The sequence below is a fragment of the Coturnix japonica genome, unplaced genomic scaffold, assembly GCF_054131305.1.
Source record: "Coturnix japonica strain WE unplaced genomic scaffold, WE-NBRP24 Scf039, whole genome shotgun sequence".
NCBI classification, from domain to species: Eukaryota; Metazoa; Chordata; class Aves; order Galliformes; family Phasianidae; genus Coturnix; species Coturnix japonica.
The window spans coordinates 5,035,613-5,107,701 of NW_028188942.1; the positions used below are offsets into that span (position 1 = coordinate 5,035,613).

The 72,089-nt window shown below is 58.1% G+C and overlaps 1 long non-coding RNA gene across 1 annotated transcript; it reads right to left on the reverse strand.

Moving 5' to 3' along the window:
* Positions 1-30,841: 30,841 nt before the first annotated feature.
* On the reverse strand, positions 30,842-33,383 carry LOC146753298 (uncharacterized). Its single transcript, XR_014940210.1, has 4 exons — positions 33,170-33,383; positions 32,745-32,868; positions 31,735-31,836; positions 30,842-30,944 (listed from the first exon to the last, which is right to left on the reverse strand). It is a non-coding gene; the product is annotated as an uncharacterized LOC146753298 (long non-coding RNA).
* Positions 33,384-72,089: the final 38,706 nt, after the last annotated feature.

The following is a 72,089-nucleotide window of genomic DNA, read 5'->3' on the forward strand; positions in this document are numbered from 1 at the left end:
ACAAGTGCAAACTCCTGCCCCACATCATCCACCTCCTGCCCCACAAGTGCCAGCTCCTGCCCCACAAGTGCCACCTACCACGCCACAAATTCGAACTTTTGCCCCACAAGTTCCACCTCCCACCCCACAAGTACCAAATCCTGCCCCACAACTTCCACCTCCTGCCCCAGAAGTGCCATCTCCTGTCGCACAAGTTCCACCTTCTGCCCCACAAATGTAACCTCCAGCCCCATAAGTGCCAAATCCTGCCCCACAACATCCACCTGTGCCCTACAAATACCATTTCCGGCTCCACATCATCCAACTCCTGCCCCACAAGTGCCACCTCCTGCCAACAAGTGCCACCTCCTGCCCCACAAGTGCCACCTCCTGCCCCACAAGTGCCACCTCCCGACCCACAAGTGCCATCTCCCGACCCACAAGTGCCAGCTCCTGCCCCGAAAGTGCCAGCTCCTGCTCCACATGTGCCACCTCTTGCCCCACAAGTTCCAGCTCCCGCCCCATAAGTGCCACCTCCCTCTCCACAAATTCCACCTCCCGCCCACAAGTGCCACATCGCTCCCCACAAGTGCCACCTCCTGCCCCACTAGTGCCACCTCCCGCCCCACAAGTGCCAACTCCAGCCCCACAAGTGCAACCTCCCACCCCACAAGTACCAAATCCTGCCCCACAACTTCCACCTCCTGCCCCAGAAGTGTCATCTCCTGCCCCACATGTGTCACCTCCTGCCGCACATCATCCACCTCCAAACCCATAAGTGCCACCTCCTGCACAACAAGTGCCAATTCCTGCCCCACAAGTGCCAGCACATGCTTCACAAGCGCCAGCTCCAGCCTAACATCATCCACCTCCTGCCCCACAAGTGCCACATCCCGCCCCACAAGAGCCACTTCCTTCCCCACAAGTACCCCATCCCACACCACAAGTTCCAATTCCTGCCATACAAGTGCCTCCTCCTTCCCCACAAGTGCCACCTCCTGCTTCACAACTTCCACCTCCCGACCCACAAGTGCCACCTCTTGCCCCACAACTTCCACCTTGCGACCCACAAGTGCGAACTCCCGCCAAACAACTGACACCTCCTGCCTCACAAGTGCCAACTCCTGCCCAACAAGTGCCACCTCCTGCCCCACAAGTGCCACCTCCCGACCCACAAGTGCCACCTCCTGCCCCGCCAGTTCCACCTCCTGCCGTGCAAGTGCCAGCTCCTGCCCCACATGTGCCACCTTTCGCCCCACTAGTAACACCTCCCTTTCCACAAATTCAGCCTCCCGCCCACAAGTGCCACATCGCTCCCCACAAGTGCCACCTCCCGCCCCACAAGTTCTAACTCCCGCCCCACAAGTGCCAACTCCCACCCCACAAGTGCCAACTCCCGCCCCACAAGTGCCAATTCCAGCCCCACAAGTGCCAGCTCATGCTTCACAAGTGCCAGCCCCTGCCCCTCATAATCCACCTCCTGCCCCACAAGTGCCACCTCCTGCCCAACAAGTGCCAGTTCATGCCCCACAAGTGCAAGGTCCTGTCCTTCAACTTCCACCTCCTGCCCCACAACTTCCACCTCCTGCCCCACAACGACCACCTCCTGCCCCACATCATCCACCTCCTTCCCCACAAGTTCCAATTCCTGCCCTACAAGTGCCAGCTCATTCCCCTGAAGTGCCAGCTCCTGCCCCACAAGTGCCACATTTTGCCACACCACTGCCACCTCCCTTCCCAAATAATCCACCTCCTGCCCCACAAGTGTCACTGACCGCCCAACTTCCTCCTCCTGCCCCACATGTGCCAGCTCCTGCCCGACAAGAACCACTTCCTGCCCCACAAGTACCTCTTCCCTCCCATCAAGTTCCAATTTCCACCCCACAAGTGCCACCTCCTGCCCCACAAGTGCAACCTCCTGCCCCACAAGTGCCACCTTTCACCCCACAAGTGACACCTCCTGCCACACAAGTGCAACCTCCTGCCCCACAAGTGCCAGCTCCTGCCCGACAAGAACCACATCCTGCCCCACAAGTACCTCTTCCCTCCCAACAAGTTCCAATTTCAGCCCCACAAGTGCCACCTCCTGCCCCACAAGTGCAACCTCCTGCCCCACAATTGCCACCTCCTGCCCCACAAGTGCCACCTCCTGCCCCACAAGTGCCACCTCCTGCCCCACAACTTCCACCTCCTGCCCCACAATTGCCACCTCCTGCCCCACAAGTGCCACCTCCCGCCCAACAATTCTGGCCACATGACAAACAAGTTCCACTTCCGCCCCACAAGTGCCACCTCCTGCCCAACAAGTGCCATTTCTTACCCCACAGGTTCCAAATCCTACCCCACTGGTGCCATTTCCTGCCCCACAAGTGCCATTTCCCCCCCCACATGTGCCAACTCCTGCCTTACAAGTTTCACCTACCACCCCACAAATTCCACCTCCCACCCCACAAGTTCCACCTCCTGCCCCATAAGTGCCAATTCCTGCTTCACAAGTGCCAGCTCATGCTTCACAAATGCCAGCTCATGCCCCACATCATCAACTTCCTGCCCCACAAGTGCCAGCTCATGCCCCACAACTGCCACCTCTTGCCCCACATGTGCCACCTCCTGCCCCACATCATCCACCTCCTCCCCCAAAATTGACAATACCTGTTCCACAAGTGCCACCTCCCGCCCGACAACTTCAACATCCCGCCACACAAGTGCCGACTCCTGGCAACGTGTGCCACATCCTGCCCCACAAGTGCCAGCTCCTGCCCCACATGTTCCACCTACCATCCCACAAATTCCACCTCATGCCCCACAAGTGCCAACTCCCAACCCACAAATGCCAAATCCTGCAATGCAACTTCCACCTCCTGCTCCACAAGTGCCACCTCCTGCCCCACATCATCCACCTCCCACCCAACAAGTGCCACCTCCTGCCCCACAAGTGCCAATTCCTGCCCCACATGTGCCAGCTCATGCTTCACAAGTGCCAGCTCCTGCACTACATCATCCACTTCCTGCCCCACAAGTGCCACCTCCTGACCGACAAAGACATCCTCCTGCCCCATAAGTGCCAATTTCTGCCCCACAAGTGCCAGCTCATTCCCCTGAAGTGCCACATTTGTCCACACCACTGCCTCCTCCCCCCCAAATAATCCACCTCCTGCCCCACAAGTGTCACTGACTGACCAACTTCCTCCTCCTGACCCACAAGTGCCAGCTCCTGCCCCACAAGTGCCAGCTCCTGCCCCACAAGAGCCACTTCCTGCCCCACAAGTACCTCTTCCCTCCCAACAAGTTCCAATTTCCGCCCAACAAGTACCACCTCCTTCTGCACAAGTTCCACCTCCTGCCCTAAAAGCTCCATTTCCTGCCCCAGAAGTGCCACCTCCCGCCCCACAAGTGCCACCTCCTGCCCTACAACTTCCACTTCCTGGCCCACAAGTGCCAACTCCTGCCCCACAAGTGCCAAACCCTGCCCCAAAACTTCCACCTCCTGCCCAACAATTTCCAACTCGTGCCCCTCAATTGCCACCTCCTGCCACACAAATGCCACCTTCTGCCTCAAAATGCCACCTCCTGCCCAACAACTCCAACCTCCCGCCCCACAAGTGCCACCTCCCGCCCCACAAGTGCCACCTCCCATGCACAAGTGCCACATCCTGCCACACAAGTGTCACCTCCTGCCCACAAGTGCCACCTTCCGCCCCACAAGTGCCACCTCACACCCCAACAGTGTCAACTTCCGCCCCACAAGTGCCACCTCCCGCCCCACAACTTCCACATCCCGCCCCACAAGTGCCACCACCTGACCCACAAGTGCCACCACCGGACCCTCTAATGCAACTACCTGCCCCACAAGTGCCAACTCGTGCCCCACAAGTGCCAACTCCTGCCCCACAAGTTCTACTTCCTGCCTTACAAGTGCCACCCCCTGCCTCAAAACTTCCACCTCCCGCCCCACAAATGCCACCTCCTGCCCCACAAGTGCCACCTCAGGCCCCACAAGTGCCCCCTCCCGCTCCACAAGTGCCACGTCCTGCCCCACAAGTGCCATCTCCCGCCCCACATGGGCCAAATCCTGCCACGCAACATCCACCACCAGCCCCACATCATCCACCTCCTGCCCCACAAGTGCTACCTCCTATCCCACATGTGCCAACTCCTGCCCCACAAGTGCCATTTCCTGCACCACATTTGCCACCTCCTGCCCCACAAGTGCCACCTCCTGCCCCACAAGTGCCTCCTCCCACCCCACAAGTTTAAACTCCAGACACACAAGTGCCATCTCCCGCCCCATAAGTGCCATCTCCCGCCCCACAAGTGCCATCTCCCGCCCCACAAGTGCCAAATCCTGACGTGCAACTTCCACCTCCTGCTCCACAATTGCCATCTCCTGCCCCACAAGTGCCACCTCCCGCCACACAAGTGCCACCTCCCGCCCCTCTATAGCCACCTCCTGCCCCACAAGTTACACCTCTTGCCCCACAACGTTGACCCCCGCCCCACATGTGCCACCACCTGACCCACAAGTGCCAACTCCTGCACCTCAAGTGCCATTTCCTGCACCACATTCGCCGCATCCTGCCCCACAAGTGCCGGCTCCTGCCCCACAAGTGCTACCTCTCGCCCCACAACCTCAACCTCCAGCCACACAAGTGCCACCTCCTTCCCCACAAGTGCCACCTCCCGCCCCACTACTTCCACGTCACACCCCAAATCTTCTTACCTTCCACCCCACAAGTGTCACCTCCTGCCCCACAACTTCCATTTCCCACTCCACAAGTGCCACCTACTGCACAACAAATACCATCTCCTGCCCCATAAGTGCCACCTCCTGCCCCACAACCGCTACCTCCTGCCTCATATCATTCACCTCCCGCCCCACAATTTCCACCTCCTGCTCAACTAGTGCCACGTGCTGCCCCACAAGTTCCATTTCCCGCCCCACAAGTGCCACCTCCCGCCCCACAAGTGCTAAATCGTGCCGCACAACTTCCACCTCCCGCCCCACAACTGCCACCTCCCGCCTTAAAAGTGCCACCTCCCGACCCACAAGTGCCTCCTCCTGTCCCACAGTTGTCACCTCCCGCTCCACAAGTTACACCTCACCCCCCACAGTTTCTACCACCCACCCCACAAGTGCCACCTGCAGCCCCAGAAGTGTCAAATCCTGCCACACAACTCCAACATCCAGCCCCACAAGTGCCACCTCCCACCCCACAACTTCCACTTCCCGCCCAACAACAGCCTCCTCCTGCCCCACATGTACCTCCTCCTGCCACACAAGTGCCACCTCCTGCCCCACAAGTGCCACTTCCTGCCCCACAAGTGCTACCTACTTCCCCACAAGTGCCACCTCCTGCCCCACATCATCCACCTCCTGCCTCACAAATGCCTCCTCCTGACCCACAATTGCCACCTGCCGCCCCACAACTTCCACCTCACGCCCCACAAGTGCCACCTCCCGCCCCACAATTGCCACAACCCGCCCCACAAATCCAACACCTGACCCACAAGTGCCACCTCCCACACCACAAGTTCCACCTCCCGCACCACAAGTGCCACCTCCCGACCCACATGTGCCAACTTCTGCCCCACAAGTGTCACCTCTTCCTCACAAGTGCCACCTTCTGCTCCACAAGTGCCACCTTCTGCTCCACAAGTGCCATTTCCTGCCGCACAAGTGATACCTCCAGCCCCACAACTCCCACCACCCGCCCCACAACTTCCACCTCCCGCCTCACAAGTGCAACCTCCAGGCCCACAAGTGCCACCTCCTGATCCACAAGAATTAACTCCTGCCCCACAAGTGCCACGTCCTGTCCCACAAGTGCCACCTCCTGCCGTACAAGTGCCACCCTCTGCCCCACAATTGCCACTTCTTGCCCCACAATTGCCAATTCTTGCCCCACAACTTCCACCTCCCACCCCATTAATTCCACCTCCCATCCCACAGCTTCCACATCCTGCCCCACAAGTGCCACCTCCAACCCCACAAAGACAGCCTCCTGCCCAACATCATCCACCTCCTGCCCCACAAGTGCCAATTCCTGCCCCACAAGTGCCAGCTCCTGCCCCACAATGACCACCTCCTGCCCCACAAGTGCCAACTCCTGCCCCACATTTTCCACCTACCACCCCACAAATTCCAACTCCTGCCCCACAATTGTCACCTCCCACCCCACAAATGCCACCTCCTGCCCTGCAACTTCCACCTCCTGCCCCACAAGTGCCACCTCCTGCCCCACAAGTGCCACCTCCTGCCCCACAAGTGCCACATCCTGCCCCACAACGACCACCTCCTGCCCCACAAGTGCCAATTCCTGCCCTACAAGTGCCAGCTCATTCCCCTGAAGTGCCAGCTCCTGCCCCACAAGTGCCACATTTTGCCACACCACTGCCACCTCCCCACCAAATAATCCACCTCCTGCCCCACAAGTGTCACTGACCGCCCAACTTCCTCCTCCTGACACACAAGTGCAACCTCCTGCCCCACAAGTGCCAGCTCCTGCCCGACAAGAGCCACTTCCTGCCCCACAAGTACCTCTTCCCTCCCAACAAGTTCCAATTTCCGCCCCAAAAGTGCCACCTCCTGCCCCACAAGTGCAACCTCCTGCCCCACAAGTGCCACCTTTCGCCCCACAAATGCCACCTCCCGCTCCACAACTTCCACCTCCTGCCCCACAAGTGCCACCTCCCGCCCTACAACTTCCATCTCCTGGCCCACAAGTGCCACCTCCTGCCTCAAAAGAGCCACCTCCCGCCCCACAACTTCCACGTAACGCCCCATAAGTTCCACCTCCTGCCCCACAAGTGCCACCTCTCGTCCTACAAGGACCACCTCCTGCCCCACAAGTGCCACCTCCTGCCCCACAAGTGCCACCTCCTGACCCACAAGTGCCACCTAATGCCCAACATCTACCACCTCCCACCCCACAAGTGCCACCTCCCGCCCTACAACTTCCACCTCCTGCCCCAGAAGTGCCACCTCCTGCCCGACAAGTGTCAACTCATGCTCCACAAATGCCACCTCCTGCCCCACAAGTTCCACCTCTTGCCCCACAAGTGCCAACTCCAATTCCACAAGTGCCACCTCCAGCCCTACAACTGCCACTTCCAGCCCCACAAGTGCCACCTCCCGCCCAACAACTTCAACATCCCACCACACAAGTGCCAACTCCTGCCCGTGTGCCACATCCTGCCCCACAAGTGCCAACTCCTGCCGCACAACTGACAATTCCTGCCCCAAAAGTGCCAGCTCATGCTTCACAATTGCCAGCTCCTGCCCCACATCATCCATCTTCTGACCCACAAGTGCCACCTCTCGCCCCACAAGTGCCACATCCCGCCCCACAAGTGCCACATCCCGCCCCACAAGTGCCACCTCCTGCCAAACTAGTGCAACCTCCTGCCCCACAAGTGCCATATCTCGCCAGACAATTTACAGTTCCTGCCCCACAAGTGCTACATCCTGTACCACAACTTCAACCTCCTGCCCCACAAGTGCTACGTTCTGCCCCACAAGTGTAGGCTCCTGCCCCACAAGTGCCAATTCCTGCCCCACATGTGCCAACTCATGCTTCACAAGTGCCAGCTCCTTCACCACATCATCCACTTCCTGCCCACAAGTGCCAATTCCTGCCCCACAAGTGCCAGCTCCTGCCCCACAAGTGCCACATCCTGCCCCACAAGAGCCACTTCCTTCACCACAGGTACCCCATCCCACCCCACAAGTTTCAATTCCTGCCATACAAGTGCCACCTCCTTCCCCACAGGTGCCACCTCCTGCCCCACAGGTGCCATTTCCTGCCCCACAACATCCACCTCCCACCCACAAGTGCAACCTACCGCCCCACAACTTCCACTTCCTGCCCCACAAGTGCCACGTCCTGCCCCACAAGTGCCATCTCCCGCCCCACAAGGGCCAAATCCTGCCACGCAACTTCCACCTCCTGCCCCACATCATCCACCTCCCACCCCACAAGTGCCACCTCCTGTGGCACAAGTGCCAATTCCAGCCCTAGAAGTGCCAGCTCATGCTTCACAATTGCCAGCTCCTGCCCCACATCATCCACCTCCCACCCCACAAGTGCCATCTCCGGACACACAAGTGCCATCTCCCGCCCCACAAGTGCCATCTCCCGCCCCACAAGTGCCATCTCCCGCCCCACAAGTGCCAAATCCTGACGTGCAACTTCCACCTCCTGCTCCACAATTGCCATCTCCTGCCCCACAAGTGCCACCTCCCGCCACACAAGTGCCACCTCCCGCCCCTCTATAGCCACCTCCTGCCCCACAAGTTACACCTCTTGCCCCACAAATTACACCTCCTGCCCCACAACGTCAACCCCCGCCCCACATGTGCCACCACCTGACCCACAAGTGCCAACTCCTGCACCACAAGTGCCAACTCCTGCACCACATTCGCCGCATCCTGCCCCACAAGTGCCGGCTCCTGCCCCACAAGTGCTACCTCTCGCCCCACAACCTCAACCTCCAGCCACACAAGTGCCACCTCCTTCCCCACAAGTGCCACCTCCCGCCCCACTACTTCCACGTCACACCCCAAATCTTCTTACCTTCCACCCCACAAGTGTCACCTCCTGCCCCACAACTTCCATTTCCCACTCCACAAGTGCCACCTACTGCACAACAAATACCATCTCCTGCCCCATAAGTGCCACCTCCTGCCCCACAACCGCTACCTCCTGCCTCATATCATTCACCTCCCGCCCCACAATTTCCACCTCTTGCTCAACTAGTGCCACGTGCTGCCCCACAAGTTCCATTTCCCGCCCCACAAGTGCCACCTCCCGCCCCACAAGTGCTAAATCGTGCCGCACAACTTCCACCTCCCGCCCCACAAGTGCCACCTCCCACCCCACTAATTCCACGTCACACCCCAAATCTTCTTACCGTCTACCCCACAAGTGCCACCTCCTGCCCCAAACCTTCAACCTACTGTCCCACAACTGCCACTTCCCACACAGCAATTGCCACCCCCCGCCCCACAAGTGCCTCCTCCCACCCCACAAGTGCCAACCCTTGCCCCACAAGTGCCAACTCCTGCCCCAAATCATTCACCAACCGCCCCACAAGTGCCACCTCCTGCACCACAAGTGCCACCTCCCGACCCACAATTCCAGCTCCTGACCCACAAGTGCCAGCTCCTGGCCCACAGTTGCCACCTCCTGCCCCACAACTTCCATCTCCCACTCCACAAGTGCCACCTACTGCACAACAAATACCATCTCCTGCCCCATAATGCCATCTCCTGCCCCACAGGTGCCACCTACTGTTCCACATCATCCACCTCCTTCCCCACATCATCCACCTCCTGTTCCACAAATGTCACCTCCTGACCCACAACTTCCACCTCCTGCCCCAAAAGTGCCACCTTCTGCCTCACAAGTGCCACCCCTTGCCCCACAAGTGCCACCCCTTGCCCCACAAGTGCCACATCCCACCGCACAATTTCCACCTCTTGTTACACAAGTCCCACCTCCCGCCCAACAACAGCCTCCTCCTGCCCCACAAGTGCCACCTCCTGCCCCACAAGTGCCACCTCCCACCCCACAAGTGCCACGTCCTTCCCAATTGCCACGTCCTGTCCCACAAATGCCACCTCCTGCCGTACAAGTGCCACCCTCTGCCCCACAATTGCCACTTCTTGCCCCACAATTGCCAATTCTTGCCCCACAACTTCCACCTCCCACCCCATAACTTCCACCTCCCGTCCCACAACTTCCACATCCTGCCCCACAAGTGCCCGATCCTGCCCCAGAAGTACCACCACCTGACCCACAAGTGCCAACTCCTGCCCCACAAGTGCCAATTCCTGCCCTACAAGTGCCAGCTCATTCCCCTGAAGTGCCAGCTCCTGCCCCACAAGTGCCACAGTTTGCTACACCACTGCCACCTCCCCCACCAAATAATCCACCTCCTGCCCCACAAGTGTCACTGACCGCCCAGCTTCCTCCTCCTGACCCACAAGTGCAACATCCTGCCCTACAAGTGCCAGCTCCTGCCCGACAAGAGCCACTTCCTGCCCCACAAGGGCCACCTCCTGCCTTACAATTGCCCATTCCTGCTTCACAAGTGCCAGCTCATGCTTCACAAATGCCAGCTCATGCCCCACATCATCAACTTCCTGCCCCACAAGTGCCACCTCTAACCCCACAAAGACAGCCTCCTGCCCCACATCATCCACCTCCTGCCCCACATGTGCCAATTCCTGCCCCACAAGTGCCAGCTCATGCCCCAAAAATGCCAGCTCCTGCCCCACAAGTGCCACCTCCCGCCAAACAACTGACACCTCCTGCCCCACAAGTGTCACCTCCTGCCCAACAAGTTCCACCTCTTGACCTACAAGTGTCACCTCCTGCCCCATAAGTTTCACCTCTCGCCCAACAAATGCCACCACCTCCCCCAAAAGCGCCACCTCCTGCCCCACAGGTGCCATTTCCTGCCCCACAACATCCACCTCCCACGCACAAGTGCAACTTACCGCCCCACAACTTCCACCTCCTGCCCCACAAGTGCCAACACCTGCCCCACAAGTGCCACCTCCTGCCCCACAAGTGCCACCTGTCACCCTGCAAGTCCAGCTCCTCTCGCCCCACAAGTGCCAGCTCATGCCCCACATCATCAACTTCCTGCCCCACAAGTGCCACCTCCAACCCCACAAAGACCACCTCCTGCCCCACAAATGCCAAATCCTGCCCTGCAACTTCCACCTCCTGCCCCACAAGTGCCAACTCCTGCCCCACATCATCCACCAACCGCCCCACAAGTGTCACCTCCTGCCCCACAACTTCCATCTCCCACTCCACAAGTGCCACCTACTGCACAACAAATACCATCTCCTGCCCCATAAGTGCCACCTCCTGCCCCACAACCGCTACCTCCTGCCTCATATCATTCACCTCCCGCCCCACAATTTCCACCTCCTGCTCAACTAGTGCCACGTGCTGCCCCACAAGTTCCATTTCCCGCCCCACAAGTGCCACCTCCCGCCCCACAAGTGCCGCCTCCAGCCACACAAGTGCTAAATCGTGCCGCACAACTTCCACCTCCCGCCCCACAACTGCCACCTCCCGCCTTAAAAGTGCCACCTCCCGACCCACAAGTGCCTCCTCCTGTCCCACAGTTGTCACCTCCCGCTCCACAAGTTACACCTCACCCCCCACAAGTTCTACCACCCACCCCACAAGTGCCACCTGCAGCCCCAGAAGTGTCAAATCCTGCCACACAACTTCCACATCCAGCCCCACAAGTGCCACCTCCCACCCCACAACTTCCACTTCCCGCCCAACAACAGCCTCCTCCTGCCTTACAAGTGCCTCCTCCTGCCACACAAGTGCCTCCTCCTGCCCCACAAGTGCCTCCTCCTGCCCCACAAGTGCTACCTACTTCCCCACAAGTGCCACATCCTGCCCCACATCATCCACCTCCTGCCTCACAAATGCCTCCTCCTGACCCACAATTGCCACCTGCCGCCCCACAACTTCCACCTCACGCCCCACAAGTGCCACCTCTCGCCCAAGAAGTGCCACAACCCGCCCCACAAATCCAACTCCTGCCCCACAAGTGCCACCTCCCGACCCACAAGTGCCACCTCCCGACCCACAAGTGCCAGCTCCTGCCCCTCAAGTGTCACCTCTTCCCCACAAGTGCCACCTTCTGCTCCACAAGTGCCACTTCCTGCCGCACAAGTGATACCTCCAGCCCCACAACTGCGACCACCCGCCCCACAACTTCCACCTCCCGCCTCACAAGTGCAAACTCCAGGCCCACAAGTGCCACCTCCAGTTCCACAAGAATTAACCCCTTGCCCCACAAGTGTCACCTCCTGCCCCACAAGTGCCACCTCCCACCCCACAAGTGCCACGTCCTTCCCAATTGCCACGTCCTGTCCCACAAGTGCCACCTCCTGCCGTACAAGTGCCACCCTCTGCCCCACAATTGCCACTTCTTGCCCCACAATTGCCAATTCTTGCCCCACAACTTCCACCTCCCACCCCATAACTTCCACCTCCCGTCCCACAGCTTCCACATCCTGCCCCACAAGTGCCCGATACTGCCCCAGAAGTACCACCACCTGACCCACAAGTGCCAACTTCCTGCCCCACAAGTGCCACATCCTGCCCCACAAGAGCCACTTCCTTCACCACAGGTACCCCATCCCACCCCACAAGTTTCAATTCCTGCCATACAAGTGCCACCTCCTTCCCCACAGGTGCCACCTCCTGCCCCACAGGTGCCATTTCCTGCCCCACAACATCCACCTCCCACCCACAAGTGCAACCTACCGCCCCACAACTTCCACTTCCTGCCCCACAAGTGCCACGTCCTGCCCCACAAGTGCCATCTCCCGCCCCACAAGGGCCAAATCCTGCCACGCAACTTCCACCTCCTGCACCACATCATCCACCTCCCACCCCACAAGTGCCACCTCCTGTGGCACAAGTGCCAATTCCAGCCCTAGAAGTGCCAGCTCATGCTTCACAATTGCCAGCTCCTGCCCCACATCATCCACCTCCCACCCCACAAGTGCCATCTCCGGACACACAAGTGCCATCTCCCGCCCCACAAGTGCCATCTCCCGCCCCACAAGTGCCAAATCCTGACGTGCAACTTCCACCTCCTGCTCCACAATTGCCATCTCCTGCCCCACAAGTGCCACCTCCCGCCACACAAGTGCCACCTCCCGCCCCTCTATAGCCACCTCCTGCCCCACAAGTTACACCTCTTGCCCCACAAATTACACCTCCTGCCCCACAATGTCAACCCCCGCCCCACATGTGCCACCACCTGACCCACAAGTGCCAACTCCTGCACCACAAGTGCCAACTCCTGCACCACATTCGCCGCATCCTGCCCCACAAGTGCCGGCTCCTGCCCCACAAGTGCTACCTCTCGCCCCACAACCTCAACCTCCAGCCACACAAGTGCCACCTCCTTCCCCACAAGTGCCACCTCCCGCCCCACTACTTCCACGTCACACCCCAAATCTTCTTACCTTCCACCCCACAAGTGTCACCTCCTGCCCCACAACTTCCATTTCCCACTCCACAAGTGCCACCTACTGCACAACAAATACCATCTCCTGCCCCATAAGTGCCACCTCCTGCCCCACAACCGCTACCTCCTGCCTCATATCATTCACCTCCCGCCCCACAATTTCCACCTCTTGCTCAACTAGTGCCACGTGCTGCCCCACAAGTTCCATTTCCCGCCCCACAAGTGCCACCTCCCGCCCCACAAGTGCTAAATCGTGCCGCACAACTTCCACCTCCCGCCCCACAAGTGCCACCTCCCACCCCACTAATTCCACGTCACACCCCAAATCTTCTTACCGTCTACCCCACAAGTGCCACCTCCTGCCCCAAACCTTCAACCTACTGTCCCACAACTGCCACTTCCCACACAGCAATTGCCACCCCCCGCCCCACAAGTGCCTCCTCCCACCCCACAAGTGCCAACCCTTGCCCCACAAGTGCCAACTCCTGCCCCAAATCATTCACCAACCGCCCCACAAGTGCCACCTCCTGCACCACAAGTGCCACCTTCCGACCCACAATTCCAGCTCCTGACCCACAAGTGCCAGCTCCTGGCCCACAGTTGCCACCTCCTGCCCCACAACTTCCATCTCCCACTCCACAAGTGCCACCTACTGCACAACAAATACCATCTCCTGCCCCATAATGCCATCTCCTGCCCCACAGGTGCCACCTACTGTTCCACATCATCCACCTCCTTCCCCACATCATCCACCTCCTGTTCCACAAATGTCACCTCCTGACCCACAACTTCCACCTCCTGCCCCAAAAGTGCCACCTTCTGCCTCACAAGTGCCACCCCTTGCCCCACAAGTGCCACCCCTTGCCCCACAAGTGCCACATCCCACCGCACAATTTCCACCTCTTGTTACACAAGTCCCACCTCCCGCCCAACAACAGCCTCCTCCTGCCCCACAAGTGCCACCTCCTGCCCCACAAGTGCCACCTCCCACCCCACAAGTGCCACGTCCTTCCCAATTGCCACGTCCTGTCCCACAAGTGCCACCTCCTGCCGTACAAGTGCCACCCTCTGCCCCACAATTGCCACTTCTTGCCCCACAATTGCCAATTCTTGCCCCACAACTTCCACCTCCCACCCCATAACTTCCACCTCCCGTCCCACAACTTCCACATCCTGCCCCACAAGTGCCCGATCCTGCCCCAGAAGTACCACCACCTGACCCACAAGTGCCAACTCCTGCCCCACAAGTGCCAATTCCTGCCCTACAAGTGCCAGCTCATTCCCCTGAAGTGCCAGCTCCTGCCCCACAAGTGCCACAGTTTGCTACACCACTGCCACCTCCCCCACCAAATAATCCACCTCCTGCCCCACAAGTGTCACTGACCGCCCAGCTTCCTCCTCCTGACCCACAAGTGCAACATCCTGCCCTACAAGTGCCAGCTCCTGCCCGACAAGAGCCACTTCCTGCCCCACAAGGGCCACCTCCTGCCTTACAATTGCCCATTCCTGCTTCACAAGTGCCAGCTCATGCTTCACAAATGCCAGCTCATGCCCCACATCATCAACTTCCTGCCCCACAAGTGCCACCTCTAACCCCACAAAGACAGCCTCCTGCCCCACATCATCCACCTCCTGCCCCACATGTGCCAATTCCTGCCCCACAAGTGCCAGCTCATGCCCCAAAAATGCCAGCTCCTGCCCCACAAGTGCCACCTCCCGCCAAACAACTGACACCTCCTGCCCCACAAGTGTCACCTCCTGCCCAACAAGTTCCACCTCTTGACCTACAAGTGTCACCTCCTGCCCCATAAGTTTCACCTCTCGCCCAACAAATGCCACCACCTCCCCCAAAAGCGCCACCTCCTGCCCCACAGGTGCCATTTCCTGCCCCACAACATCCACCTCCCACGCACAAGTGCAACCTACCGCCCCACAACTTCCACCTCCTGCCCCACAAGTGCCAACACCTGCCCCACAAGTGCCACCTCCTGCCCCACAAGTGCCACCTGTCACCCTGCAAGTCCAGCTCCTCTCGCCCCACAAGTGCCAGCTCATGCCCCACATCATCAACTTCCTGCCCCACAAGTGCCACCTCCAACCCCACAAAGACCACCTCCTGCCCCACAAATGCCAAATCCTGCCCTGCAACTTCCACCTCCTGCCCCACAAGTGCCAACTCCTGCCCCACATCATCCACCAACCGCCCCACAAGTGTCACCTCCTGCCCCACAACTTCCATCTCCCACTCCACAAGTGCCACCTACTGCACAACAAATACCATCTCCTGCCCCATAAGTGCCACCTCCTGCCCCACAACCGCTACCTCCTGCCTCATATCATTCACCTCCCGCCCCACAATTTCCACCTCCTGCTCAACTAGTGCCACGTGCTGCCCCACAAGTTCCATTTCCCGCCCCACAAGTGCCACCTCCCGCCCCACAAGTGCCGCCTCCAGCCACACAAGTGCTAAATCGTGCCGCACAACTTCCACCTCCCGCCCCACAACTGCCACCTCCCGCCTTAAAAGTGCCACCTCCCGACCCACAAGTGCCTCCTCCTGTCCCACAGTTGTCACCTCCCGCTCCACAAGTTACACCTCACCCCCCACAAGTTCTACCACCCACCCCACAAGTGCCACCTGCAGCCCCAGAAGTGTCAAATCCTGCCACACAACTTCCACATCCAGCCCCACAAGTGCCACCTCCCACCCCACAACTTCCACTTCCCGCCCAACAACAGCCTCCTCCTGCCTTACAAGTGCCTCCTCCTGCCACACAAGTGCCTCCTCCTGCCCCACAAGTGCCTCCTCCTGCCCCACAAGTGCTACCTACTTCCCCACAAGTGCCACATCCTGCCCCACATCATCCACCTCCTGCCTCACAAATGCCTCCTCCTGACCCACAATTGCCACCTGCCGCCCCACAAGTGCCACCTCTCGCCCAAGAAGTGCCACAACCCGCCCCACAAATCCAACTCCTGCCCCACAAGTGCCACCTCCCGACCCACAAGTGCCACCTCCCGACCCACAAGTGCCACCTCCCGACCCACGTGTGCCAACTTCTGCCCCACAAGTGCCAGCTCCTGCCCCTCAAGTGTCACCTCTTCCCCACAAGTGCCACCTTCTGCTCCACAAGTGCCACTTCCTGCCGCACAAGTGATACCTCCAGCCCCACAACTGCGACCACCCGCCCCACAACTTCCACCTCCCGCCTCACAAGTGCAAACTCCAGGCCCACAAGTGCCACCTCCAGTTCCACAAGAATTAACCCCTTGCCCCACAAGTGCCACCTCCTGCCCCACAAGTGCCACCTCCCACCCCACAAGTGCCACGTCCTTCCCAATTGCCACGTCCTGTCCCACAAGTGCCACCTCCTGCCGTACAAGTGCCACCCTCTGCCCCACAATTGCCACTTCTTGCCCCACAATTGCCAATTCTTGCCCCACAACTTCCACCTCCCACCCCATAACTTCCACCTCCCGTCCCACAGCTTCCACATCCTGCCCCACAAGTGCCCGATACTGCCCCAGAAGTACCACCACCTGACCCACAAGTGCCAACTTCCTGCCCCACAAGTGCCACATCCTGCCCCACAAGAGCCACTTCCTTCACCACAGGTACCCCATCCCACCCCACAAGTTTCAATTCCTGCCATACAAGTGCCACCTCCTTCCCCACAGGTGCCACCTCCTGCCCCACAGGTGCCATTTCCTGCCCCACAACATCCACCTCCCACCCACAAGTGCAACCTACCGCCCCACAACTTCCACTTCCTGCCCCACAAGTGCCACGTCCTGCCCCACAAGTGCCATCTCCCGCCCCACAAGGGCCAAATCCTGCCACGCAACTTCCACCTCCTGCACCACATCATCCACCTCCCACCCCACAAGTGCCACCTCCTGTGGCACAAGTGCCAATTCCAGCCCTAGAAGTGCCAGCTCATGCTTCACAATTGCCAGCTCCTGCCCCACATCATCCACCTCCCACCCCACAAGTGCCATCTCCGGACACACAAGTGCCATCTCCCGCCCCACAAGTGCCATCTCCCGCCCCACAAGTGCCATCTCCCGCCCCACAAGTGCCAAATCCTGACGTGCAACTTCCACCTCCTGCTCCACAATTGCCATCTCCTGCCCCACAAGTGCCACCTCCCGCCACACAAGTGCCACCTCCCGCCCCTCTATAGCCACCTCCTGCCCCACAAGTTACACCTCTTGCCCCACAAATTACACCTCCTGCCCCACAACGTCAACCCCCGCCCCACATGTGCCACCACCTGACCCACAAGTGCCAACTCCTGCACCACAAGTGCCAACTCCTGCACCACATTCGCCGCATCCTGCCCCACAAGTGCCGGCTCCTGCCCCACAAGTGCTACCTCTCGCCCCACAACCTCAACCTCCAGCCACACAAGTGCCACCTCCTTCCCCACAAGTGCCACCTCCCGCCCCACTACTTCCACGTCACACCCCAAATCTTCTTACCTTCCACCCCACAAGTGTCACCTCCTGCCCCACAACTTCCATTTCCCACTCCACAAGTGCCACCTACTGCACAACAAATACCATCTCCTGCCCCATAAGTGCCACCTCCTGCCCCACAACCGCTACCTCCTGCCTCATATCATTCACCTCCCGCCCCACAATTTCCACCTCTTGCTCAACTAGTGCCACGTGCTGCCCCACAAGTTCCATTTCCCGCCCCACAAGTGCCACCTCCCGCCCCACAAGTGCTAAATCGTGCCGCACAACTTCCACCTCCCGCCCCACAAGTGCCACCTCCCACCCCACTAATTCCACGTCACACCCCAAATCTTCTTACCGTCTACCCCACAAGTGCCACCTCCTGCCCCAAACCTTCAACCTACTGTCCCACAACTGCCACTTCCCACACAGCAATTGCCACCCCCCGCCCCACAAGTGCCTCCTCCCACCCCACAAGTGCCAACCCTTGCCCCACAAGTGCCAACTCCTGCCCCAAATCATTCACCAACCGCCCCACAAGTGCCACCTCCTGCACCACAAGTGCCACCTTCCGACCCACAATTCCAGCTCCTGACCCACAAGTGCCAGCTCCTGGCCCACAGTTGCCACCTCCTGCCCCACAACTTCCATCTCCCACTCCACAAGTGCCACCTACTGCACAACAAATACCATCTCCTGCCCCATAATGCCATCTCCTGCCCCACAGGTGCCACCTACTGTTCCACATCATCCACCTCCTTCCCCACATCATCCACCTCCTGTTCCACAAATGTCACCTCCTGACCCACAACTTCCACCTCCTGCCCCAAAAGTGCCACCTTCTGCCTCACAAGTGCCACCCCTTGCCCCACAAGTGCCACCCCTTGCCCCACAAGTGCCACATACCACCGCACAATTTCCACCTCTTGTTACACAAGTCCCACCTCCCGCCCAACAACAGCCTCCTCCTGCCCCACAAGTGCCACCTCCTGCCCCACAAGTGCCACCTCCCACCCCACAAGTGCCACGTCCTTCCCAATTGCCACGTCCTGTCCCACAAGTGCCACCTCCTGCCGTACAAGTGCCACCCTCTGCCCCACAATTGCCACTTCTTGCCCCACAATTGCCAATTCTTGCCCCACAACTTCCACCTCCCACCCCATAACTTCCACCTCCCGTCCCACAACTTCCACATCCTGCCCCACAAGTGCCCGATCCTGCCCCAGAAGTACCACCACCTGACCCACAAGTGCCAACTCCTGCCCCACAAGTGCCAATTCCTGCCCTACAAGTGCCAGCTCATTCCCCTGAAGTGCCAGCTCCTGCCCCACAAGTGCCACAGTTTGCTACACCACTGCCACCTCCCCCACCAAATAATCCACCTCCTGCCCCACAAGTGTCACTGACCGCCCAGCTTCCTCCTCCTGACCCACAAGTGCAACATCCTGCCCTACAAGTGCCAGCTCCTGCCCGACAAGAGCCACTTCCTGCCCCACAAGGGCCACCTCCTGCCTTACAATTGCCCATTCCTGCTTCACAAGTGCCAGCTCATGCTTCACAAATGCCAGCTCATGCCCCACATCATCAACTTCCTGCCCCACAAGTGCCACCTCTAACCCCACAAAGACAGCCTCCTGCCCCACATCATCCACCTCCTGCTCCACATGTGCCAATTCCTGCCCCACAAGTGCCAGCTCATGCCCCAAAAATGCCAGCTCCTGCCCCACAAGTGCCACCTCCCGCCAAACAACTGACACCTCCTGCCCCACAAGTGTCACCTCCTGCCCAACAAGTTCCACCTCTTGACCTACAAGTGTCACCTCCTGCCCCATAAGTTTCACCTCTCGCCCAACAAATGCCACCACCTCCCCCAAAAGCGCCACCTCCTGCCCCACAGGTGCCATTTCCTGCCCCACAACATCCACCTCCCACGCACAAGTGCAACCTACCGCCCCACAACTTCCACCTCCTGCCCCACAAGTGCCAACACCTGCCCCACAAGTGCCACCTCCTGCCCCACAAGTGCCACCTGTCACCCTGCAAGTCCAGCTCCTCTCGCCCCACAAGTGCCAGCTCATGCCCCACATCATCAACTTCCTGCCCCACAAGTGCCACCTCCAACCCCACAAAGACCACCTCCTGCCCCACAAATGCCAAATCCTGCCCTGCAACTTCCACCTCCTGCCCCACAAGTGCCAACTCCTGCCCCACATCATCCACCAACCGCCCCACAAGTGTCACCTCCTGCCCCACAACTTCCATCTCCCACTCCACAAGTGCCACCTACTGCACAACAAATACCATCTCCTGCCCCATAAGTGCCACCTCCTGCCCCACAACCGCTACCTCCTGCCTCATATCATTCACCTCCCGCCCCACAATTTCCACCTCCTGCTCAACTAGTGCCACGTGCTGCCCCACAAGTTCCATTTCCCGCCCCACAAGTGCCACCTCCCGCCCCACAAGTGCCGCCTCCAGCCACACAAGTGCTAAATCGTGCCGCACAACTTCCACCTCCCGCCCCACAACTGCCACCTCCCGCCTTAAAAGTGCCACCTCCCGACCCACAAGTGCCTCCTCCTGTCCCACAGTTGTCACCTCCCGCTCCACAAGTTACACCTCACCCCCCACAAGTTCTACCACCCACCCCACAAGTGCCACCTGCAGCCCCAGAAGTGTCAAATCCTGCCACACAACTTCCACATCCAGCCCCACAAGTGCCACCTCCCACCCCACAACTTCCACTTCCCGCCCAACAACAGCCTCCTCCTGCCTTACAAGTGCCTCCTCCTGCCACACAAGTGCCTCCTCCTGCCCCACAAGTGCCTCCTCCTGCCCCACAAGTGCTACCTACTTCCCCACAAGTGCCACATCCTGCCCCACATCATCCACCTCCTGCCTCACAAATGCCTCCTCCTGACCCACAATTGCCACCTGCCGCCCCACAACTTCCACCTCTCGCCCAAGAAGTGCCACAACCCGCCCCACAAATCCAACTCCTGCCCCACAAGTGCCACCTCCCGACCCACAAGTGCCACCTCCCGACCCACAAGTGCCACCTCCCGACCCACGTGTGCCAACTTCTGCCCCACAAGTGCCAGCTCCTGCCCCTCAAGTGTCACCTCTTCCCCACAAGTGCCACCTTCTGCTCCACAAGTGCCACTTCCTGCCGCACAAGTGATACCTCCAGCCCCACAACTGCGACCACCCGCCCCACAACTTCCACCTCCCGCCTCACAAGTGCAAACTCCAGGCCCACAAGTGCCACCTCCAGTTCCACAAGAATTAACCCCTTGCCCCACAAGTGCCACCTCCTGCCCCACAAGTGCCACCTCCCACCCCACAAGTGCCACGTCCTTCCCAATTGCCACGTCCTGTCCCACAAGTGCCACCTCCTGCCGTACAAGTGCCATCCTCTGCCCCACAATTGCCACTTCTTGCCCCACAATTGCCAATTCTTGCCCCACAACTTCCACCTCCCACCCCATAACTTCCACCTCCCGTCCCACAGCTTCCACATCCTGCCCCACAAGTGCCCGATCCTGCCCCAGAAGTACCACCACCTGACCCACAAGTGCCAACTCCTGCCCCACAAGTGCCACCTCGCATCCCGCAAGTGCCACATCCCGCCCCACAAGTTCCACCTCCTGCCTTACAAGTGCCCATTCCTGCTTCACAAGTGCCAGCTCATGCTTCGCAAATGCCAGCTCCTGCCCCACATCATCAACTTCCTGCCCCACAAGTGCCACCTCCAACCCCACAAAGACAGCCTCCTGCCCCATATCATCCACCTCCTGCCCCACAAGTGCCAATTCCTGCCCCACAAGTGCCAGCTCCTGCCCCACAAGTGCCACCTCCTGCCCCACAAAGACCACATCCTGCCCCACAAGTGCCAACTCCTGCCCCACATTTTCCACCTACCACCCCACAAATTCCAACTCCTGCCCCACAAGTGCCACCTCCCACCCCACAAATGCCACCTCCTGCCCTGCAACTTCCACCTCCTGCTCCACAAGTGCCATCTCCTGCCCCACATCGTTCACCTCCCACCCAACAAGTGCCACCTCCCACCCAACAAGTGCCAATTCCTGCCCCACAAGTGCCAGTTCATGCCCCACATCATCCACCTCCTGCTCCACAAGTGCCACCTCCTGCCCCACAACGACCACCTCCTGCCCCACAAGTGCCAATTCCTGCCCTACAAGTGCCAGCTCATTCCCCTGAAGCGCCAGCTCATGCCCCACAAGTACCACAGTTTGACACACCACTGCCACCTCCCCCCCAAATAATCCACCTCCTGCCCCACAAGTGTCACTGACCGCCCAACTTCCTCCTCCTGACGCACAAGTGCAATCTCCTGCCCCACAAGTGCCAGCTCCTGCCCGACAAAAGCCACTTCCTGCCCCACAAGTACCTCTTCCCTCCCAACAAGTTCCAATTTCGGCCCCACAAGTGCCACCTCCTGCCCCACAAGTGCAACCTCCTGCCCCACAAGTGCCACCTTTCGCCCCACAAATGCCACCTCCCGCTCCACAACTTCCACCTCCTGCCCCACAAGTGCCACCTCCCGCCATACAACTGCCACTTCCAGCCCCACAAGTGCCACCTCCCGCCCAACAACTTCAACATCCCACCACACAAGTGCCAACTCCTGCCCGTGTGCCACATCCTGCCCCACAAGTGCCAACTCCTGCCGCACAATTGACAATTCCTGCCCCAAAAGTGACAGCTCATGCTTCACAATTGCCAGCTCCTGCCCCGCATCATCCACCTTCTGCCCCACAAGTGCCACCTCCTACCCCACATCATCCACCTTCTGCTCCACAAGTGCCACCTCCTGCCCCACAAGTACCACATCCCGCCCCACAAGTGCCACCTCCTTCCAAACTAGTGCAACCTCCTGCCCCACAAGTGCCATATCTCACCAGACAATTTTCAGCTCCTGCCCCACAAGTGCTACATCCTGCACCACAACTTCAACCTCCTGCCCAACAAGTGCCACATTCTGCCCCACAAGTGTCACCTCCTGCCCACAAGTGCCACCTTCCGCCCCACATGTGCCAGCTCATGCTTCACAAGTGCCAGCTCCTGCACCACATCATCCACTTCCTGCCCACAAGTGCCAATTCCTGCCCCACAAGTGCCAGCTCCTGCCCCACAAGTGCCGCATCCTGCCCCACAAGAGCCACTTCCTTCACCACAGGTACCCCATCCCATCCCACAAGTTTCAATTCCTGCCATACAAGTGCCATCTCCTTCCCCACAAGTGCCACCTCCTGCCCCACATCATCCACCTCCCACCCCACAAGTGCCACCTCCTGTGGCACAAGTGCCAATTCCAGCCCTAAAAGTGCCAGCTCATGCTTCACAATTGCCAGCTCCTGCCCCACATCAACCACCTCCTGCCCCACAAGTGCCACCTCCTATCCCACATGTGCCAACTCCTGCCCCACAAGTGCCATTTCCTGCACCACATTTGCCAGCTCCTGCCCCACATCATCCACCTCCCACCCCACAAGTGCCACCTCGGGACACACAAGTGCCATCTCCCGCCCCACAAGTGCCATCTCCCGCCCCACAAGTGCCAAATCCTGACGTGCAACTTCCACCTCCTGCTCCACAAGTGCCATCTCCTGCCCCACAAGTGCCACCTCCCGCCACACAAGTGCCACCTCCCGCCCCTCTATAGCCACCTCCTGCCCCACAAGTTACACCTCTTGCCCCACAAGTTACACCTCTTGCCCCACAACGTCGACCCCCGCCCCAAATGTGCTACCACCTGGCCCACAAGTGCCAACTCCTGCCCCACAAGTGCCATTTCCTGCACCACATTTGCCGCGTTCCGCCCCACAAGTGCCGGCTCCTGGCCCACAAGTGCTAACTCTCGCCCCACAACCTCAACCTCCAGCCACACAAGTGCCACCTCCCGCCCCACAAGTGCCACCTCCTGCCCCACAACTGCCACTTCCCACCCAGCAATTGCCACCCCCCGCCCCACAAGTGCCTCCTCCCACCCCACAAGTGCCAACACTTACCCCACAAGTGCCAACTCCTGCCCCAAATCATCCACCAACCGCCCCACAAGTGCCACCTCCTGCACCACAAGTGCCACCTCCCGACCCACAACTTCCAGCTCCCGACCCACAAGTGCCAGCTCCCGGCCCACAATTGCCACCTCCTGCCCCACAACTTCCATCTCCCACTCCACAAGTGCCACCTACTGCACAACAAATACCATCTCCTGCCCCATAAGTGCCATCTCCTGCCCCACAGGTGCCACCTACTGTTCCACATGATCCACCTCCTTCCCCACATCATCCACCTCCTGTTCCACAAATGTCACCTCCTGACCCACAACTTCCACCTCCTGCCCCACAAGTGCCACCTTCTGCCTCACAAGTGCCACCCCTTGCCCCACAAGTGCCACATCCCACCGCACAATTTCCACCTCTTGTTACACAAGTCCCACCTCCCGCCCAACAACAGCCTCCTCCTGCCCCACAAGTGCCACCTCCTGCCCCACAAGTGCCACCTCCCACCCCACAAGTGCCACGTCCTTCCCAATTGCCACGTCCTGTCCCACAAGTGCCACCTCCTGCCGTACAAGTGCCACCCTCTGCCCCACAATTGCCACTTCTTGCCCCACAATTGCCAATTCTTGCCCCACAACTTCCACCTCCCACCCCATAACTTCCACCTCCCATCCCACAGCTTCCACATCCTGCCCCACAAGTGCCCGATCCTGCCCCAGAAGTACCACCACCTGACCCACAAGTGCCAACTCCTGCCCCACAAGTGCCACCTCGCATCCCACAAGTGCCACATCCCGCCCCACAAGTTCCACCTCCTGCCTTACAAGTGCCCATTCCTGCTTCTCAAGTGCCAGCTCATGCTTCGCAAATGCCAGCTCCTGCCCCACATCATCCACCTTCTGCCCCACAAGTGCCAATTCCTGCCCCACAAGTGCCAGCTCATGCCCCACAAGTGCCACCTCGCATCCCGCAAGTGCCACATCCCACCCCACAAATTCCACCTCCTGCCTTACAAGTGCCAATTCCTGCCCTACAAGTGCCAGCTCATTCCCCTGAAGTGCCAGCTCCTGCCCCACAAGTGCCAGTTTGCCACACCACTGCCACCTCCCCCACCAAATAATCCACCTCCTGCCCCACAAGTGTCACTGACCGCCCAGCTTCCTCCTCCTGACACACAAGTGCAACCTCCTGCCCCACAAGTGCCAGCTCCTGCCCGACAAGAGCCACTTCCTGCCCCACAAAAAGGCCACCTCCTGCCTTACAATTGCCCATTCCTGCTTCACAAGTGCCAGCTCATGCTTCACAAATGCCAGCTCATGCCCCACATCATCAACTTCCTGCCCCACAAGTGCCACCTCTAACCCCAAAAAGACAGCCTCCTGCCCCACATCATCCACCTCCTGCCCCACAAGTGCCAATTCCTGCCCCACAAGTGCCAGCTCATGCCCCACAAATGCCACCTCCCGCCAAACAACTGACACCTCCTGCCCCACAAGTGTCACCTCCTGCCCAACAAGTTCCACCTCTTGACCTACAAGTGTCACCTCCTGCCCCATAAGTTTCACCTCTCGCCCAACAAATGCCACCACCTCCCCCAAAAGCGCCACCTCCTGCCCCACAGGTGCCATTTCCTGCCCCACAACATCCACCTCCCACGCACAAGTGCAACCTACCGCCCCACAACTTCCACCTCCTGCCCCACAAGTGCCAACACCTGCCCCACAAGTGCCACCTCCTGCCCCACAAGTGCCACCTCCCGCCCCACAAGTGCCACCTGTCACCCTGCAAGTCCAGCTCCTCTCGCCCAACAAGTGCCAGCTCATGCCCCACATCATCAACTTCCTGCCCCACAAGTGCCACCTCCAACCCCACAAAGACCACCTCCTGCCCCACAAATGCCAAATCCTGCCCTGCAACTTCCACCTCCTGCCCCACAAGTGCCAACTCCTGCCCCACATCATCCACCAACCGCCCCACAAGTGTCACCTCCTGCCCCACAACTTCCAACTCCCACTCCACAAGTGCCACCTACTGCACAACAAATACCACATCATGCCCCATAAGTGCCACCTCCTGCCCCACAACCGCTACCTCCTGCCTCATATCATTCACCTCCCGCCCCACAATTTCCACCTCCTGCTCAACTAGTGCCACGTGCTGCCCCACAAGTTCCATTTCCCGCCCCACAAGTGCCACCTCCCGCCCCACAAGTGCCGCCTCCAGCCACACAAGTGCTAAATCGTGCCGCACAACTTCCACCTCCCGCCCCACAACTGCCACCTCCCGCCTTAAAAGTGCCACCTCCCGACCCACAAGTGCCTCCTCCTGTCCCACAGTTGTCACCTCCCGCTCCACAAGTTACACCTCACCCCCCACAAGTTCTACCACCCACCCCACAAGTGCCACCTGCAGCCCCAGAAGTCAAATCCTGCCACACAACTTCCACATCCAGCCCCACAAGTGCCACCTCCCACCCCACAACTTCCACTTGCCGCCCAACAACAGCCTCCTCCTGCCTTACAAGTGCCTCCTCCTGCCACACAAGTGCCTCCTCCTGCCCCACAAGTGCCACCTCCTGCCCCACAAGTGCTACCTTCTTCCCCACAAGTGCCTCCTCCTGCCCCACAAGTGCCACCTCCCACCCCACAAGTGCCACGTCCTTCCCAATTGCCACGTCCTGTCCCACAAGTGCCACCTCCTGCCGTACAAGTGCCACCCTCTGCCCCACAATTGCCACTTCTTGCCCCACAATTGCCAATTCTTGCCCCACAACTTCCACCTCCCACCCCATAACTTCCACCTCCCGTCCCACAGCTTCCACATCCTGCCCCACAAGTGCCCGATCCTGCCCCAGAAGTACCACCACCTGACCCACAAGTGCCAACTCCTGCCCCACAAGTGCCACCTCGCATCCCGCAAGTGCCACATCCCGCCCCACAAGTTCCACCTCCTGCCTTACAAGTGCCCATTCCTGCTTCACAAGTGCCAGCTCATGCTTCGCAAATGCCAGCTCCTGCCCCACATCATCAACTTCCTGCCCCACAAGTGCCACCTCCAACCCCACAAAGACAGCCTCCTGCCCCACATCATCTACCTCCTGCCCCACAAGTGCCAATTCCTGCCCCACAATTCCCACCTCATGCCCCACAAGTGCCACCTCTTGCCCAACAGGTGCCACCTCCTGTCCCACAAATGCCAAATCCAGCCCTGCAACTTCCATCTCCTGCCCCACAAGTGCCAATTCCTGCCTCACAAGTGCCAGCTCATGCTTCACACATGCCAGCTCCTGCCCCACATCATCCACTTCCTGCTCACATGTGCCACCTCCTGTCCGACAAAGACCACCTCCTGCCCCACATCATCCACCCCCTGCACCACAAGTGCCAATTCCTGCCCTACAAGTGCCAGCTCATTCCCCTGAAGTGCCAGCTCCAGCCCCACAAGTGCCACATTTTGCCACACCACTGCCACCTCCCCCCCCAAATAATCCACCTCCTGCCCCACAAGTGTCACTGACCGCTCAACTTCCTCCTACTGACACACAAGTGCAACCTCCTGCCCCACAAGTGCCACCTCCTGCCCGACAAGAGCCACTTCCTGCCCCACAAGTACCTCTTCCCTCCCAACAAGTTCCAATTTCCGCCCCACAAGTGCCACCTCCTGCCCCACAAGTGCAACCTCCTGCCCCACAAGTGCCACCTTTCACCCCACAAATGCCACCTCCCGCTCCACAACTTCCACCTCCCACCCCACAAGTGCCACCTCCTGCCCAACATCTACCACCTCCCACCCCACAAGTGCCACCTCCCACCCTACAACTTCCACCTCCTGCCCCACAAGTGCCACCTCCTTCCCCACAAGTGCCAGCTGCTGCTCCACATCATCCAACTCCCGCCCCACAAGTGCCACGTCCAGCCCCACAACTTCCGCCTCCTGCCCCAAAAGTGTCAACTCCTGCCCCATAAGTTCCATATCCCGCCCCACAAGTGCCACTACCTGCCCCACTAGTGCCATCTCCATTTCCACAAGTGCCACCTCCCGCCCCACATGTGCCACCTCCTGCCCCACAAGTTCCAACTCTCGCCTAACAAGTGCCACCTCCTGCCCAACATTTACCACCTCCCGCTCCACAAGTGTCACCTCCTGCCCAACAAGTGCCATTTCTTACCCCACAGGTTCCAACTCCTGCCCCACAGGTGCCATTTCCTGCCCCACAAGTACCACCTCCTGTCCCACATTTACCAACTCCTGCCCCACAAGTGCCATTTCCTGCCCCACATCTGGTGCATACCACCCCACAAATTCCACCTCCCGCCACACAAGTGCCACCTCCCGCCTCACAACTTCCACATCCTGCCCCACAAGTGCCACCTCTGGCCCCACAACTTCAACCTCCCGCCACACAAGTGCCAACTCTTGCCCAACGTGTGCCACATCCTGCCTTACAAGTTCCACCTACCACCAAACAAATTCCACCTCCTGCCCCACAAGTGCCACCTCCCGCTTCACAACTTCCACATCCTGCCCTACAAGTGCCACCTCCCGCCATAAAATGCCACCTCCCGTCCCTCTATCACCACCTCCTGCCCCACAAGTTACACCCCCACCCCACAGGTACCACCACCTGCCCCACAAGTACCACCTCCTGCAAACAAATGCCGTTTCTTAAACCACAGGTCCAAACTCCTGCCCCACAGGTGCCATTTCCTGCCCCACAAGTGCCACCTCCTGCCCCACAACTTCAACCTCCCGTCAAACAAGTGCCAACTCCTGCCCAATGTGTGCCACATCCTGCCCCACAAGTGCCAACTCCTGCCCCACAAGTTCTACCTACCACCCAACAAATTCCACTTCCTGCCCCACAAGTACCACCTCCCACCCCACAACTGCCATCTCCTGCTTCATAACTTCCACATCCTGCCCCAGAAGTGCCACCTCCCGCCCCACAAGTGCCAATTCCTGCCCCAAAAGTGCCAGCTCATGCTTCACAATTGCCAGCTCACGTTTCACAACTGCCACCTCCTGCCCCACAAGTGCCACCTCCCGCCCCACAAGTGCCACCTCCCGCCCCACAAGTGCCACCACCTGCCCAACAAGTGCCATTTCTTACCCCACAGGTTCCAACTCCTTCCCCACATGTGCCATTTCCTGCTCCATAAGTGCCACCTCCTGTGCCACATGTGCCAACTCCTGCCCCACAAGTGCCATTTCCTGCCCCACATTAGCCACCTACCACTCCACAAATTCAACCTCTTGCCCCACAAGTGCCAAACCCTGACCCGCAACATCCACCTCCTGCTCCACAATTGCCACCTCCTGCCCCACATCATCCACCTCCCACCCAAGTGCCAACTCCTGCCCCACATCATCCACCTCCTGCCCCACAAGTGCCAATTTCTGCCCCACAAGTGCCAGTTCATGCCCCACAAGTGCCAGTTCATGCACCACAAGTGCCACATTTTGCCACACAACTGCCACCTCCCGCCCCAAATCATCCACCTCCCGCCCCACAAGTGTCATTAACTGCCCAACATCCTCCTCATGACCCACAAGTGCAACCTCCTGCCCCACAAGTGCTACCTCCTCCCATCCACCCCCCACATGTTCTACCTCCTGCCCCACAAGTGCCACCTCCTGTTTTACAAATGCCACCTCCCGACCCACAACTTCAACCTCCAGCCCCACAAGTGCCACAAGCAGCCCCACATCATCCACATCCTGCTCCACAAGTGCCACCTCCCACCCCACTAGTACCAGCTCCCACCCCACAAGTGCCACCTCCTGCCCCACATCATCCACCTCCCGGCCCACAAGTGCCAACTCCTGCCCCACAACTTCCACCTCCCGCTCCACAAGCGCCACCACCAGCCCCACAAGTGCCATCTCCTGCCCCACCAGTTCCACATCCCACACTGCAATGCCAATTCCTGCCCCACATCTTCCACCTCCTGCCCCTCAAGTGCCACCTCCTGCCCCACAAGTGCCACCTCCCTCCACACAAGTGTCCCACCTCCTGCCACACAAGTGCCGCCTCCCACCCCACAAGTGCTATTTCCCGCCTTACAACTTCCACCTCCCGCCCCACAACTTCCACCTCCCGCCCCACAACTTCCACCTCCCGCCCCACAACTTCCACCTCCTGCCCCACACGTGCCTCCTCCTTCCCCCAACTTTTACCTCCCACCTCACAACTTCCACCTCCTGACCCACAAATGCCACCTCCTGTTCCACAAGTGCCATTTCCTGCTCAAGAACTTCCACATCCTACCCCACAAGTGCCACCTCCTGCTTCACAAGTGCCACCCCCTGCCCCACAATCGCCACCCCCTGCCCCACAACTTCCATTTTCCTCCCCACAAGTGCCACCTTGACCTGCTGTCCATGCTCTTTGTAATACACCCCAGTATTCCATCGGCTTTTTTGGCTACAAGGGCACACTGCTGGCTCATGGTCAATCTGTCGTCCACCAGGACACCCAGGTTCCTCTCTTCAGAGCTCCTCTCCAGCAGCTCTTCCCCCAGCCTGTACTGGTGCATGCAATTACTGCTCCCTAGGTGCAAGACTCTACACTTGCTTTTGTTAAACCTCATCCGGTTTCTTACTGCCCAGCTCTCCAGCCTGTCCAGGTCTCGCTGAATGGCAGCACAGCCTTCAGGCGTGTCAGCCAGTCCTCCCAACTTTGTGTCATCACAAACTTGCTGAGGGTGGTCACTATCTCCTCATCAAGGTCGTTGATGAAGATATTGAACAAGACCGGACCCAGCACTGACCCCTGGGGGACGCCGCTAGTTACAGGTCTCCGCCTGGATTCTGCACTGCCAACAACGTCTCTCTGTGCTCTGCCAGTCAGCCACTTCTCAACCCACCTCTCTGTCCACTCATCTATCCCACGCTTGCTCAGCTTGTTATAAGGATGTCCTGGGAGACAGTACCAGATGCCTTGCTGAAATCATGGTAAACTACATCCACCGCCCTATCCAAAACTATCTTGCAGGTTCTTAGTTCTTTACCACTGTTTCCTTTCCCACGCCTTACAACTACAAGCAGCTAGAACAATGTTCTCTGAAGATATCCAGGACAGAAGAGTCCCGGTAGATCAGTATCAAGCCCAGCTCACGGGAGGCCAATGCCCACTGTTTCCTGCCTGATAAACGCAGATCTCTGGCAGCATTCAATTGTCTTCCCTGTACAACCACCCAGCCCCCCTCGTCATCATCAAAACCAGTATCATTTTAAAGTCAATGAATCTTGCCTGTAAAAGCACATCTAGCCTCCTACAGAAATTCATTGGTTTGGGGGACTGAAATTGAGAACACATCTGTAGGCAAACACTCACATCAACTTCCATACGTCTGAATGTGCAGCCCCTCCTCATGCAGTGACCCTCCTTCCACAATTGCAGACGGTTTCATTCCCCACAGCAACTTCACAGTGGCAGAAGGGACGGACACCTCCCTGTAACCAGAAGGAAACAACAAAGGAAAATAAAGGGACGCCCGCAACCTCTCCAGCCTGTCCCGGTCCCTCTGGTTGGCTTCCCTCCCCTACAATATATTGACTGCACTGCTCAGTTTGTATCGTCTGCAAACCTGCCATCATCTATGTCACTGACGAAGGAAGATGCTGAAGAGCAACGGTTTATATGGGTTAATACCTTGGGAGCCCCTCTCTTCAAGGAGCTAGTTCTGCAAGTCTGAGTCCCACAAAGGGTGGTCTCCATAGACGTTCAAATTCGTGCTGCACAACCCTACTTAATTTTCTGTATTCATTTCTGTATTGATCTCATGTGGATCAAAATAACACAGTCAGTATCTGCAACGAGTCTAGGCCGAGCAAAACTTTTGATGGAGGGAGCAAAGAGATCAAGACAAGATGATGTAGTGCAATGCAGTCAAAGCAGCTGGCCAAGCAAAAGCTATGTGCATGCATTTCCAAGCTGAGCACGCACCTGGAGCTGGGACTGTGTCACTCATTGTCAGAAGAATTCCTGAGTACCCTCATAAAGAAAGCTATACACCAGTGTGACTGGAGTCCATTTACACCAATTAGACCTCTTTACATTTTAATAAGCACCATTTACTACTCCAAAGTTGCACTTCCCTTTGCCTTTCCATCTGAAGGGCTTTGAAAAAGTCTCTGAAATAGAAATTCTGTGATTGCTGTAATACACTTGGGTAGGTATCTGGACTTCCATCTTGAGACATCCAGCGCCTTTTACAGAAATAAAGAATACTCAAGGACTTACGCCACCAAATTCCAACTCAGTTTTACACCACTGGTTTTTGATCTGATAGGCAGGAGACAGCGAAAGGCAGCTGCTCAGCAATCCCAGGAAGACAGCTGGGCTCTAGGGAGACAAGAAGGGCAGTAAGGTGACAAACAAAGTGATTATAAGATTTTATTTAACAGCTCTGTATGGGACGATTCAACTACTTCAAGCTCCAGCAAGCTGCTAGAGACTGATAAAGCAAGACACCTCAGCGACCTCAAAAGCTGACAGCCTTTCAAAAGATAAACTGAACATACCATCTCAAAAAGCATACAATCAATCCATAGAAGTTAATCCAGCAAGCAGTCCTATGGTCAAATTGTGTGCTGCCAGTAAAGCCTTTTCATGAGCATTAAGAACATTTCTGGTTAGAGAGTTATCACAACATGGGCAGAAAATACCTAGGAGAATAGGAAAAAGAAAAAAGCAACCTACCCTTACCCTTACCCTACCCTTATCCAACTCCTCTCCCACATTTAGAATTGAAACAAGTTCAAATGCCATAAAAAATTGGGGGAATAAAACCATCTGGTATTTCCCAGGCAAACCACCAAGACCACAGAACCACAGAATAGCCCAAGTTGTAAAGGAACCACGAGGATTATCAAGTCCAACCCGATGCTCCAGGAAGGACAACCTAAACTCAAACGGCCTTTAAGCTGCAGCAGCTCAGGGCCAGGCCCACAGCCTCAGGGAGCATGTTCCATGACCGCTGGTATCAGACACAGCAAGCACAGGGAGCAGGCAGGTAGTCACAGCAAAGCAGCAAGCAAAGCCCAATTTCTCAGAGGGGGCCTGCTAACAGAAAGACCAGACACTGTCCTCCCAAAAAAACTCCACCATTTTGACAGCCAAAACAGAAACTACATTTTCGGTTCTCATGACTCTTCCCTGTGCTCCCAAATAAATAGTTTCGTGACATCCTCTATCACACTGCAACTGCTCAGAAGTAATAATCAAAATTATATCACTCATAAGAAACTCACTTTTGCATGGTGGTAACGAGAGTCCATTCCCATTGTGTCCCTCCGTGTTATGAACACTGCAATTGGCCTTCTGACAGCCTCCTGAATGAATCCACCAAAAGCAAGGAAGCACCCTGCCCTTACTCTGAAGAGAGAAAGAAAGCAAGGTTCATGGAAACAGGCACACAAGGCTCGCAACCAGACACGGTGCTCCAGGCTCCTGATCATGCCAGAGATAGGACTACCACAGTGCCAAAACATGATTTACCACTAAAGGAAACATCTGGGAGCACATTCACAACTTCAGCACAAGCTGTAACGGCTCAGCATATTTAGCTTCCGTATCATACAGCTGGAGAACGAGATACTCCCAAGCATCAGTCAGCAAGCAGTTGGATGAGCCAGCCCTTTGGTTTTAATGATGACTGCCACCTTTGACACCTTACCAGAAGATACTTCCATTTATTAGCCTGGACTTCGTTTCTTCCATCAGCAGCTGCTCCTAAACTGCCCTTGATTCATACAGCGATACCATCGACTTCTAGCACGAGCTGACCTGCAAGACAGAGAAAAGAAAGCAGGATGACAACAAACACAGACGTAGCATCCTTTAATTATCTTGAACAACAGCAACAACAAAAACAGGAGATAAGTGCTGCTGTGGATGCACCCCAGTTTATAAAGAAATGGAAAACCAGCCCGGCCTCAGCAGCCCAACCTCCCACCCCATACGTTCCACCTTCCGCCCCACAAGTGCCACCTCACGCCCCACAACTTCCACATCCCGCCCCACAAGTGCCACCACCTGACACACAAGTGCCAACTCCTGCCCCACTAATGCAACTACCTGCCCCACAAGTGCCAACTCGCGCCCCACAAATGCCAACTCCTGCCCCACAAGTTCTACCTCCTGCCTTACAAGTGCCACCCCCTGCCTCACAGCTTCCACCTCCCGCCCCACAAATGCCACCTCCTGCCCTACAAGTGCCACCTCAGGCCCCACAAGTGCCCACTCCCGCTCCACAAGTGCCACGTCCTGCCCCACAAGTGCCACGTCCTGCCCCACAAGGGCCAAATCCTGCCACGCAACTTCCACCTCCTGCCCCACATCATCCACCTCCCACCCCACAAGTGCCACCTCCTGTGGCAAAAGTGCCAATTCCAGCCCTAAAAGTGCCAGCTCATGCTTCACAATTGCCAGCTCCTGCCCCACATCATCCACCTCCTGCCCCACATGTGCCACCTCCTATCCCACATGTGCCAACTCCTGCCCCACAAGTGCCATTTTCTGCACCACATTTGCCACCTCCTGCCCCACAAGTGCCACCTCCTTCCCCACAAGTGCCACCTCCCGCCCCACAAGTTTAACCTCCAGACACTCAAGTGCCACGTCCTGCCCCACAAGTGCCATCTCCCGCCCCACAAGTGCCAAATCCTGACGCGCAACTTCCACCTCCTGCTCCACAAGTGCCATCTCCTGCCCCACAAGTGCCACCTCCCGCCCCTCTATGGCCACCTCCTGCCCCACATGTTACACCTCTTGCCCCACAAGTTACACCTCTTGCCCCACAACGTCGACCCCCACCCCACATGTGCCACCACCTGCCCCACAAGTGCCAACTCCTGCCCCACAAGTGCCGGCTCCTGCCCCACAAGTGTTACCTCTCGCCCCACAGCTTAAACCTCCAGCCACACAAGTGCCAACTCCTGCCCAACAAGTGCCACCTCCCGCCCCACTACTTCCACGTCACACCCCAAATCTTCTTACCTTCCACCCCACAAGTGCCACCTCCTGCCCCAAACCTTCAACCTACTGCCCCACAACTGCCACTTCCCACCCAGCAATTGCCACCCCCCGCCCCACAAGTGCCTCCTCCCACCCCACAAGTGCCAACCCTTACCCCACAAGTGCCAACTCCTGCCCCACATCATCCACCAACCGCCCCACAAGTGCCACCTCCTGCACCACAAGTGCCACCTCCCGCCCCACAACTTCCAGCTCCCGCCCAAATAGTGCCAGCTCCCAGCCCACAGTTGCCACCTCCTGCCCCACAACTTCCATCTCCCACTCCACAAGTGCCACCTACTGCACAACAAATACCATCTCCTGCCCCATAAGTACCACCTCCTGCCCCACAACCGCTACCTCCTGCCTCATATCATTCACCTCCCGCCCCACAATTTCCACCTCCTGCTCAACTAGTGCCACGTGCTGCCCCACAAGTTCCATTTCCCGACCCACAAGTGCCACCTCCCGCCCCACAAGTGCCGCCTCCAGCCACACAAGTGCTAAATCGTGCCGCACAACTTCCACCTCCCGCCCCACAACTGCCACCTCCCGCCTTAAAAGTTCCACCTCCCGACCCACAAGTGCCTCCTCCTGTCCCACAGTTGTCACCTCCCGCTCCACAAGTTACACCTCACCCCCCACAAGTTCTACCACCCACCCCACAAGTGCCACCTGCAGCCCCAGAAGTGTCAAATCCTGCCACACAACTTCCACATCCAGCCCCACAAGTGCCACCTCCCACCCCACAACTTCCACTTCCCGCCCAACAACAGCCTCCTCCTGCCACACAAGTGCCACCTCCTGCCCCACAAGTGCTACCTACTTCCCCACAAGTGCAACGTCCTGCCGCACAAGTGCCACCTCCTGCCCCACATCATCCACCTCCTGCCTCACAAATGCCTCCTCCTGACCCACAATTGCCACCTGCCGCCCCACAACTTTCACCTCACGCCCCACAAGTGCCACCTACCGACCCACATGTGCCACAACCCGCCCCACAAATCCAACTCCTGATCCACAAGTGCCACCTCCCGACCCACATGTGCCAACTTCTGCCCCACAAGTGCCAGCTCCTGCCCCTCAAGTGTCACCTCTTCCCCACAAGTGCCACCTTCTGCTCCACAAGTGCCACTTCCTGCCCCACTAGTGCCACCTCCCGCCCCACAAGTGCCACCACCCTCCCCACAACATCAACCTCCTTCCCCAAAACATCCACCTCCCGCCCCACAGGTGTCATCATCTGCCCCACAACTGCCACATCCCGCCCCACAAGTGCCACCTCCTCCCCCACAAGTGCCACCTCCCGCCCCTCAAGTGCCACACACAGCCCCACAAGTGCCGCCCCCAGCCCCGCAACTGCCACCCCTTGCCCCACAATTTCCACCTCCCACCCCACAATTTTTACCTCCCGCCCCACAAGTGCCATCTCCTGCCCCACAGGTGCCACCTACTGTTCCACATCATCCACCTCCTTCCCCACATCATCCACCTCCTGTTCCACAAATGTCACCTCCTGACCCACAACTTCCACATCCTGCCCCACAAGTGCCACCTCTTGCCCCACATAATCCACGTCCTGCTCCAAAATTGCCACCTCCTGCCCCACAAGTGCCACCTCCCACCCAACAAGTGCCACCTCCAGCCCCACCAGTTCCACCGCCCGCCCCACAAGTGCCACTACGTGACCCACAATTGCCACCTCCCGTCTCACAATTGCAACTCTCGCCCAACAAGTGCCAACTCCTGCCCCACAATTGCCACCACCCCCCCAACAAGTGCCACCTCCCGCCCCACAAGTACCACATCCCACCCCACAAGTGCAACCTCCTGCCCCACAAGTGCCAACTCTCGCCCCACAAGTGCCAACTCCTGCCCCACAACATCCACCTCACGCTCCAAAAGTGCCACCTCCTGCCCCACAAGTGCTACTTCCTGCCTTACAAGTGCCACTTCCCGCTGCACAAGTGACACCTCCAGCCCCACAGCTGCCACAACCCGCCCCACAACTTCCACATCCCGCCTCACAACTGCAAGCTCCTGCCCCACAATTGCCACCTCCTACCACACAAGTGCCAACTCCTGCCCCACAAGTGCCACCTCATGTCCCTCAATTTTCACCTTATGCCCCAAAAGTGCCACCTCCCGCCCAACAAGTGCAACATCTCGCCCCACTAGTGCCACGTCCCGGCCCAAAATTGCTACCTCCTGCCCCACATCATCCACCTCCTGTTCCACAAATGTCACCTCCTGACCCACAACTTCCACCTCCTGCCCCACAAGTGCCACCTTCTGCCTCACAAGTGCCACCCCTTGCCCCACAAGTGCCACATCCCACCGCACAATTTCCACCTCTTGTTACACAAGTCCCACCTCCCGCCCAACAACAGCCTCCTCCTGCCCCACAAGTGCCACCTCCTGCCCCACAAGTGCCACCTCCCACCCCACAAGTGCCACGTCCTTCCCAATTGCCACGTCCTGTCCCACAAGTGCCACCTCCTGCCGTACAAGTGCCACCCTCTGCCCCACAATTGCCACTTCTTGCCCCACAATTGCCAATTCTTGCCCCACAACTTCCACCTCCCACCCCATAACTTCCACCTCCCGTCCCACAGCTTCCACATCCTGCCCCACAAGTGCCCGATCCTGCCCCAGAAGTACCACCACCTGACCCACAAGTGCCAACTCCTGCCCCACAAGTGCCACCTCGCATCCCGCAAGTGCCACATCCCGCCCCACAAGTTCCACCTCCTGCCCCACAAGTGCCAATTCCTGCCCCACAAGTGCCAGCTCATGCCCCACAAGTGCCACCTCCTGCCCCACAAGTGCCACCTCCTGCCTCACAAGTGCCAACTCCTGCCTCACAAGTGCCAACTCCTGCCCCACATGTTCCACCTACCACCCCACAAATTCCAACTCCTGCCCCACAAGTGCCAGCTCCTGCCCGACAAGAGCCACTTCCTGCCCCACAAGTACCTCTTCCCTCCCAACAAGTTCCAATTTCCGCCCCACAAGTGCCACCTTTTGCCCCACAAATGCAACCTCCTGCCCCACAAGTGCCACATTTCACCCCACAAATGCCACCTCCCGCTCCACAACTTCCACCTCCTGCCCCACAAGTGCCAGCTGCTGCTCCACATCATCCAACTCCCGCCCCACAAGTGCCATGTCCAGCCCCACAACATCTGCCTCCTGCCCCAAAAGTGTCAACTCCTGCCCCATAAGTTCCATATCCCGCCCCACAAGTGCCACCTCCCACCCCACAAGTGCCACCTCCTGCCCCACAAGTTCCAACTCTCGTCTAACAAGTGTTACCTCCTGCCCAACATTTACCACCTCCCGCTCCACAAGTGCCACCTCCTGCCCAACAAGTGCCATTTCTTACCCCACATGTTCCAACTCCTGCCCCACAGGTGCCATTTCCTGCCCCACAAGTACCACCTCCTGTCCCACATTTACCAACTCCTGCCCCACAAGTACCATTTCCTGCCCCACATCTGTTGCATACCAGCCCACAAATTCCACCTCCCGCCACACAAGTGCCACCTCCCGCTTCACAACTTCCACATCCTGCCCTACAAGTGCCACCTCCCGCCATAAAATGCCACCTCCCGTCCCTCTATCACCACCTCCTGCCCCACAAGTTACACCCCCACCCCACAGGTACCACCACCTGCCCCACAAGTACCACCTCCTGCAAAACAATGCCATTTCTTAAACCACAGGTCCAAACTCCTGCCCCACAAGTGCCACCTCCTGTCTCACATTGCAACCTCCCGCCCCACAACTTCCACAACCTGCCCCACAAGTGCCACCTCCCGTCACTCAACTTCCAACTCCCGCCCCACAAGTGCCACCTCCCGCCCTACAACTTCCACCTCCCGCACCACAACTTCCACCTCCTGCCTCACAAGTTCCACATTCTCCCGCCCCACAACTTCCAACTCCTGGCCCACAAGTGCGACCTCCTGCCCTACCATTACCACCTCCTGCCCCACAATTTCCACCTCCTGCCCCACAAGTGCCACAACCTGCTCCACAATTTCAACGTCCTGCCTTACAAGTGCCACATTCTGCCCCACAAGTGTAGGCTCCTGCTCCACAAGTGCCACCTCCCGAACCACAACCTCAACCTCTGGCCCCACAGTCCCACCACCCGCCCCACAAGTGCCACCTTCTGTTCCACAACTTACACCTCCTGCCCCACAAGGTATAACTCCTGCCCCACAAGTGTTGCATTTTGCCCCACAAGTGCCACCTCCCGCCTCACAAGTGCCACCTCCCAACCCACAAGTGCCAACTCCTGCTTCGCAACTTCCATCTCCTGCTCCACAAGTGCCACCTCGAACTGCACAATTGCCACCTCCTTCCCCATATCAACCACCTCCCATCCAACAAGTGCCACCTCCTGCCCCACAAGTGCCAATTCCTGCCCCACAAGTGCCAGCTCATGCTTCGCAAGTGCCAGCTCCAGCCCCTCATCATCCACCTCCTGCTCCACAAGTGCCACCTCCTGCCCCACAAGTGCCACCTCCTGCCCCACATCATCCACCCCCTGCGCCACAAGTGCCAATTCCTGCCCTACAAGTGCCAGCTCATTCCCCTGAAGTGCCAGCTCCTGCCCCACAAGTGTCACTGACCGCCCAACTTCCTCCTCCTGACACAAAACTGCAACCTCCTGCCCCACAAGTGCCACCTCCCGCCCCACAACTTCCACCCCCTCCCCTCAAGTTACATCTCCTGCCCCACAAGTGCCAACACCTGACCCACAAGTGCCACCTCCTGCCCCACAACTTTACATTCCGCTCCACAATTTCCACCTCCTGTCTTACAAGTTCCACTTCCTGCCCCACAAGTGCCAGCTCAGGCTTCACAAGTGCCAGCTCCTGCACCACATCATCCACTTCCCGCCCCACAAGTGCCACCTCCTGCCCAACAATTGCCATTTCTTACCCCACAGGTTCCAACTCCTGCCCCACAGGTGCCAACTCATGCCCCACAAGTACCACCTCCTGTCCCACATGTGCCAACTCCTGCCCCACAAGTGCCATTTCCTGCCCCACAACTTCCACCTCCCGCCCCAGAAGTGCCAGTTCCTGTCCCACAAGTGCCACCTACCACGCCACAAATTCCACCTCCTGCCCCACAATTTCCACCTCCTGCCCCACAATGACCACCTCCTGCCCCACATCATCCACCTCCTGCCCCACAAGTGCCAATTCCTGCCCTACAAGTGCCAGCTCATTCCCCTGAACTGCCAGCTCCTGCCCCGCAAGTGCCACATTTTGCCACACCACTGCCACCTCCCCCCCCAAATAATCCACCTCCTGCCCCACAAGTGTCACTGACCGCAACTTCCTCCTCATGACCCACAAGTGCAACCTCCTGCCCCACAACTTCAACATCCCGCCACACAAGTGCCGACTCCTGCCCAACGTGTGCCACATCCTGCCCCACAAGTGCCAACTCCTGCCCCACATCGTCCACCTCCCACCCAACAAGTGCCACCTCCTGCCCCACAAGTGCCAATTCCTTCCCCACATGTGCCAGCTCATGCCCCACAAGTGCCAGGTCCTGTCCCACATCATCCACCTTCTGCCCCACAAGTGCCACCTCCTGCCCCACAACGACCACCTCCTGCCCCACATCATCCACCCACTGCACCACAAGTGCCAATTCATGCCCTACAAGTGCCAGCTCACTCCCCTGAAGTGCCAGCTCCTGCCCCACAATGCCACCTCCTGTCCCACATGTGCTAACTCCTGCCCCACAAGTGCCATTTTCTGCCCCACAACTTCTACCTCACGGCCCACAGGAGCCAGTTCCAGCCCCACAAATGCCACCTCCCGCCCCACAACTTCAACATCCCGCCACACAAGTGCCACATCCTGCCCCACAAGTGCCAAATCCTGTTCTGCAACTTCCAACTCCTGCTCCACAAGTGCCACCTCCTGCCCCACATCATCTACCTCCCACCCCACAAGTGCCACCTCCTGCCCCACAGGTTACATCTCTCGCCCCACAAGTGCCACCTCCTGCCTCACAACTTCAAACTCCCACCACAACAATTTCCACCTCCTGTCTTACAAGTTCCACTTCCGCCCCACAAGTGCCACCTCCAGCCCCATAAGTGCCTAATCATGCCCCACAACATCCACCTGTGCCCTACAAATTTCCGGCTCCACATCATCCAACTCCAGCCCCACAAGCGCCACCTCCTGCACAAAAAGATCCACCTCAAGCCCCACAGGTGCCACCTCCCGCCCCACAACTTCCACCTCCTGCCCCACAATTGCCACTTCCTGCCCCATAAGTGCCACCTCCTGCCCAACAATTGTGGCCACATGACAAACAAGTTCCACTTCCGCCCCACAAGTGCCACCTCCTGCCCAGCAAGTGCCATTTCTTACCCCACAGGTTCCAAATCCTACCCCACTGGTGCCATTTCCTGCCCCACAAGTGCCATTTCCCCCCCCCACATGTGCCAACTCCTGCCTTACAAGTTTCACCTCCCACCCCACAAATTCCACCTCCCACCCCACAAGTTCCACCTCCTGCCCCAAAAGTGCCAATTCCTGCTTCACAAGTGCCAGCTCATGCTTCACAAATGCCAGCTCCTGCCCCACATCATCAACTTCCTGCCCCACAAGTGCCACCTCTAACCCCACAAAGACAGCCTCCTGCCCCACATCATCCACCTCCTGCCCCACAAGTGCCAATTCCTGCCCCACAAGTGCCAGCTCATGCCCCACAAGTGCCAGCTCATGCCCCACAAGTGCCACCTCCTGCCCTACAAGTGCCACCTCCTGCCCCACATCATCCACCTCCTCCCCCACAAGTGACAATACCTGTTCCACAAGTGCCACCTCCCGCCCCACAACTTCAACATCCCGCCACACAAGTGCCGACTCCTGGCAACGTGTGCCACATCCTGCCCCACAAGTGCCAGCTCCTGCCCCACATGTTCCACCTACCACCCCACAAATTCCACCTCATGCCCCACAAGTGCCAACTCCCAACCCACAAATGCCAAATCCTGCAATGCAACTTCCACCTCCTGCTCCACAAGTGCCACCTCCTGCCCCACATCGTCCACCTCCCACCCAACAAGTGCCACCACCTGCCCCACAAGTGCCAATTCCTGCCCCACATGTGCCACCTCATGCTTCACAAGTGCCAGCTCCTGCACTACGTCATCCACTTCCTGCTCACAAGTGCCACCTCCTGACCGACAAAGACATCCTCCTGCCCCATAAGTGCCAATTCCTGCCCCACAAGAGCCACTTCCTGCCCCACAAGTACCTCTTCCCTCCCAACAAGTTCCAATTTCCGCCCAACAAGTACCACCTCCTTCTGCACAAGTTCCACCTCCTGCCCTAAAAGCTCCATTTCCTGCCCCACAAGTGCCACCTCCCGCCCCACAAGTGCCACCTCCTGCCCTACAACTTCCACCTCCTGGCCCACAAGTGCCACCTACCGCCCTACAACTGCCAAACCCTGCCCCAAAACTTCCACCTCCTGCCCAACAATTTCCAACTCGTGCCCCACAATTGCCGCCTCCTGCCACACAAATGCCACCTTCTGCCTCAAAATGCCACCTCCTGCCCAACAACTCCAACCTCCCGCCCCACAAGTACCACCTCCTGCTCCACAAGTTCCACCTCCTGCCCCATAAGTTCCACCTTACGCCCCACAAGTGCCATCTCCTGCCCCAAAAGCTCAATTTCCTGCCCAATGTATTCCTATGGGTACCTATGGGTTTCAATGTGGTCCCTATGTGCCTCTATGGGGTCTCTTATGGGTCTCAGCGAGGTCCCTATGTGTCTCTATGGGTCTCACTGTCCCCCACTGAAATCCATGGGGTCCCTATGTGTCCCATTGTCCCCCTATTGGTCCCAGTGTCAGCCTATGGGTCACAATGTGTCCCTATGTGTCCCAATGTCCCTCCTATGTGTTGCTAAGTGTATCCATGGGGTCTCTTACGAGTATCTCTGGGCCAAAATATCTACCTATTGGTATCCATAGGTTACATTACGTCCCTATGTGCCTCTATGGGGTCTCTTAAGGGTTACAGCGAAGTCCCTATGTGTCTCTATGGGTCTCACTGTCCCCCACTATGTTCCATGGGGTCCCTATGTGTCCCAATATACCCCTATGGGTCCCAGTGTCTCCCTATGGGTCACTATTTGTTCCTAAGTGCCGAATGTCCCAACTATTTGTCCCAATGGCCCACTTTGGGGTTTCTATGGGGACTCTTATTGGTATCTCTGGGCCCAAATGTCTTCCTATGGGTATCTATGGGTTTCAATGAGGTCCCTATGTGCCTCTATGGGGTCTCTTATGGGTATCAGTGGAGCCCCTATGTGTCTCTACGGGTCTCACTGTTCCCCACTGTAATCCATGGGGTCCCTCTGTGTCCCAATGTCCACACTATGGGTTGCTATGTACCTCTATGGGGTCTCTATGTGGTCTCTTATGGGTATTTCTGGGCCCAAATGTCTTCCTATGGGTATCTATGGGTTTCAATGTGGTCCCTATGTGCCTCTATGGGTCTCACTGTCCCCCACCTTAATCCATGGGGTCTCTATGTGTCCCAATGTCCCCCTATGGGTCCCAGTGTCTCCCTATGGGCCACTTTGTGTCCCTATGTGTCCCAATGTCCCCCCTATGGGTTGCTATGTGCCTCTTTGTGTTCTCTATGGGGCTCTATGGGGTGCCTATGGAGCTCTATGGAGTACTATGGGGCGTTCTGAGGTTTCTATGGGGTGTCTATGGAACGCTATGGTGTGTCTATGTGGCAAAATGAGTTTCTATGGGTGGCTATGGGAGATCTATGGGGCACAATGGGTTACCTATGGGGCTCTATGGGATGTCTATGGGGCTCTATGGCGCGGCTATATATCCTTATGTGGGGTCTATGTGGCACTATGTTGTGCTATGGGGTGCTGTGAAGCACTATGGGGTGCTATGGGGCTCTATGGCGCGGCTATATATCCTTATGTGGGGTCTATGTGGCACTATGTTGTGCTATGGTGTGCTGTGGGGCACAATGGAGTGTCTATGAGGCTCCATGGGCTGCTATGGGGCACTATGGAGTAGCTATGGGGTGCTTTGGGGTCTCTTTGGGCCCCTATGGGTCACTATGGGGTGTCTATGGGGCTCTATGGGTTGGCTATGTGGTGCTGTAGTGTGGCTATGGGGTGCTTTGGTGTATCCTTGGGTTCCTATGGGGCGCTATGGGTGACTATGGGGTGCTATGGTTTGCTATGGGGCTCTATGCGAAAGAATGGGGTCTCTATGGGGCGCTATGAGGTCCCTATGGGGCTCTCTGGGGAGTCTATGGGGTGTTTTTGGAGATCTATGGGTTGTCTGTGGGGCTCTATGGGATCTGCATGGGGTCTGTATGGGGTTCAGTGGGTCTCTATGGGGCTCTATGGGGTGTCTACAGGCACTATGGGGCGATATGGGGTGTCTATGTGGTTCAATTGGGTTCTATGGTGTGGCTGTAGGGCCTTATGTGGTGTCTATGGGGCACTGTGGGCTGCTATGGGGTGCTTTGGGGAACTATGGGATGAAATGGGGTGCTGTGGGGCACAATGTAGTGTCTATGAGGCTCCATGGGCTGCTATGGGGCACTATGGAGTAGCTATGGGGTGCTATGGGGTCTCTTTGGGCCCCTATGGGTCACTATGGGGTGTCTATGGGGCTCTATGGGGTATCTTTGTGTTCCTATGGGGCGCTATGGGTGACTATGGGGTCGCTATGGGTTTCTTTGAGGCACTATGGGTCTCAATGGGGTCTCTATGGGTCTCAATTTATCCTTATGGCTCCCAATGACTGTCTATGGGTCTCTATGTGTCCCTATGGGTCCCAGTGTCTCTCTATGGGTCCCAATGTCTTCCTCTGGATCTCTAGGGGTCCCTATGGGTCCCAGTGTCTCTCTATGTCCCCCTGTCTAGGTGGTAACTATAGAGATGGTAACAAAGATGGTAACAAATGTACAGAGGTTCTAAGCGAGAGAGAAACTCACCAGTGGTGATGCCTTCGCTGAGGAAGCTGGGGCGGTCTTCACTGCAGAGCGATGTCCAAGAGATGCTGCCTCACAGAATCACAGAATTCTCAAGGTTGGAAAAGGGCTGCCAGCTTTTGTAGGAGAATAGCATGGGAGACAGTTGTGAAGGCTTTGCTGAAGTCCAAGTAGAGCACATCAACAGCCTTTCTTTCTTTCCTTCATCCATCAGATGGGTCACAGGATCGTAGAAGGAGATCAGATTGGTCAAGCAGGAGCTGCCCTTCACGAACCCATGCTGGCTAGGTCTGATCTCCTGCTCATCCCACACCTGCCGCATCTGTCATCTCCCTCAAGACAATTCGTTCCATTCCCTTCCCTGGCACCGAGGTCAGGCTAACAGGCCTGGAGTTGCCCGGATCCTCCTGACAACCTTGCTTGGAAATGGGAGTCACGTTGGCAAGCCTCCAGTCTTCTGGGACCTCACCCGGTAACAGGGAGCTCGGAAAGATAATGGAAAGCGGCTCGAGTGAGGGTCAGCCCTTAAATGAGGTCTCAGAGGAGGTGGAGTCGAGCTCCAGCCCTCCCGGGAGCACAGCTCCATTACTCTCACCTGTGCTCCCGCAGCTGACCCCACACTTGCCTCAGCTGATTAATCTGAGGTTCAGGCTGTGATTACCAATCTCCCATACAGCCCCTATGGGTCCCAGTGTCTCCCTATGGGTCACTATGTGTTCCTAAGTGCCGAATGTCCCCCCTATGTGTCCCATTGGCCCCCTTTGGGGTTTCTATGGGGACTCTTATTGGTATCTCTGGGCCCAAATGTCTTCCTATGCGTATCTATGGGTTTCAATGAGGTCCCTATGTGCCTCTATGGGGTCTCTTATGGGTATCAGTGGAGCCCCTATGTGTCTCTACGGGTCTCACTGTTCCCCACTGTAATCCATGGGGTCCCTCTGTGTCCCAATATCCATACTATGGGTTGCTATGTACCTCTATGGGGTCTCTATGTGGTCTCTTATGGGTATCTCTGGGCCCAAATGTCTTCCTATGGGTATCTATGGGTTTCAATGTGGTCCCGATGTGCCTCTATGGGGTCTCTATGGGTCTCAGCAATGTCCCTATGTGTCTCTATGGGTCTCACTGTCCCCCACTGTAATCCATGGGATCCCTATGTGTCCCAATGTCCCCCTATGGGTCCCAGTGTCTCCCTATGGGTCACTATGTGTCCCTATGTGTCCTAATATCCCCCCTATGGGTAGCAATGTGCCTCTATGGGGTCTCTTATTTGTATCTATGGGCATAAATGTCCTCTTATGGGTATCTATGGGTTTCACTGTGGTCCCTATGTGCCTCTATGGGGTCTCTTATGGGTCTCAGCAGAGTCTCTATGTGTCTCTACGGGTATCACTGTCCCCCACTGTAATCCATGGTGTCCCTATGTGTCCCAATGTCACCCTATGGGTCCCAGTGTCCCCCTATGGGTCACTATGTGTCCCTATGTGTCCCAATGTCCCCCCTATGTGTTGCTATGTACCACTATGGGGTCTCTATGGGGTCTCTATGGGGTCTCATGGATATCTCTGGGCCCAAATGTCTTCCTATGGGTATCTATGTGTTTCAATGCAGTCCCTATGTGCCTCTATGGGGTCTCTTAAGGGTTACAGCGGAGTCCCTATGTGTCTCTATGGGTCTCACTGTCCCCCACTATGTTCCATGGGGTCCCTATGTGTCCCAATATACCCCTATGGGTCCCAGTGTCTCCCTATGGGTCACTATGTGTCCCTATGTGTCCCAATATCCCCCCTATGGGTAGCTATGTGCCTCTATGGGGTCTCTTATTCGTATCTATGGGCTTAAATGTTCTCCTATGGGTATCTATGGGTTTCAGTGTGGTCCCTATGTGCCTCTATGGGGTCTCTTATGGGTCTCAGCAGAGTCTCTGTGTGTCTCTACGGGTATCACTGTCCCCCACTGTAATCCATGGTGTCCCTATGTGTCCCAATGTTACCTTATGGGTCCCAGTGTCTCCCTAAGGGTCGCTATGTGTCCATATGTGTCCCAATGTCCCCCCTATGGGTTGCTATGTGCCTCTATGGGTTCTCTATGGGGCTCTATGGGGTGCCTATGGAGCTCTATGGGGTTCTATGGGGCGTTCTGAGGTTTCTATGGGGTGTCTATGGAACGCTATGGTGTGTCTATGTGGCAAAATGAGTTTCTATGGGTGGCTATGGGAGCTCTATGGGGCACAATGGGTTGCCTACGGGGCTCTATGGGATATCTATGGGGCTCTATGGTGCGGCTATATGTCCTTATGTGGTGTCTATGTAGCACTATGTTGTGCTATGGGGTGCTGTGAAGCACTATGGGGTGCTATGGGGCTCTATGGAGCAGTATAGGGTGTCTATGGGTCCCTATGGGGTGCAATGGGGCGCTGTGGGGCACAAGGGAGTGTCTATGAGGCTCCATAGGCTGCTATGGGGCACTGTGGAGTAGCTATGGGATGATTTGGGGTCTCTTTGTGCCCCTATGGGGCGCTATGTGTCACTATGTGGTGTCTATGGGGCTCTATGGGGTGGCTATGCGGTGCTGTAGGGTGGCTATGGGGTGCTTTGGGGTATCCTTGGGTTCCTATGGGGCGCTATGGTTTGCTATGGGGCTCTATGCGGAAGAATGGGGTCTCTATGGGGCGCTATGGGGTCCCTATGGGGCTCTATGGGGAGTCTATGGGGTGTCTTTGGGGATCTATGGGTTGTCTGTGGGGCTCTATGGGGTCTGCATGGGGTCTGTATGGGGTTCAGTGGGTCTCTATGGGGCTCTATGGGGTGTCTACAGGCACTATGGGGCGATATGGGGTGTCTATGTGGTTCAATTGGGCTCTATGGTGTGGCTGTAGGGCCTTATGTGGTGTCTATGGGGCACTGTGGGCTGCTATGGGGTGCTGTGGAGAACTATGGGGTGTCATTGGGCTCTATGGAGCAGTATGCTGTGTCTATGGGTCCCTATGGGGTGCAATGGGGTGCTGTGGGGCACAATGGAGTGTCTATGAGGCTCCATGGGCTGCTATGGGGCACTATGGAGTAGCTATGGGGTGCTATGGGGTCTCTTTGGGCCCCTATGGGTCACTATGGGGTGTCTATGGGGCTCCATGGGGTATCTTTGTGTTCCTATGGGGCGCTATGGGTGACTATGGGTTCGCTATGGGTTTCTTTGAGGAATTGCCAACTCCTGCCCAACGTGTGATATCTCCTGCACCACAAGTTCCAAGACTTGCCCCACAAGTTCCAACTACCATCCCACAAGTGCCACCTCCTGCCCCACAAGTGCCACCTCCTGCCCCACAAGTGCCACCTCCCGACCCACAAGTGCCACCTCCTGCCGTGCAAGTGCCACCTCCTGCCCCGAAAGTGCCAGCTCCTGCTCCACATGTGCCACCTCTCGCCCCACAAGTTCCAGCTCCCGCCCCATAAGTGCCACCTCCCTCTCCACAAATTCCACCTCCCGCCCACAAGTGCCACATCGCTCCCCACAAGTGCCACCTCCTGCCCCACTAGTGCCACCTCCCGCCCCACAAGTGCCAACTCCAGCCCCACAAGTGCCAACTCCAGCCCCACAAGTACCAAATCCTGCCCCACAACTTCCACCTCCTGCCCCAGAAGTGCCATCTCCTGCCCCACATGTGTCACCTCCTGCCCCACATCATCCACCTCCAAACCCATAAGTGCCACCTCCTGCACAACAAGTGCCATTTCCTGCCCCACAAGTGCCATTTCCCCCCCCACATGTGCCAACTCCTGCCTTACAAGTTTCACCTCCCACCCCACAAATTCCACCTCCCACCCCACAAGTTCCACCTCCTGCCCCAAAAGTGCCAATTCCTGCTTCACAAGTGCCAGCTCATGCTTCACAAATGCCAGCTCATGCCCCACATCATCAACTTCCTGCCCCACAAGTGCCACCTCTAACCCCACAAAGACAGCCTCTGCCCCACATCATCCACCTCCTGCCCCACAAGTGACAATACCTGTTAGACAAGTGCAACCTCCAGCCCCACAACTTCAACATCCCGCCACACAAGTGCCGACTCCTGGCAACGTGTGCCACATCCTGCCCCACAAGTGCCAGCTCCTGCCCCACATGTTCCACCTACCACCCCACAAATTCCACCTCATGCCCCACAAGTGCCAACTCCCAACCCACAAATGCCAAATCCTGCAATGCAACTTCCACCTCCTGCTCCACAAGTGCCACGTCCTGCCCCACATCGTCCACCTCCCACCCAACAAGTGCCACCACCTGCCCCACAAGTGCCAATTCCTGCCCCACAAGTGCCAGTTCATGCCCCACAAGTGCCACATTTGTCCACACCACTGCCACCTCCCCCCCCAAATAATCCACCTCCTGCCCCACAAGTGTCACTGACTGACCAACTTCCTCCTCCTGACCCACAAGTGCCAGCTACTGCCCCACAAGAGCCACTTCCTGCCCCACAAGTACCTCTTCCCTCCCAACAAGTTCCAATTTCCGCCCCACAAGTGCCACCTCCTGCCCCACATCATCCACCTCCCGCCCCACAAGTGCCACCTCCTGCCCCACAAGTGCAACCTCCTGCCCCACAAGTGCAACCTCCTGCCCCACATCGTCCACCTCCCACCCAACAATGCCACCACCTGCCCCACAATTGCCAATTCCTGCCCCACAAGTGCCAGCTCATTCCCCTGAAGTGCCACATTTGTCCACACCACTGCCTCCTCCCCCCCAAATAATCCACCTCCTGCCCCACAAGTGTCACTGACTGACCAACTTCCTCCTCCTGCCCCACAAGTGCCAGCTCCTGCCCCACAAGAGCCACTTCCTGCCCCACAAGTACCTCTTCCCTCCCAACAAGTTCCAATTTCCGCCCAACAAGTACCACCTCCTTCTGCACAAGTTCCACCTCCTGCCCTAAAAGCTCCATTTCCTGCCCCACAAGTGCCACCTCCTGCCCTACAACTTCCACCTCCTGGCCCACAAGTGCCACCTCCCGCCCTACAACTGCCAAACCCTGCCCCAAAACTTCCACCTCCTGCCCAACAATTTCCAACTCGTGCCCCACAATTGCCACCTCCTGCCACACAAATGCCACCTTCTGCCTCAAAATGCCACCTCCTGCCCAACAACTCCAACCTCCCGCCCCACAAGTACCACCTCCTGCTCCACAAGTTCCACCTCCTGCCCCATAAGTTCCACCTTACGCCCCACAAGTGCCAACTCCTGCCCCAAAAGCTCAATTTCCTGCCCCATCAGTGCCACCTCCCGCACCACAAGTGCCACCTCCTGCCCCATAAGTGCCAATTTCTGCCCCACAAGTGCCACTTCCCGCCTTACAAATGCCACCTCCTGCCCCACAACTTTCACCTCCTGCCCCACAAGTGCAACCTCCCTGCCCACCAGTGACACAATCTGCCCAAGTGCCACCTCCTGCCTCACAACTTCCACCTCCCGCCCCACAAGTGCCACCTCCTGTCTCACAAGTGCAACCTCCCGCCCCACAACTTCCACAACCTGCCCCACAAGTGCCACCTCCCGTCACTCAACTTCCAACTCCCGCCCCACAAGTGCCACCTCCCGCCCTACAACTTCCACCTCCCGCACCACAACTTCCACCTCCTGCCTCACAAGTTCCACATCCTGCCCCACAACTTCATTCTCCCGCCCCACAACTTCCAACTCCTGGCCCACAAGTGCGACCTCCTGCCCTACCATTACCACCTCCTGCCCCACAATTTCCACCTCCTGCCCCACAAGTGCCACAACCTGCTCCACAATTTCAACGTCCTGCCTTACAAGTGCCACATTCTGCCCCACAAGTGTAGGCTCCTGCACCACAAGTGCCACCTCCCGAACCACAACCTCAACCTCTGGCCCCACAAGAACCACCTCCCGCCCCATAAGTGCCACATCCCGCCCCACAAGTGCCACCACCCGCCCCACAAGTGCCACCTTCTGTTCCACAACTTCCACCTCCTACCCCACAAGTTATAACTCCTGCCCCACAAGTGTTGCATTTTGCCCCACAAGTGCCACCTCCCGCCTCACAAGTGCCACCTCCCGACCCACAAGTGCCAACTCCTGCCCCGCAACTTCCATCTCCTGCTCCACAAGTGCCACCTCGAACTGCACAATTGCCACCTCCTTCCCCATATCAACCACCTCCCATCCAACAAGTGCCACCTTCTGCCCCACAAGTGCCAATTCCTGCCCTACAACTTCCACCTCCTGGCCCACAAGTGCCACCTCCTGCCCTACAACTTCCACCTCCTGGCCCACAAGTGCCACCTCCCGCCCTACAACTGCCAAACCCTGCCCCAAAACTTCCACCTCCTGCCCAACAATTTCCAACTCGTGCCCCACAATTGCCACCTCCTGCCACACAAATGCCACCTTCTGCCTCAAAATGCCACCTCCTGCCCAACAACTCCAACCTCCTGCCCCACAAGTACCACCTCCTGCTCCACAAGTTCCACCTCCTGCCCCATCAGTGCCACCTCCCGCACCACAAGTGCCACCTCCTGCCCCATAAGTGCCAATTTCTGCCCCACAAGTGCCACTTCCCGCCTTACAAATTCCACCTCCCACCCCACATTACCACCTCCTGCCGCAAAAGTGCCAATTCCTGCTTCACAAGTGCCAGCTCATGCTTCACAAATGCCAGCTCATGCCCCACATCATCAACTTCCTGCCCCACAAGTGCCACCTCTAACCCCACAAAGACAGCCTCCTACCCCACATCATCCACCTCCTGCCCCACAAGTGCCAATTCCTGCCCCACAAGTGCCAGCTCATGCCCCACAAGTGTAACCTCCTACCCCACAAAGACCACCTCCTGCCCCACATCATCAACCTCCTCCCCCACAAGTGACAATACCTGTTAGACAAGTGCAACCTCCAGCCCCACAACTTCAACATCCCGCCACACAAGTGCCGACTCCTGGCAACATGTGCCACATCCTGCCCCACAAGTGTCAACTCCTGCCCCACATCGTCCACCTCCCATCCAACAACTGCCACCTCCTGCCCCACAAGTGCCAATTCCTGCCCCACAAGTGCCAGCTCATGCTTCACAAGTGCCAGCTCCTGCCCCTCATCATCCACCTCCTGCCCCACAAGTGCCACCTCCTGACCCACAACATCAATCTCCAGCCCCACAAGAGCCGCCTCCTGCCCGACAAGTTACACCTGCTACAAGTTCCACAAGTGCCACCTCCCTGCTCACGAGTGCCACATCCCGCCCCACATGTACCACCTCCTGCATCACAACTTCCACCTCCCGCCCCACATGTACCACCTCCTGCATCACAACTTCCACCTCCCGCCCCACATGTACCACCTCCTGCATCACAACTTCCACCTCCCGCCCCACATGTACCACCTCCTGCATCACAACTTACACCTCCCGCCCCACAAGTTCCACCTCCCGCCCCACAAGTGCCACCTCCCGCCCCACAAGCGCCACCTCCCTCTCCACAAACTCCACCTCCCACGCACAAGTGCCACATCCTGCCCCACAAGTGCCACCTCATGCCTCACAAGTGCCACCCCCCCCCACAAGTGCCACCACCTGACCCACAAGTGCCACCTCCTGCCCCACAAGTTCCACCTCCTCCCCACAAGTGCCACCTCCTGCCCCACAAGCGCCACCTCCCTCTCCACAAACTCCACCTCCCACGCACAAGTGCCACATCCTGCCCCACAAGTGCCACCTCATGCCTCACAAGTGCCACCCCCCCCCACAAGTGCCACCACCTGACCCACAAGTGCCACCTCCTGCCCCACAAGTTCCACCTCCTCCCCACAAGTGCCACCTCCTGCCCCACAAGCGCCACCTCCCTCTCCACAAACTCCACCTCCCACGCACAAGTGCCACCTCCTGCCTCACAACTGTGAATGTCTGCCACAAGTGCCACCTCCCGCCCCTCTATAGCCACCTCCTGCCCCACAAGTTACACCTCTTGCCCCACAAGTTACACCTCTTGCCCCACAACGTCGACCCTTGCCCCACATGTGTCACCACCTGACCAACAAGTGCCAACTCCTGCCCCACAAGTGCCATTTCCTGCACCACATTCGCCGCGTCCTGCCCCACAAGTGCTGGCTCCTGCCCCACAAGTGCTACCTCTCGCCCCACAACTTCAACCTCCAGCCACACAAGTGCCAACTCCTGCCCAACAAGTGCCACCTCCCGCCCCACAAGTGCCACCTCCCGCCCCACTACTTCCACGTCACACCCCAAATCTTCTTACCTTCCACCCCACAAGTGCCACCTCCTGCCCCAAACCTTCAACCTACTGCCCCACAACTGCCACTTCCCACCCAGCAATTGCCACCCCCCGCCCCACAAGTGCCTCCTCCCGCCCCACAAGTGCCAACCCTTACCCCACAAGTGCTAACTCCTGCCCCACATCATCCACCAACCGCCCCACAAGTGTCACCTCCTACCCCACAACTTCCATCTCCCACTCCACAAGTGCCACCTACTGCACAACAAATACCATCTCCTGCCCCACAAGTGCCACCTCCCACCCCACAACTTTCACTTCCCGCCCAACAACAGCCTCCTCCTGCCCCACAAGTGCCTCCTCCTGCCCCACAAGTGCCTCCTCCTGCCCCACAAGTGCCACCTCCTGCCCCACAAGTGCCAGTTCCTGCCCCACATCTGCTACCTACTTTCCCACAAGTGCCACCTCCTGCCGCACAAGTGCCACCTCCTGCCCCACATCATCCACCTCCTGCCTCACAAATGCCTCCTCCTGACCCACAATTGCCACCTGCCGCCCCACAACTTCCACCTCACGCCCCACAAGTGCCACCTCCCGCCCCACAAGTGCCACATCCCGCCCGACAAATCCAACTCCTGACCCACAAGTTCCACCTCCCGCCCCACAAGTTCCACCTCACGCCCCACAAGTGCCACCTCCCGACCCACATGTGCCAACTTCTGCCCCACAAGTGCCAGCTCCTGCCCCTCAAGTGTCACCTCTTCCCCACAAGTGACACCTTCTGCTCCACAAGTGCCACTTCCTGCCGCACAAGTGATACCTCCAGCCCCACAACTGCCACCACCCGCCCCACAACTTCCACCTCCCACCTCACAAGTGCAACCTCCAGGCCCACAAGTGCCACCTCCTGTTCCACAGGAATTAACTCCTGCCCCACAAGTGCCACCTCCTGCCCTTCAAGAGCCACTTCTTGCCCCACAAGTAACATTTCCTGCCCCACAAGTGCCAACCCCTGCCCAACAAGTGCTATGACCCAGCCCGAAAGCGCCAACTCCTGCCCCACTAGTGCCACCTCCCGCCCCACAAGTGCCACCACCCTCCCCACAACTTCAACCTCCTTCCCCAAAACATCCACCTCCCGCCCCACAGGTGTCATCATCTGCCCCACAACTGCCACATCCCGCCCCAAAAGTGCCACCTCCTGCCCCACAAGTACCACCTCCCGCCCCTCAAGTGCCACCCACTGCCCCACAAGTGCTGCCCCCAGCCCCGCAACTGCCACCCCTGGCCCCACAATTTCCACCTCCCGCCCCACAAGTGCCACCACCCTCCCCACAACTTTAACCTCCTTCCCCAAAACATCCACCTCCCGCCCCACAGGTGTCATCATCTGCCCCACAACTTCCACCTCACGCCCCACAAGTGCCACCTCCCGCCCCACAAGTGCCACAACCCGCCCCACAAATCCAACTGCTGACCCACAAGTTCCACCTCCCGCCCCACAAGTTCCACCTCCCGCCCCACAAGTTCCACCTCCCGCCCCACAAGTGCCACCTCCCGCCCCACATAATCCACGTCCTGCTCCAAAATTGCCACCTCCCACCCCACAAGTGCCACCTCCAGCCGCACCAGTTCCACCGCCCGCCCCACAAGTACCACCTCCTGACCCACAAGTGCCACTACGTGACCCACAATTGCCACCTCCCGTCTCACAATTGCAACTCTCGCCCAACAAGTGCCACCTCCTGCCCCACAATTGCCACCACCCCCCCAACAAGTGCCACCTCCCGCCCCACAAGTACCACATCCCACCCCACAAGTGCAACCTCCTGCCCCACAAGTGCCAACTCTCGCCCCACAAGTGCCAACTCCTGCCCCACAACATCCACCTCACGCTCCAAAAGTGCCACCTCCTGCCCCACAAGTGCTACTTCCTGCCTTACAAGTGCCACTTCCCGCTGCACAAGTGACACCTCCAGCCCCACAGCTGCCACAACCCGCCCCACAACTTCCACATCCCGCCTCACAACTGCAAGCTCCTGCCCCACAATTGCCACCTCCTACCACACAAGTGCCAACTCCTGCCCCACAAGTGCCACCTCATGTCCCTCAATTTTCACCTTATGCCCCAAAAGTGCCACCTCCCGCCCAACAAGTGCAACATCTCGCCCCACTAGTGCCACGTCCCGGCCCAAAATTGCTACCTCCTGCCCCACATCATCCACCTCCTGTTCCACAAATGTCACCTCCTGACCCACAACTTCCATCTCCTGCCCCACAAGTGCCACCTTCTGCCCCACAAGTGCCACCTTCTGCCTCACAAGTACCACCCCTTGCCCCACAAGTGCCCGATCCTGCCCCAGAAGTACCACCACCAGACCCACAAGTGCCAACTCCTATCCCACAAGTGCCACCTCGCATCCCGCAGGTGCCAATCCCGCCCCACAAGTTCCACCTCCTGCCCCACAAGTGCCCATTCCTGCTTCACAAGTGCCAGCTCATGTTTCACAAATGCCAGCTCCTGCCCCACATCATCAACTTCCTGCCCCACAAGTGTCACCTCCAACCCCACAAAGACAGCCTCCTGCACCACATCATCCACCTCCAGCCCCACAAGTGCCATTTCCTGCCCCACAAGTGCCAGCTCATGCCCCACAAGTGCCACCTCGCATCCCGCAAGTGCCACATCCCGCCCCACAAGTTCCACCTCCTGCCTTACAAGTGCCAATTCCTGCCCTACAAGTGCCAGCACATTCCCCTGAAGTGCCAGCTCCTGCCCCACAAGTGCCACATTTTGCCACACCACTGCCACCTCCCCCCCAAATAATCCACCTCCTGCCCCACAAGCGTCACTGACCGCCCAACTTCCTCCTCCTGACACACAAGTGCAACCTCCTGCCCCACAAGTGCCAGCTCATGCCCCACAAGTGCCAGCTCCTGCCCCACAAGTGCCAGCTCTTGCCTCACAGGTGCCACCTCCTGCCCACAAAGACCACCTCCTGCCCCACAAGTGCCACCTCCCACCAAACAACTGACACCTCCTGCCCTGCAACTTCCACCTCCTGCTCCACAAGTGCCATCTCCTGCCCCACATCGTCCAACTCCCACCCAACAAGTGCCACCTCCTGCCCCACCAATGCCAGTTCATGCCCCACAAGTGCCAGTTCATGCCCCACATCATCCACCTTCTGCCCCACAAGTGCCACCTTCTGCCCCACATCATCCACCCCCTGCCCCACAACGACCACCTCCTGCCCCACAACGACTACCTTCTACCCCACATCATCCACCCCCAGCAACACAAATGCCAGCTCATTCCCCTGAAGTGCCAGCTCTTGCCCCACAAGTGCCAGCTCCTGCCCGACAAGAGCCACTTCCTGCCCCACAAGTACCTCTTCCCTCCCAACAAGTTCCAATTTCCGCCCCACAAGTGCCACCTCCTGCCCCACAAGTGCAACCTCCTGCCCCACAAATGCCACCTTTCTCCCCACAAGTGACACCTCCTGCCCCACAAGTGCAACCTCCTGCCTTACAAGTGCCACCTTTCGCCCCACAAATGCCACCTCCCGCTCCACAACTTCCACCTCCTGCCCCACAAGTGCCACATCCTGCCCCACAAGTGTCAACTCATGCTCCACAAATGCCACCTCCTGCTCCACAAGTTCCACCTCTTGCCCCACAAGTGCCAAATACTTCCGCACAACTTCCACCTTCTGCCCCACTAGTGCCAACTCCAATTCCACAAGTGCCACCTCCAGCCCTACAACTGCCACTTCCAGCCCCACAAGTGCCACCTCCCGCCCAACAACTTCAACATCCCACCACACAAGTGCCAACTCCTGCCCGTGTGCCACATCCTGCCCCACAAGTGCCAACTCCTGCCACACAACTGACAATTCCTGCCCCAAAAGTGCCAGCTCATGCTTCACAATTGCCAGCTCCTGCCCCACATCATCCACCTTCTGCCCCACAAGTGCCACCTCCTGCCCCACAAGTGCCACCTCCTGCCAAACTAGTGCAACCTCCTGCCCCACAAGTGCCATATCTCGCCAGACAATTTACAGTTCCTGCCCCACAAGTGCTACATCCTGCACCACAACTTCAACCTCCTGCCCCACAAGTGCCACGTTCTGCCCCACAAGTGTAGGCTCCTGCCCCACAAGTGCCAATTCCTGCCCCACATGTGCCTGCTCATGCTTCACAAGTGCCAGCTCCTGCACCACATCATCCACTTCCTGCCCACAAGTGCCAATTCCTGCCCCACAAGTGCCAGTTCATGCCCCACAAGTTTCAATTCCTGCCCCACAAGTGCCACCTCCTTCCCCACAAGTGCCACCTCCTGCCCCACAAGTGCCACCTCCCGACCAACAAATGTCACCTCCCGCCAAACAACTGACACTTCCTGCCCCACAAGTGCCACCTCCTGCCCTAAAAGTGCCACGTCCCGCTAAACAACTGACACCTCCTGCCCCACAACTGACACCTCCTGCCCTACAAGTGCCACCTCCCGCTAAACAACTGACACCTCCTGCCCCACAAGTGTCACCTCCTGCCCAACAAGTTCCACCTCTCGTCCCACAAGTGCCACATCCCGCCCCACAAGTGCAACCTCCTTCCAAACTAGTGCAACCTCCTGCCCCACAAGTGCCATATCTCGCCAGACAATTTACAGCTCCTGCCCCACAAGTGCTACATCCTGCACCACAACTTCAACCTCCTGCCCAACAAGTGCCAATTCCTGCCCCACATGTGCCAGCTCATGCTTCACAAGTGCCAGCTCCTGCACCACATCATCCACTTCCTGCCCACAAGTGCCAGTTCATGCCCCACAAGTGCCAGTTCATGCCCCACAAGTGCCAGCTCCTGCCCCACAAGAGCCACTTCATTCACCACAGGTACCCATCCCACCCCACAAGTTTCAATTCCTGCCATACAAGTGCCACCTCCTTCCCCACAGGTGCCACCTCCTTCCCCACAAGTGCCACCTCCTTCCCCACAAGTGCCACCTCCTGCCCAACAAGTGCCAGTTCATGCCCCACAAGTGCAAGGTCGTGTCCCACATCATCCATCTTCTGCACCACAAGTGCCAACTCCTGCCCCACAACGACCACCTCCTGCCCCACATCATCCACCCCCTGCCCCACAAGTGCCACCTCCTGCCCCACAAGTGCCAATTCCTGCCCCACAAGTGCCACATTTTGCCACACCACTGCCACCTCCCCCCCAAAATAATCCACCTCCTGCCCCACAAGTGTCACTGACCGACCAACTTCCTCCTCCTGACCCACAAGTGCAACCTCCTGCCCCACAAGTGCCAGATCCTGCCCGACAAGAGCCACTTCCTGCCCCACAAGTACCTCTTCCCTCCCAACAAGTTCCAATTTCCGCCCCACAAGTGCCACCTCCTGCCCCACAAGTGCAACCTCCTGCCCCACAAATGCCACCGTTCGCCCCAAAAGTGCCACCTCCTGCCCCACAAGTGCAACCTCCTGCCACACAAGTGTCACCTTTCGCCCCACAAATGCCACCTCCCACTCCACAACTTCCACCTCCTGCCCCACAACTTCCACCTCCCGACCCACAAGTGCCACCTCACGCCCAACATCTACCACCTCCCACCCCACAAGTGCCACCTCCCACCCTACAACTTCCATCTCCTGGCCCACAAGTGCCACCTCCTGCCTCAAAAGAGCCACCTCCCGCCCCACAACTTCCACGTAACGCCCCATAAGTTCCACCTCCCGCCCAACAAGTGCCACCTCTCGTCCCACAAGGACCACCTCCTGCCCCACAAGTGCCACCTCCTGCCCCACAAGTGCCACCTCTCGTCCCACAAGTGCCACCTCCTGCCCAACAAGTGCCACCACCCTCCCCAAAATGCCAACTCCTGCCCCACAAGTGCCACGTCCAGCCCCACAACTTCCATATCCTGCCCCAAAAGTGTCAACTCCTGCCCCATAAGTTCCATATCCCGCCCCACAAGTGCCACTACCTGCCCCACTAGTGCCATCTCCATTTCCACAGGTGCCACCTCCCGCCCCACAACTTCCACGTAACGCCCCATAAGTTCCACCTCCTGCCCACCAAGTGCCACCTCTCGTCCCACAAGGACCACCTCCTGCCCCACAAGTGCCACCTCTTGCCCCACAAGTGCCAAATACTTCCCCACAACTTCCACCTTCTGCCGCACTAGTGCCAACTCCAATTCCACAAGTGCCACCACCTGACCCACAAGTGCCAACTCCTGCCCCACAAGTGCCATTTCTTGCCCCACAAGTGCCACCAGCTGACTCACAAGTGCCATTTCCTACCCCACAACTTCCACCTCCCACCCTACAAGTGCCAATTCCTGCCTCACAAGTGCCAGCTCATGCTTCACAAGTGCCAGCTCCTGCCCCTCATCATCCACCTCCCTCCCCAAAAGTGCCACTTCCCGCCTTTCTACCGCCACCTCCTGCCCCAGAAGTTCCACTTCCTGCACCACAAGTTACACCTTCAGCCCCACAATTTCCACCTCCTGTTTTACAAGTTCCACTTCCGCCCCACAAGTGCCACCTCCTGCCCAACAAGTGCCAGTTCATGCCCCACAAGTGCAAGGTCCTGTCCTTCAACTTCCACCTCCTGCCCCACAAGTGCCAGCTCCTGCCCGACAAGAGCCACTTCCTGCCCCACAAGTACCTCTTCCCTCCCAACAAGTTCCAATTTCCGCCCCACAATTGCCACCTCCTGCCCCACAAGTGCCACCTCCTGCCCCACATCATCCACCTCCCGCCCCACAATTGCCACCTCCTGCCCCACAAGTGCCACCTCCTGCCCAACAATTGTGGCCACATGACAAACAAGTTCCACTTCCGCCCCACAAGTGCCACCTCCTGCCCAACAAGTGCCATTTCTTACCCCACAGGTTCCAAATCCTACCCCACTGGTGCCATTTCCTGCCCCACAAGTGCCATTTCCCCCCCCACATGTGCCAACTCCTGCCTTACAAGTTTCACCTCCCACCCCACAAATTCCACCTCCCACCCCACAAGTTCCACCTCCTGCCCCAAAAGTGCCAATTCCTGCTTCACAAGTGCCAGCTCATGCTTCACAAATGCCAGCTCCTGCCCCACATCATCAACTTCCTGCCCCACATGTGCCAGCTCATGCTTCACAAGTGCCAGCTCCTGCACTACATCATCCTCTTCCTGCTCACAAGTGCCACCTCCTGACCGACAAAGACATCCTCCTGCCCTATAAGTGCCAATTTCTGCCCCACAAGTGCCAGCTCATTCCCCTGAAGTGCCACATTTGTCCACACCACTGCCTCCTCCCCCCCAAATAATCCACCTCCTGCCCCACAAGTGTCACTGACTGACCAACTTCCTCCTCCTGACCCACAAGTGCCAGCTCCTGCCCCACAAGTGCCAGCTCCTGCCCCACAAGTGCCAGCTCCTGCCCCACAAGTACCTCTTCCCTCCCAACAAGTTCCAATTTCCGCCCAACAAGTACCACCTCCTTCTGCACAAGTTCCACCTCCCGCCCCACAAGTTCCAATTTCCGCCCTAAAAGCTCCATTTCCTGCCCCAGAAGTGCCACCTCCCGCCCCACAAGTGCCACCTCCTGCCCTACAACTTCCACCTCCCGCCCCACAAGTGCCACCTCCCGCCCTACAACTGCCAAACCCTGCCCCAAAACTTCCACCTCCGGCCCAACAATTTCCAACTCGTGCCCCACAATTGCCACCTCCTGCCACACAAATGCCACCTTCTGCCTCAAAATGCCACCTCCTACCCAACAACTCCAACCTCCCGCCCCACAAGTACCACCTCCTGCTCCTCAAGTTCCACCTCCTGCCCCATAAGTTCCACCTTACGCCCCACAATTGCCATCTCCTGCCCCAAAAGCTCAATTTCCTGCCCCATCAGTGCCACCTCCCGCACCACAAGTGCCACCTCCTGCCCCATAAGTGCCAATTTCTGCCCCACAAGTGCCACTTCCCGCCTTACAAATGCCAACTCCTGCCCCACAAGTGCCACCTCCTGCCCCACAAGTGCCACCTCCCGCCCCACAACTTCCACCCCCTCCCCTCAAGTTACATCTCCTGCCCCACAAGTGCCAACACCTGACCCACAATTGCCACCTCCTGCCCCACAACTTTACATTCCGCCCCACAATTTCCACCTCCTGTCTTACAAGTTCCACTTCCTGCCCCACAAGTGCCAGCTCAGGCTTCACAAGTGCCACCTCCTGCCCAACAATTGCCATTTCTTACCCCACAGTTTCCAACTCCTGCCCCACAGGTGCCATTTCCTGCCCCACAAGTGCCACCTCCTGTCCCACATGTGCCAACTCCTGCCCCACAAGTGCCATTTCCTGCCCCACAACTTCCACCTCCCGCCCAACAAGTGCCAGTTCCTGTCCCACAAGTGCCACCTACCACGCCACAAATTCCACCTCCTGCCCCACAAGTTCCACCTCCTGCCCCACAACGACCACCCCCTGCACCACAAGTGCCAATTCATGCCCTACAAGTGCCAGCTCATTCCCCTGAAGTGCCAGCTCCTCCCCCACTAGTGCCACATTTTGCCACACCACTGCCACCTCCCCCCCCAAATAATCCACCTCCTGCCCCACAAGTGTCACTGACCGCCCAACTTCCTCCTCCTGACACACAAGTGCAACCTCCTGCCCCACAACTTCAACATCCCGCCACACAAGTGCCGACTCCTGCCCAACGTGTGCCACATCCTGCCCCACAAGTGCCAACTCCTGCCCCACATCGTCCACCTCCCACCCAACAAGTGCCACCTCCTGCCCCACAAGTGCCAATTCCTGCCCCACATGTGCCAGCTCATGCCCCACAAGTGCCAGGTCCTGTCCCACATCATCCACCTTCTGCCCCACAAGTGCCACCTCCTGCCCCACATCATCCACCCCCTGCACCACAAGTGCCAATTCATGCCCTACAAGTGCCAGCTCACTCCCCTGAAGTGCCAGCTCCTGCCCCACAATGCCACCTCCTGTCCCACATGTGCTAACTCCTGCCCCACAAGTGCCATTTTCTGCCCCACAACTTCTACCTCACGGCCCACAGGAGCCAGTTCCAGCCCCACAAATGCCACCTCCCGCCCCACAACTTCAACATCCCGCCACACAAGTGCCACCTCCTGCCCCACAAGTGCCAAATCCTGTTCTGCAACTTCCAACTCCTGCTCCACAAGTGCCACCTCCTGCCCCACATCATCTACCTCCCACCCCACAAGTGCCACCTCCTGCCCCACAAGTTACATCTCCCGCCCCACAAGTGCCACCTCCTGCCTCACAACTTCCAACTCCCACCACAACAATTTCCACCTCCTGTCTTACAAGTTCCACTTCCGCGCCACAAGTGCCACCTCCAGCCCCATAAGTGCCTAATCATGCCCCACAACATCCACCTGTGCCCTACAAATTTCCGGCTCCACATCATCCAACTCCAGCCCCACAAGCGCCACCTCCTGCACAAAAAGATCCACCTCAAGCCCCACAGGTGCCACCTCCCGCCCCACAACTTCCACCTCCCGCCCCACAATTGCCACCTCCTGCCCCATAAGTGCCACCTCCCGCCCAACAATTGTGGCCACATGACAAACAAGTTCCACTTCCGCCCCACAAGTGTCACCTCCTGCCCAACAAGTGCCATTTCTTACCCCACAGGTTCCAAATCCTACCCCACTGGTGCCATTTCCTGCCCCACAAGTGCCATTTCCCCCCCCACATGTGCCAACTCCTGCCTTACAAGTTTCACCTCCCACCCCACAAATTCCACCTCCCACCCCACAAGTTCCACCTCCTGCCCCAAAAGTGCCAATTCCTGCTTCACAAGTGCCAGCTCCTGCACTACATCATCCACTTCCTGCTCACAAGTGCCACCTCCTGACCGACAAAGACATCCTCCTGCCCCATAAGTGCCAATTTCTGCCCCACAAGTGCCAGCTCATTCCCCTGAAGTGCCACATTTGTCCACACCACTGCCTCCTCCCCCCCAAATAATCCACCTCCTGCCCCACAAGTGTCACTGACTGACCAACTTCCTCCTCCTGCCCCACAAGTGCCAGCTCCTGCCCCACAAGTGCCAGCTCCTGCCCCACAAGTGCCAGCTCCTGCCCCACAAGTACCTCTTCCCTCCCAACAAGTTCCAATTTCCGCCCAACAAGTACCACCTCCTTCTGCACAAGTTCCACCTCCTGCCCTAAACGCTCCATTTCCTGCCCCACAATTGCCACCTCCTGCCCTACAACTTCCACCTCCCGCCCCACAAGTGCCACCTCCCGCCCTACAACTGCCAAACCCTGCCCCAAAACTTCCACCTCCTGCCCAACAATTTCCAACTCGTGCCCCACAATTGCCACCTCCTGCCACACAAATGCCACCTTCTGCCTCAAAATGCCACCTCCTGCCCAACAACTCCAACCTCCCGCCCCACAAGTACCACCTCCTGCTCCTCAAGTTCCACCTCCTGCCCCATAAGTTCCACCTTACGCCCCACAAGTGCCATCTCCTGCCCCAAAAGCTCAATTTCCTGCCCCATCAGTGCCACCTCCCGCACCACAAGTGCCACCTCCTGCCCCATAAGTGCCAATTTCTGCCCCACAAGTGCCACTTCCCGCCTTACAAATGCCACCTCCTGCCCCACAAGTGCCACCTCCCGCACCACAACTTCCACCCCCTCCCCTCAAGTTACATCTCCTGCCCCACAAGTGCCACCTCCTGTCCCACATGTGCTAACTCCTGCCCCACAAGTGCCATTTTCTGCCCCACAACTTCTACCTCACGGCCCACAAGAGCCAGTTCCAGCCTCACAAATGCCACCTCCCGCCCCACAACTTCAACATCCCGCCACACAAGTGCCACCTCCTGCCCCACAAGTGCCAAATCCTGTTCTGCAACTTCCAACTCCTGCTCCACAAGTGCCACCTCCTGCCCCACATCATCTACCTCCCACCCCACAAGTGCCACCTCCTGCCCCACAAGTTACATCTCCCGCCCCACAAGTGCCACCTCCTGCCTCACAACTTCCAACTCCCACCACAACAATTTCCACCTCCTGTCTTACAAGTTCCACTTCCGCGCCACAAGTGCCACCTCCAGCCCCATAAGTGCCTAATCATGCCCCACAACATCCACCTGTGCCCTACAAATTTCCGGCTCCACATCATCCAACTCCAGCCCCACAAGCGCCACCTCCTGCACAAAAAGATTCACCTCAAGCCCCACAGGTGCCACCTCCCGCCCCACAACTTCCACCTCCCGCCCCACAGTTGCCACCTCCTGCCCCACAAGTGCCACCTCCCGCCCAACAATTGTGGCCACATGACAAACAAGTTCCACTTCCGCCCCACAAGTGTCACCTCCTGCCCAACAAGTGCCATTTCTTACCCCACAGGTTCCAAATCCTACCCCACTGGTGCCATTTCCTGCCCCACAATTGCCACCTCCTGCCCCACAACGACCACCTCCTGCCCCACAAGTGCCAATTCCTGCCCTACAAGTGCCAGCTCATTCCCCTGAAGTGCCAGCTCCTGCCCCACAAGTGGCACATTTTGCCACACCACTGCCACCTCCCCCCCAAATAATCCACCTCCTGCCCCACAAGTGTCACTGACCACCCAACTTCCTCCTCCTGACGCACAAGTGCCACCTCCTGCCCCACAAGTGCAACCTCCTGCCCCACAAATGCCACCTTTCGCCCCACAAATGCCACCTCCCGCTCCACAACTTCCACCTCCTGCCCCACAAGTGACACCCCCCGAACCAGAAGTGCCACCTCACGCCCAACATCTACCACCTCCCACCCCACAAGTGCCACCTCCCGCCCTACAACTTCTACCTCCTGCCCCACAAGTGTCAACACATGCTCCACAAATGCCACCTCCTGCTCCACAAGTTCCACCTCTTGCCCCACAAGTGCCAAATACTTCCCCACAACTTCCACCTTCTGCCCCACAAGTGCCAGCTCATGCTTCACAAGTGCCAGCTCCTGCCCCACATCATCCACTTCCTGCCCCACAAGTGCCACCTCCCGCCCAACAACTTCAACATCCCACCACAAAAGTGCCAACTCCTGCCCGTGTGCCACATCCTGCCCAACAAGTGCCAACTCCTGCTGCACAACTGACAATTCCTGCCCCAAAAGTGCCAGCTCATGCTTCACAATTGCCAGCTCCTGCCCCACATCATCCACCTTCTGCCCCACAAGTGCCACATCACGCCCCACAAGTGCCACATCCCGCCCCACAAGTGCCACCTCCTGCCAAACTAGTGCAACCTCCTGCCCCACAAGTGCCATATCTCGCCAGACAATTTACAGCTCCTGCCCCACAAGTGCTACATCCTGCACCACAACTTCAACCTCCTGCCCCACAAGTGCCAATTCCTGCCCCACATGTGCCAACTCCCGCCCCACAAGTGCCAGCTCATGCTTCACAAGTGCCAGCTCCTGCCCCTCATCATCCACCTCCTGCCCCACAAGTGCCACCTCCTGACCCACAACATCAATCTCCAGCCCCACAAGAGCCGCCTCCTGCCCGACAAGTTACACCTGCTACAAGTTCCACAAGTGCCACCTCCCTGCTCACGAGTGCCACATCCCGCCCCACATGTACCACCTCCTGCATCACAACTTCCACCTCCCGCCCCACATGTACCACCTCCTGCATCACAACTTCCACCTTCCGCCCCACATGTACCACCTCCTGCATCACAACTTCCACCTCCCGCCCCACATGTACCACCTCCTGCATCACAACTTCCACCTCCCGCCCCACATGTACCACCTCCTGCATCACAACTTCCACCTCCCGCCCCACATGTACCACCTCCTGCATCACAACTTCCACCTCCCGCCCCACATGTACCACCTCCTGCATCACAACTTACACCTCCCGCCCCAAGAATGCCACATCCTGCCCCACAAGTGCCACCTCATGCCTCACAAGTGCCACCCCCCCCACAAGTGCCACCTGCACGCACAAGTGCCACATCCTGCCCCACAAGTGTCACCTCCTGCCCACAACTGCCACCTTCCGCCCCACAACTTCCACATCCCGCCCCACAAGTGCCCCACCTGACCCACAAGTTCCAACTCCTGCCCCACTAATGCAACTACCTGCGCCACAAGTGCCAACTCGCGCCCCACAAGTGCCAACTCCTGCCCCACAAGTTCTACCTCCTGCCTTACAAGTGCCACCCCCTGCCTCACAACTTCCACCTCCCGCCCCACAAATGCCACCTCCTGCCCTACAAGTGCCACCTCAGGCCCCACAAGTGCCCCCTCCCGCTCCACAAGTGCCACGTCCAGCCCCACAAGTGCCTCCTTCTGCTCCACAAGTGCCTCCTCCTGCCCCACAAGTGCCTCGTCCTGCCCCACAAGTGCTACCTACTTCCCCACAAGTGCCACTTCCTGCCGCACAAGTGCCACCTCCTGCCGCACATCATCCACCTCCTGCCTCACAAATGCCTCCTCCTGACCCACAATTGCCACCTGCCGCCCCACAACTTCCACCTACGCCCCACAAGTGCCACAACCCGCCCCACAAATCCAACTCCTGCCCCACAAGTGCCACCTCCCGACCCACATGTGCCAACTTCTGCCCCACAAGTGCCAGCTCCTGCCCCTCAAGTGTCACCTCTTCCACACAAGTGCCACCTCCTGCCCCACAAGTGCCAATTCCTGCCCCACAAGTGCCAGTTCTTGCCCCACATCATCCACCTTCTGCCCCACAAGTGCCACCTCCCACCAAACAACTGACACCTCCTGCCCCACAAGTGTCACCTCCTGCCCAACAAGTTCCACCTCTTGACCTATAAGTGCCACCTCCTGCCCCATAAGTTTCACCTCTCGCCCAACAAATGCCACCACCTCCCCCAAAAGCGCCACCTCCTGCCCCACAAGTGCCATTTCCTGCCCCACAACATCCACCTCCCACGCACAAGTGCAACCTACCGCCCCACAACTTCCACCTCCTGCCCCACAAGTGCCAACACCTGCCCCACAAGTGCCACCTCCTGCCCCACAAGTGCCAACACCTGCCCCACAAGTGCCATATCTCGCCAGACAATTTACAGCTCCTGCCCCACAAGTGCTACATCCTGAACCACAACTTCAACCTCCTGCCCCACAAGTGCCAATTCCTGCCCCACATGTGCCAGCTCATGCTTCACAAGTGCCAGCTCCTGCACCACATCATCCACTTCCTGCCCACAAGTGCCAGTTCACGCCCCACAAGTGCCAGTTCATGCCCCACAAGTGCCAGCTCCTGCCCCACAAGAGCCACTTCCTTCACCACAGGTACCCCATCCCACCCCACAAGTTTCAATTCCTGCCATACAAGTGCCACCTCCTTCCCCACAAGTGCCACTTCCTGCCCCACAAGTGCCACCTCCTGCCCCACAAGAGCCACCTCCTGCCCAACAAGTTCCACCTCTTGACCTATAAGTGCCACCTCCTGCCCCATAAGTTTCACCTCTCGCCCAACAAATTCCACCACCTCCCCCAAAAGCGCCATCTCCTGCCCCACAGGTGCCATTTCCTGCCCCACAACATCCACCTCCCACGCACAAGTGCAACCTACCGCCCCACAACTTCCACCTCCTGCCCCACAAGTGCCAACACCTGCCCCACAAGTGCCACCTCCTGCCCTGCCAGTTCCACCTGTCACCCGGCAAGTCCAGCTCCTGCCCCACAAATGCCAGCTCATGCTTCACAAGTGCCAGCTCCTGCCCCACAAAGACAGCCTCCTGCCCCACATCATCCACCTCCTGCCCCACATCATCCACCTCCTCCCCCACAAGTGACAATACTTGTTCCACAAGTGCCACCTCCCGCCCCACAAATGCCAAATCCTGCTTTGCAACTTCCACCTCCTGCCCCACAAGTGCCAATTCCTGCCCCGCAAGTTGCAGCTCATGCTTCACAAGTGCCAGCTCCTGCCCCACATCATCCACTTCCTGCTCACATGTGCCACCTCCTGCCCCACAACGACCACCTCCTGCCCCACATCATCCACCCCCTGCCCCACAAGTGCCACCTCCTGCCCCACATCATCCACCCCCTGCCCCACAAGTGCCACCTCCTGCCCCACAACGACCACCCCCTGCACCACAAGTGCCAATTCCTGCCCTACAAGTGCCAGCTCATTCCCCTGAAGTGCCAGCTCCTGCCCCACAAGAGCCACTTCCTGCCCCACAAGTACCTCTTCCCTCCCAACAAGTTCCAATTTCCACCCAACAAGTACCACCTCCTTCTGCACAAGTTCCACCTCCTGCCCTAAAAGCTCCATTTCCTGCCCCAGAAGTGCCACCTCCCGCCCCACAAGTGCCACCTCCTGCCCTACAACTTCCACCTCCTGGCCCACAAGTGCCACCTCCCGCCCTACAACTGCCAAACCCTGCCCCAAAACTTCCACCTCCTGCCCAACAATTTCCAACTCGTGCCCCACAATTGCCACCTCCTGCCACACAAATGCCACCTTCTGCCTCAAAATGCCACCTCCTGCCCAACAACTCCAACCTCCCGCCCCACAAGTACCACCTCCTGCTCCACAAGTTCCACCTCCTGCCCCATAAGTTCCACCTTACGCCCCACAAGTGCCATCTCCTGCCCCAAAAGCTCAATTTCCTGCCCCATCAGTGCCACCTCCCGCACCACAAGTGCCACCTCCCGCCCCACAATCTCCACCTCCCATGCACAAGTGCCACATCCTGCCCCAAAAGTGTCACCTCCTGCCCACAAGTGCCACCTTCCGCCCCACAAGTGCCACCTCACACCCCAACAGTGTCAACTTCCGCCCCACAAGTGACACCTCACGCCCCACAACTTCCACATCCCGCCCCACAAGTGCCACCACCTGACCCACAAGTGCCACCACCTGCCCCACTAATGCAACTACCTGCCCCACAAGTGCCAACTCGTGCCCCACAAGTGCCAACTCCTGCCCCACAAGTTCTACCTCCTGCCTTACAAGTGCCACCCCCTGCCTCACAACTTCCACCTCCCGCCCCACAAATGCCACCTCCTGCCCTACAAGTGCCACCTCAGGCCCCACAAGTGCCCCCTCCCGCTCCACACGTGCCACGTCCTGCCCCACAAGGGCCAAATCCTGCCACGCAACATCCACCTCCTGCCCCACATCATCCACCTCCCACCCCACAAGTGCCACCTCCTGTGGCACAAGTGCCAATTCCAGCCCTAAAAGTGCCAGCTCATGCTTCTCAATTTCCAGCTCCTGCCCCACATCATCCACCTCCTGCCCCACAAGTGCCACCTCCTATCCCACATGTGCCAACTCCTGCCCCACAAGTGCCATTTCCTGCACCACATTTGCCACCTCCTGCCCCACAAGTGCCACCTCCCACCCCACAAGTTTAACCTCCAGACACACAAGTGCCATCTCCCGCCCCACAAGTGCCATCTCCCGCCGCACAAGTGCCAAATCCTGACGTGCAACTTCCACCTCCTGCTCCACAATTGCCATCTCCTGCCCCACAAGTGCCACCTCCCGCCCCTCTATAGCCACCTCCTGCCCCACAAGTTACACCTCTTGCCCCACAAGTTACACCTCTTGCCCCACAAGTTACACCTCTTGCCCCACAACGTCGACCCCCGCCCCACATGTGCCACCACCTTACCCACAAGTGCCAACTCCTGCCCCACAAGTGCCATTTCCTGCACCACATTTGCCGCGTCCTGCCCCACAAGTGCCGGCTCCTGCCCCACAAGTGCTACCTCTCGCCCCACAACCTCAACCTCCAGCCACACAAGTGCCACCTCCCGCCCCACTACTTCCATGTCACACCCCAAATCTTCTTACCTTCCACCCCACAAGTGCCACCTCCTGCCCCAAACCTTCAAGCTACTGCCCCAAAACTGCCACTTCCCACCCAGCAATTGCCACCCCCCGCCCCACAAGTGCCTCCTCCCACCCCACAAGTGCCAACCCTTACCCCACAAGTGCCAACTCCTGCCCCAAATCATCCACCTACCGCCCCACAAGTGTCACCTCCTGCACAACAAGTGCCACCTCCTGACCCACAACTTCCAGCTCCTGCCCCAATAGTGCCAGCTCCCGGCCCACAATTGCCACCTCCTGCCCCACAACTTCCATCTCCCACTCCACAAGTGCCACCTACTGCACAACAAATACCATCTCCTGCCCCATAAGTGCCATCTCCTGCCCCACAGGTGCCACCTACTGTTCCACATCATCCACCTCCTTCCCCACATCATCCACCTCCTGTTCCTCAAATGTCACCTCCTGACCCACAACTTCCACATCCTGCCCCACAAGTGCCACATCCCACCGCACAATTTCCACCTCTTGTTACACAAGTCCCACCTCCCGCCCAACAACAGCCTCCTCCTGCCCCACAAGTGCCACCTCCTGCCCCACAAGTGCTACCTCCCACCCCACAAGTGCCACGTCCTTCCCAATTGCCACGTCCTGTCCCACAAGTGCCACCTCCTGCCGTACAAGTGCCACCCTCTGCCCCACAATTGCCACTTCTTGCCCCACAATTGCCAATTCTTGCCCCACAACTTCCACCTCCCACCCCATAACTTCCACCTCCCGTCCCACAGCTTCCAAATCCTGCCCCACAAGTGCCCGATCCTGCCCCAGAAGTACCACCACCTGACCCACAAGTGCCAACTCCTGCCCCACAAGTGCCACCTCGCATCCCGCAAGTGCCACATCCCGCCCCACAAGTTCCACCTCCTGCCTTACAAGTGCCAATTCCTGCTTCACAAGTGCCAGCTCTTGTTTCACAAATGCCAGCTCATGCCCCACATCATCAACTTCCTGCCCCACAAGTGTCACCTCCAACCCCACAAAGACAGCCTCCTGCCCCACATCATCCACCTCCTGCCCCACAAGTGCCAATTCCTGCCCCACAAGTGCCAGCTCATGACCCACAAGTGCCAGCTCCTGCCCCACAAGTGCCAGCTCCTGCCCCACAAGTGCCAACTCCTGCCCCACATGTTCCACCTACCACCCCACAAATTCCAACTCCTGCCCTACAAGTGCCAGCTCCTGCCAGACAAGAGCCTCTTCCTGCCCCACAAATACCTCTTCCCTCCCAACAAGTTCCAATTTCCGCCCCACAAGTGCCACCTCCTGCCCCACAAATGCAACCCCCTGCCCCACAAGTGCCACCTTTCGCCCCACAAATGCCACCTCCCGCTCCACAACTTCCACCTCCTGCCCCACAAGTGCCACCTCCCGACCCACAAGTGCCACCTCACGCCCAACATCTACCACCTCCCACCCCACAACTTCCACCTCCTGCCCCACAAGTGCCAGCTGCTGCTCCACATCATCCAACTCCCGCCCCACAAGTGCCATGTCCAGCCCCACAACATCTGCCTCCTGCCCCAAAAGTGTCAACTCCTGCCCCATAAGTTCCATATCCCGCCCCACAAGTGCCACCTCCCACCCCACAAGTGCCACCTCCTGCCCCACAAGTTCCAACTCTCGTCTAACAAGTGCCACCTCCTGCCCAACATTTACCACCTCCCGCTCCACAAGTGTCACCTCCTGCCCAACAAGTGCCATTTCTTACCCCACATGTTCCAACTCCTGCCCCACAGGTGCCATTTCCTGCCCCACAAGTACCACCTCCTGTCCCACATTTACCAACTCCTGCCTCACAAGTGCCATTTCCTGCCCCACATCTGTTGCATACCACCCCACAAATTCCACCTCCTGCCACACAAGTGCCACCTCCCGCCTCACAACTTCCACATCCTGCCCCACAAGTGCCACCTCCCGCTTCACAACTTCTACATCCTGCCCTACAAGTGCCACCTCCCGCCATAAAATGCCACCTCCCGTCCCTCTATCACCACCTCCTGCCCCACAAGTTACACCCCCACCCCACAGGTACCACCACCTGCCCCACAAGTACCACCTCCTGCAAACAAATGCCATTTCTTAAACCACAGGTCCAAACTCCTGCCCCACAAGTGCCACCTCCTGTCCCACATGTGCCACCTCCTGCCCCACAAGTGCCACCTCCCGACCGACAAATGCCACCTCCCGCCAAACAACTGACACCTCCTGCCCCACAAGTGTCACCTCCTGCCCAACAAGTTCCACCTCTTGACCTATAAGTGCCACCTCCTGCCCCATAAGTTTCACCTCTCGCCCAACAAATTCCACCACCTCCCCCAAAAGCGTCACCTCCTGCCCCACAGGTGCCATTTCCTGCCCCACAACATCCACCTCCCACGCACAAGTGCAACCTACCGCCCCACAACTTCCACCTCCTGCCCCACAAGTGCCACCTCCTGCCCC